Consider the following 72,089-nt stretch of genomic DNA (forward strand, 5'->3'; position numbering starts at 1 on the left):
CTTTGTGAAAAATTGCAAAATGAGAATGATGAAAAGGAATCACTAAATGATATGATAAGCAAATTGAAACAAGAGATCATGACAACAAAAAATGAAATGCAGGATATGACTATGAGATTTTGCAAAGAGATTGAGGACAGAAAGAAAAATGAAGAAGAATTGACCAGAAGACTAAGTGATGCAGCAAATGAGAACACAAGACTTAGCTATGAAAATGAAATGTTGAAGACAGATCTGATGCATACTCAGAATGACTCGAATGAACTAATGAGACAAAAAGAGATCTTGGAAAGGGAATTGGAAACTGCAAATCAACACAAAGAAAAATTCAAGAAAAGCTTAGAAGAACTTGGTACCTTATTGAAGAATCAAAAACCCAAAGGTGACACTTCTGGAATTGGATTTGAAGTTGGAGAAAGCTCTGGTACTGCAAATACCCAGGATCACAGCAAACCGGTTAGAGCTTCTAATACTTACAAATTCAATGGAAAATGCTTTAACTATAATAAATATGGTCATAGGGCGAATGAATGTAGATCTAGGAATTATCAAAACATCAATCCTCCCACCTATCAATGCACCAAATGCAACAAAATTGGTCATAAGGTCATAACTCTGAAAATTGCATAATGAATGTAAGATGTTATGTTTGTGGAAGATTTGGTCATTTATCAAATAAATGCAGAACACAAACCGACATAGGTTATGGGAAAGCTATTCAGAAAAATAATGTAACTTGTTATGCATGTAACAAGATTGGTCATATTGCTAAATTTTGTAGAAGTAAAGGTACACCGGTAGATAACAAAAGTACTAGCTTGAAAGGTAAGGAAAAGGTTGAAGAGGTTAAGCAAGAATTTTCAAAGCAATGGATTAGAAAAGGTGATCTAAATATTGGGGTTACTCCTCCATCGATAGAACCGACAAATGCTTCACCGATAGGACAATATGATGCTCCACCGGCAAGACAGAGCAATTCTCCACCAGTAGGATGTTCTTCATCAAATTGAAGAAAATTATCTTGAGGGTTTGGCAATTTAATGACACATGTGCTATTGTTCCCTCGGTTAGAGAAAAGAAGTTGAAAATCCTTCATTACCGACAAATAAAGTTGAGTTAATACATTGCTGACAAACAATTAATGTGGTAGGTAGCAAAAAAGACTTTATAAAATAAGGTTTTTGGCTCCATTTCATTTCACCGTGAATTCAAACTTTCAGAGAGCGCGAAGATTTCTGAGATAAGGCATTCCGAGCAAAGAGGCAAAGCACTTCAGCAATCAATCCATCCAAAGGTAGAAAAAGGTATTTATCATCATGACATCCTCCTCTGCACCTGAATTCATAGCAAACCCTACAATAGTCGAAGTTATAAAATGACCTAGGCCCGTGTTTCAGCTAGTTCCCGAGGTAGCTAAGAAAGATGACAACATAGGTGCTTTTTCAAAAATTCCAAAGGGTGTTGTTTATGCAGAAGACCCTAGAATGTATATTCATTGCAACATAGAGGAATTAGGTGATGAAGAAATTAAAAACATGTATAAATCTGTTATATGTGACAATGCCAGAAATGTGAAACCTGAACATAAAATTGTTGAAACCCTAGGATTCACTGAAATCCTCTGCATTCCTAAATTTCCCAAGGAAGTGGTTAGGATAGTTCTAAGAAGGGTACATGGCTCATTCTTTTGGCTTGATTCAGTGCATAAAATTACAAAGGTAGCTGTGAAAGCAGTGACAGGGTTACCCTCCACTGGTACCAGACCCGACAAAACCAAGAAGGTCTCCAATGACTTGGTAACAAACTTAACTAATGCAACATCCGACAAGAGATCATTGAGGGTTAATGATGTGACCAATACAAATGTTAGATTTGTTAGCATGATTCTAGGTTACAAAGCAACTTTTGCAAATAAGCTTAACTCTATTTCCAGTTTATGCATAAAGAGTGCTTATGACATGGTTAAGGACAATGTGAAAATTGATATCTGTGAATGGTTAAAAGATGAGTTAATTGACAATTTGGCAAAAATCAAGAAGGATAAGAAAGGAACCTTTAGATTTGGAAATTTATTTGTATACTTAATGCTACATATAACCAAATAGGCTCCCGGTATAGGCTACAAGGATTTTGGATTTGACATACTGGTAGGAAGACAATTGTCTGACTTATTCAACAACATGGGTGAAAACAGAGAAAAGAATATCAATGAATATTTTCAAGCACTAAAAGTCAAAATGAATAAAAGAATCAGACTATCATAGGGAATTGTCGACAAATACAAGGATGATATATGTTTTGTAATAAAAAAGGATGAGATCTGGATGGAAGCAGTCATCCCAAGAACAATCTGGGTTACAAAGATGGGGTATGAAACAGATGACCACATAGTGGAAACTTATGCCAAAGCACTTCTGGAAGCCCCCAATGAACCAAAGGAAGAAGTATTTGGTAGTGCTGAGACCATCGAAAGTCAAATTCAATCTAAAAAGAGAGTAAAGAAAGTTGAGGCATTTGTGAGGAAAGGAACCATACAAGAAAAAGCCATAAAAGAAGATGTATTAAAGAAAACCGGCATAACAGAAGAAGAGTTGGCAGCCCAACAGCCTGAAACTCATCTATCACCGATAGATACCTCCTCAGAAGGAGATATGCCAGCAACTTTCAAAAGAGTTGTTAGGAAAAGAGACCCCTCACCAGTATCCACTCCTTCACCTAGAAGGACAAGACATAAGCAACAAGCTATGAGGTCTCCAGTCAAGAAAGCCACACCTAAGAAAAAGTTGACCCCCAAAAAGAAGAAGAAGACAAACACTGACTTGGCCCCTTTTGACATATTACTGAATGAGATCATAGAGGAAGGTAAATTGAAAAATATAGGGAAAATCTATGACACCCTATACGATGATGAGAAAGGACAAGTCGAGGAGAGTGTTATATTACACATGAACATGTATAAAAAGTTTTTGATGCAAGTCCTAAATGAAATTCCTGATTAATTATATAAAAGACTTGAGGCTAGAAGGCAAGGAATAGTTGAGTTGGATAAGAAAATTAAAATAGAAAAATTACTTGCACTATGCTCGGTCAACTCACCTAAGGAAATTGATGATTTGATAGCTCAGGCCAACCAGACAGTTTTTTCCACTACACATCGACAAATATCACTAATGGCAGGTAGAGTTACTGAAGTTTCAAAGGAAACAGAAGATGGTTGGGATACATTCTTGGTTGAAAAAGAAAAACAAGAAGAATATAGGAATCCCAAGCCCATTCTGGTATATCAAAAGGACAAAGGGAAAGGTAAAGTTGGTGGACCACCAAGTATCAAGATTAGAGACAACTTACCCCCACCTCCTTTAAATACTCCACTGGTAAAAACAACAACTATAGAAGATCAACCGACAGCTGAGAGCATGGACATAGAGGATAATAATCCTAATCCTGAAGTCCTATATACTATGAATGTTGATACTCAAAAAATCAACATAGTGGTAGATAAGGATACCACAGATAAATCTGATAACAAAGAGCAACTGGCAACAGGAAACAAAGAGCAACCGGCAACAGGAAACAAAGAGCAACCGGTAGTAGATTTAGAGAAAAAGATGGAATCTGGAACACAAACAGAGCAACCAATAGAGATAAAGTCTCTAGAACAGATGCCACCGGTAAGAAATGATGTAGGAAAAACTATGCTTAAAGAGATGGAGACACAAACAGACCTACCAGAGGTCAATACCAGCATGGCCACTTCCACCGGCACTCAGTTTATTGGGTCACCATCAAATGTAATAGAGGTATTTCTTGAATCTATCAAGAAAATAACTGATTATAGCTAACAAGCCTATAAAGCGATAGATGATTCAATTCCAGTTTTGAAATCAATAGCTCCCAATTGTAATATAGCCAACAAAGATTCTTTAGGCCAGTTGGATACACTTTGTAAATATATTTTTGGAAATTTTGAGCAAACAAAGGTAGAAGCTGTAAAGGAAAGTGTAGAAAAAGAGAAACAAAAATTCTTTGAGGAAGGAATAAGGAAGTGTAACAAGGAATTTGACACACTTCTACCAGAACTATGCAATTTATTGAAAGAGTACAAAACTCTATACAAAGACACCTATAAGATAAACTTTTTGACCATGGATGTAGATAAAAAAATGAGCAAGGTATAGGAAGAGATCAATAAACTTGCTGATAATTTTGTTAACTCACCCGATACATTATCAGTTTTTGAGGAAAAGATAACAAATTTTGAGGAAGAATTGCTCAAATTAGAAAGAGAGAAAGAGAAAATAATAAACAAAGCAAAATTCTTGAGATCTAAACTAAGTCCAAGATTGGACTATTTAGCATCTCTATGAAAGGAAATCTTAGAGGCACTAACACAGGGTAGCAAAACACTGGCAGACCACTTGCAACATCTCACCGGTACAGTATATAGAACTGAGATAGCAATAAAGGAGAGCAAGAAGTTTATGGATGGCATAAACTTAATTTTGGGAGATATTCTTCAGATAATAACCACCCAACTACAAGATTGAGGTTATGAATTTGTACAACTACAAAATCCACTAACCTTTGTCATTGATGCCAAAGGGGGAGTAGTAGATGAGAAAATTCAAAACACAGGGATCACATGCTCAGGGGGAGCTCTCACATTTTTGGTAACATTTTTTGGTCTACACATTTTTGGATATATTTTTGAAATTTCTCATGAGTGTTGCCATCAATGCCAAAGGGGGAGATTGTTGGCATATGGACACTCCAATGAGGCATTGTGTGTGATTGAAGCTTTTGTCATTGATGGCAACCTTGCAATCCTATGGCACCGGAAAAGCATTACTCAGGAAACCTTGCAATCCTATGGCACCAGCAAAGCATTACTCAAGCAACCTTGCAATCCTATGGCACCAGCAAGACATTATACTGACAAAGCATTACTCAAACAAAACAGTGCACCGACATCAACCAAATCAATCTACACCGGCATCGGCACAGAAGACGTACACCGACACAGAGGCCAATAGGATTTTTGATATGTAATATTTTGTTTATCATTGTAAGCCGACTTGGCAAATTGTAAAATGACTCTTGTATATAAAAGAGATCATTGTAGGCATTTGTAGGAAATGGATAGGAAGTATAAATAAATTACAAGGCAGACCTAATGTGCGAATTGTAGGTCAAGGGTATATGTAAAGAACAGAGAAAGAACTGGTACTGAATCTGGCATTGAAGATGCTATTGTAAAGCTATATAGATTATTGGATTTGCATAATCCTCATTGTAAGTCAGTGTGACTTCTTATTGAGCAGTGAGCTCTAGGCAGTTGGCCTTCCTGCATGTGCAGGCCCCTATTGTAAGTAATATTCTCTTATTGGCCAGTAAGTGAATATTGTGGGTCACAAATCCCACCGAGGTTTTTCCCACACCAGGTTTCCTCGTTAAACATCTTGTGTTATGGTGTTCTTTTCATGTGGATGTTTTTGATTCTGTTATTTGCATTAATTCTTGCATACCGGTATACTGTTACTTTATATTCTGCATATTTAGTTTTAAGAAAATTTCATTACCGGTCAGATACTAATTCACCACCCCCCTCTCAGTATCTATGGGAATCCTAATAGTAGGCATGCATATTTTTGGGCTAACCGGTTTGTTTCATGGTATGATGATGATATTATATGGTATTGTGTACATCCAGGATCATGTCATAGGCTGTGGTGGATATAATGGAGCTGAAATATCATTAGATGATCACATATGCACAGCTCAACCGGTATATGGTGAAGATTGGAGCTTTAGTTTTGGACTTGACTGACAATATGGACCAGATATGCATGACTCAAGGGGAGTTGCTGGCTATGTTGTTTGATGTGTATCAGACTTACTGGACACATAGGGTGTGCAAGTGTCAATGTCTGTATTGGTGTGATGGTGTTTTTGGAAGTGTCTGGGGTTGTGAGATATTTCAATGCGTATTCAATTGAATTCATAACTAGATCACTAGAAGACTTGTTTGCAAAAAGGGAGAGTTACCTGCACAAGAGAAGAAACAATTGGTATCAGTGTCGGCTTCAACACTTGATATGAACTAATTGGGGTGAGAATAAATTTTACATATCAAAAGTGAGATGATGCAATCTGACTGACAGGTAAGTTTTGTTCATTGACACATGGGTCTTCAATTGGTTTCACACTTGTATATGCATGTGTTTCCGGTTTGCATAAACACTTGGTTATGAGAAATTATTGTTAGTTGATGATTGAGTTCTCCATCTCAAGGGTTGCAACTAGAGAAATTGTACCAAGTGGTATCAAAAGAGGAAATATATCCGATAAAGATAAAGGAGGAGAAAAATATTTGACTAGGGAGATGAGAGACCCTGATAGTGCCCTTTTCCATTGTTGTCCAAGTGGGAGAAAGATTATGTAGTATACTGCATAGTACATGTGTGAGAATCCATGGATTATACAAAGGGGAAGATATGGATCACACAAAGGAGGAGAGAGATTATGTAGTATGCCAAATACTACATGTGTTGGCATCAATGCCAAAGGGAAAGATTGTTGGTATTTTGTTGTCATTGATGTCAACAGATATAGAAGGACAACCAATATGGGAGTATTGTTGATATGAAATCATTGATGTCAACTGAGTGTTGCAGGTCACCAGTAAAGAAGAAGAATTTCATTTAGTATAATGACCATTGGAGTCACAGTTGAGTCACCGGTACACAAGTTAGTGTCCGACTTGTGTGAAAGAAATGGACATGAGACAAGTATGATATAACAAATGGTACATGATGACATCTATGAGTGGACAAGATATTGAGTTGTTGTTTGTAATGAAGAGGCAGAATGTTACCTATATCACATCAACATGAGAGGAGAAGAATGTACACATCAGTGGTATGCTGTGTGGATGCTGAACAATAGGACTCCCATCGGATGGAGTTGTAGTCACCATGTGAAGAGATGATTGACAGTGAGTGTGCCCCAAACTGGATCACATGTTCCCATTTGAAGGTATGTTGCACAAATAGGGAAGCCACATGAATGCATTGCAGGATGTAGATGACAAGGATTAACTATCATTGGTAAGTGGTGCTTATCTCCTATTATGCATATTGTGCATCATAATTCTATGAGATAGGGAAGGAGAGGTATAGATAGATGTTTTTGTTGGCATTATGGATGAATTGATTATATTTTGCATTGATGGTTTGTCATTGATGTCAACACTAGCTGTTATAGATGGTTACTGACAGACAGGTTTTGGTTACGGATAGAAGATCTAGTGTTATCGACATAAGAGCCTATCTGTTGGACACTTTTGGCATGTTTGGATTAGTGAAGTATGTTTGATTTCATGTGTTATATGCTCCATGACCATGTTTTGGCCAGTTGGTATTGGCTTGGTAATTGGATGCTATCATACACTCTGGTAAACCCTTACCGACACTGGTTTAAGACTTTATCGACAAAGCTTTCATTGAGGAATTGTGAGAGGATGCATAATTGGTATTGGTGCAAATTCTTCATGGATTTTAGGATGTTGAAGATGTTCTTTGATTGTGCTTCAACTATTTGAAGACATTGCTTTGGCGTGGTGGACCCAGAATAGGACCGGTACATATCTAGGTTATGGACCGGTATCATGCTAACGTGTACTCTACACATTATTGGGTTGTCTCGAGATGATTTATGGATTTTTTATTACTCTTTTGGTCTTAAGATGACATGGCATATTGTGAGGCCCTACCCTGACCCATCCTATCTCTTCAGTTATTTTCATTTTGGAACTATTTTGGATGCTAGTTTTGACAAATTATGGATAGAGAACTTTACATGGTCCCACGATTTTGGTAACATGGATATATATGGATGCTTCATTTCTATGCCTTGTGGATTATAGAATATTATATGATTCTAGATTAGGGTAATAATGTGATGATGTAGGTTATTATCTGAATTTCAGGATTTGTTATAATGTTAGAAAAATGTTCGCATATCTTGTAGATGGATCAAATTTTGAGGATTATGATGAAATTGCTTTGATTTGTGACAAATCATATTTTATAATGTCAAGTCCTTGCAGAATGAATGTATTGTATTCTTATTTTGTGTTATATATTATATGAGGCTATTTGGGAGGTACTAATGTTTAAATTGAGATGTGCAGGAAATTATCCATGTGACCGTGGAAATATTAGGGAGAATCAAGCCTAGGCCTATGTGCGTTAGTAAAACCAGGGGTTGTCTATTTGGAGAGACAACACCCCGTATGAATTGTATTTTATTCATAAATGTAAAATGTTGCATGAGTGTAAATTGTAATTATTGAATTGTTTAAATTGTTTTAGGGACAATTGCCATGTATGTAATTGTGATGTGGAATTATGTTGAAGTGTCACTTGACACCTATGTAGTATGTTGTGTTGGCAAATTGTCTTGTCACCTTTTTGGAAAGTTTTATTTTTGTTAATTGTTATATCTCCTAATTATCCTTGAAGGAACCAAGAAATCTAGGTTAGTGAGCCACAAGGAAGGTCAACTCAGAGTTGACCCGTAGGTTAACTTCAGGTGGACTTTCTGAAGGTCAAATCAACTCCTAGAGTCAATTTTAGAGCTTTTCTATTAGGCCTCATGGGGTACCTATGGGTGAAGGCCAAAATTGGCCATGTGTCTTTCCCTTAGGACTTGTTTAACCACCAAAAAAAGTGGCTTTCCCAAGATGGACGAATTCCATCTATAGGAGTGCCATCCTTGGTAGGATAACCTTCTCGGAGATAGTAATCCCTCTTTCCCATTTCATTTCCCTTCTCTAGACACCTAGGTTAGGGAGTGTGTAAGACCTAGGGAAGACCAACCCAATGGGGGATCTCTCACTCTATCCAAGAGGTTGGAAGGAGTGAGAGAGGCCTTCTTAGGCTAAGAATGGAAGCTTAGTGAGCTAATCACCCACTCTCCATCCTTGGAGATTTTTGGAAAAACTTGGGAGGAAAAACCAGTTTTAGGAATAGGGAATTTGGGGGCCAAAGAATTGCAGAAAGTTGTGTGGATTGGGCAGCTCATCTCCAACTAAATTTAGCATACCTATTGGCAGGATAAGGTTGGTTTTTATCTCCTCTTGTTTATGTTGTTTATGTTAGTTATGTTGTTTTGTTGAAGGAAAGAAATGCTTGTAAAGAAAGTGTTTATTTAAATTGTTGTTGAAGAAAATAATGTGTAGTTTCATTCTATGTTTGTTTTTTGTTTGTGTTCTTGTTTTTTGGGGAGTGTCCAAGATCTCTTACTCTTGGGAGAGTAGGATGATCTTGGGGTGGAAGAAGCATGACAGCCTTGGGTGAGAGGCTCTCCTTAAGGAGAGTGATCTCAAGGGTGTCCTTTGTGACCCTTGCTGCATAGCCTTGTGTATGCATTTGGGGGTCATAAGGGGAGAGAAATGGCCTTGAGCCTTTGGGGGGCATAAGGTGTGTGGGATGAATTCTGTTGAGTATTTTGTGTTGCCATGAGGTGGCTTGTGTTATATTTTGGCTGCAGTCTCCCCAATGGTACTTGGTCCACTTCCACCCATAGATTGATCACCACAAATGTGGTGAAAGTGTAGCTTGGGATGGGAAGGTGTATGTTTATGTGTTTGCCCTATTGTTGTGTTGTATTGCTTGGTTGTAACCCCGTCTAGGTCTTGATTCTCCTAGCTCGGGGGTGGCTTCTGGTAAGCCTAGGCTGGGAGGTGAGCATCCCATGGTCACAGTCCTAAATTTTACTTGCAGGTGGCTTGGGAAAAAGACTAGGAGTTGCAGATTGTTGTGTTGCAGACTTTTATTTAGATTTCTGATTTCTATTTAAAAGCAAAAAAGCAAAAAGAAAATGTAATTTTTATGATTGGTAGCAAAAAAAAAAAAATGTAAATAGAGAATTTTAGGTTTTTTTTTTTAGTTATCCTCTGCACAAAGATTAGGAATGAAAAGGCTGATTAGTCTATTTACCCATTTTATATATGGGTCATTGTAAATTTAAAATCTGGAAAGCAATGTAATTTTTATTTATATTATGATATCTAATGTGTTGCTGTAGACTACATCTAAACCTAGTTTGTTCAATTGTTTATTTATTGCAATATTAAAGAAAGGAAAAGAAAAATGCATTAGGTTTCATGGGTTACTTGCATAGTTTAGATTACTGTTATTTTATGACTGTAAAAAAAAAAGAGAGAACTAGTATTGTTTTATTTCTTCATTATTTACTTGCATAGTTTAGAATACTGTCTGTAAAAAAAAAAGAGAACTAGTGTTGTTTTATTTCTGTAGAAAGTAGGATGTTTGACTATTAAATAAAAGAAAAAAAAGACCTATTCTAAATGCTATTAGAAGAATAAAAACATAATGTAAATGGTTAAAATCTTAAATCAATATAAGGGTTTTTAGCCCTATTACTTCAACATTTAGTCATATATATATATATATCTATAGGTATATAAGTATATATATTGAAAATATATACCTATATATATATAAATATATATATATAAGTTATTGTATGTGCATACCCCTGTAACAACGAAATAAAAGATATATATTCTGAATCCTGTGCATCCCTATTACAAAACATATTAAAGTATTGCAGAATAGACTTCTTAATTATATATATTCTGCATCTAAAAATATACTCTGTGGATGCCCGTAGGAAAAAAAAAAAGGGGATATTACATATTCATATAAGATGTTGTGCACCGTATATAAAATATATATATATATATATATATATATATATATATATATATATATTTGATATTCAAAAAAATCACATCACATAAATTTTACCCCCACGAAATATTAAAATGTTGTTTTAAAAAAAAAAAAAAAGGGGAAATGGGCAAACGCGGGCCACTGTGTGTAACACAGTGGACGGCCACGGCCGAGCCACTGTGCTACACACAGTGGGTGGCGCCGAAGGGCACCGCACTGTGTGTAACACAGTGGAGCGGTTGCGGCCGCCACTGTGCTACGCACAGTGAACGGCGCCCGCCACTGTGTGTATACATAGCCACCGCCACTGTGTGTATGCATAGCGGTGCCCGGAACCCCTCCCCACTTCCTCCGCCTCTCCCCACATGAAACCCTCTCCGCCTCCGTACCTGCAATCACACCCTAAACTCAAAAAAAAAACAAAAAAAACAAAGAAAATGGTGTTATAAACCCTAACCCGAAACGGGTTAGGGTATAATATGATAAAAATAAAATAAAATAAAATAAGGTGTAATATATAGAAATGCAACCCTAACCCAATTTCGGGTTAGGGTTAGCATTTTAAGAATATATATATATATATATATATATATATATATATATATATATATATATATATATATATATATATATATATATATATATATATATGAGAAATTTAAATTGGAATTTTAAACTTGGGTTTTAATGTATATATTTGGGGTCAATTTAATAATGGAATTATTATATGTCCATTTAAATTGGGATTTTAAACTTTGATGTTAATATATATACATTTGGGGTTAATTTAATAATGAAATTATTATATGTCCATTTAAATTGGAATTTTAAACCTTGATGTTAATATATATACATTTGGGGTTAATTAAATAATGAAATTATTATATGTCCATTTATTGGAATTTTAAACTTGGATTAAATATATATATATATATATATATATATATATATATATATATATTTGGGGTTAATTTAATAATGAAATTATTATATGTCCTTTTATTCTTTAGGGGATTAAAATTTTAAAATTAAAGGGATTAAAAAAAAAAGGGGTTATTATAGCTGGATACACCATACATTAAATCGATTAATTTATTTAATTAATCAATAGATTTTCCCCAAATATATTTGGACGTTAGGAAAATTTGAAAGGAGGAATTTGTAAATTTATGAACCTTAAGCCCTTGAGACTGATTTTTGGTCGGATTGAAATTTAATTGACAAAATCAAGGGATTTAGGGAAAATTAGAATTGGCCTTAGCTTATTGTCGGTTTTAGTGGGCAAATGACATTGTAGTAATTCGAACCCTCATCGGTTGGATGTATATAATAATTTCGCATGTGCATCAATTAATTAATAGCATTATCCTTATATGGTTTGGGAATGATTTAATACAATAAGATAATCAATTATCCCTTGATTTAATTAGCGACAACTTGTCTTAAGTAATTATTAATCCCCTCCCAACAAGTCGCTCGCTCGAGTTGGTTAATTTACCCAACCTTAGAAGTAAGTTTATTTAGATCCTAGATAAGGCAAAACTTTAATAAAGTTATTATATTAAGGAATATGTTGCGAGTTCATGACGTCAAAATTTTTTTTTTGTTGTTCCATTTTTGTGCCCTAAAGTTTGGGCACGACATTTTGGTATCAGAGCAAGGTTTCCGACACTAGGAACCTTTCTCCATTACGTTTCGCTTTAATTATCTAAATTAATCAAATATTTTCTTAAAAAGAAAATAAAAATGTAAATATATGAAAATTAAATTATTTAATTAATTGTTATTTATTTTATCTTTGTTTCTCATTAGGATGCCTCCGACTATGCGACAAGCTCGCAAGCGCGGAAGGGGTCCTAGGCGTACATGTATGGCACACAAGGATGTTGCTAGGGAGGAATCGGTTCCAGAAGGGAACCCAGAAGCACCTCCCAAACCATCGGTTGACCCTAACCGAGACATCTTGCTAGCTCTTCAGAACTTGATTGGGATCGTGCAGGATAGGCTTCCAGCAGTGGACCGTCATGCAGACAATCAGAACTCAAGGAGTCATAGGTCAGTAGAGAGGGAACAGAGTAGGATTCCACCTCCTAATTCCATAAAGGGCGAGGCAGAGCACGAGCCAGAGTCCGTTCACCTGCCCGAACCCCCTCCAGTAGCAGCACCTGTGTACTTTGAGAGAGCCCGTCAGGAACCAGGAGACCTGATTAGAGAGGTTTTACGCCTCCAGCCACCATCCTTTGGAGGGACTACTGACAGAGTAGAGGCTGAGGTATGGCTTTTGAGCCTAGATCGGTGCTTCGCATTGCGATCTTATGAAAGCAATCTGAAGGCACGAGTTGCAGTCCACCTTCTGAGATCGACAGCCTCCACATGGTGGAAGCAAGAGGAGTTCAAGTGTGGACTCACGGAAGATACCATCACATGGGAAATCTTCACAGAGAGGTTCAGAGAGAGGTACTTGTCAGAGCACTTCAGGTAGCGTAGGATCGATGAGTTCCACGACCTCCAGCAGAAGGGTCTCTTAGTGACCCAATACGAGAGTAAGTTTATTGAGTTCCTACCGTATGTAGATTACCTGAAGGACGAGAAGTTGCTCATCAACCGATTTGTTAGGGGACTCAATGCTGGGATAGCAGGACCAGTGAGGATGGCCGCTCCAGGGAGCCTTCGGGTTGCCTTGGAGAAGGCCCTTATAGCCGAGGAGATTCAGATCAGGCCACAAGACACGAGGGATCGGTTCCAGAACCGAAACCCAGCTCCCCAGCCTTTCGGGTTTCAGAAACCCCATTGGAAGGGCAACCACAGGAATGTTTTGGGGTCCCATAAACCCCCTCCTCCGCAGCAGTCACAGCAGAGTCAGAGACAGAGGCCACCTCAGGGACAGCAGGGCTCCAGGCCCAAGCAGTGGCAGTCACAGGGTCCTAGGCGTGACCAGAGAGCACAGGGTACATACACACCCCCGGTACGGGATCAACAGTCCTCCAGGGGTGGGTACAGTGGTTCTAGCCAGATAGGTGGGCATCCTTTTTCTAGGCCTCAGGGCGCATAGTTTCAGGCACGCGGTGCTTGCTTCACGTGTGGAGCCATGGGGCACATGGCGAGAGACTGTCCACAGGGACAGATGACAGGGAATCAGAGGATGGCAACATCAGAGCCTACAGTTGGGGACATGGGAAGGTCCCATAGAGTCTTCGCAGCGGTTGACAACCGCCAAGCAGAGCACCAGGCCACAGTCATCGAGGCTGCAGGTAAGGTCAGAGGTAGTAGTATTTCTATATTATTTGACTCAGGAGTGACTGACTCCTTTATATCTCCATTGGTTGTGGAGCGTTGCGGGCTAGTGGTAGTAAGGCAAAGTGTCAGCTGGGAAGTGGAGTTAGCTTCAGGGGCTAGAGTGTCAGTGGATTAAGAGGTTAGGGGATGTCCGCTCTAGATTGGTAATACCACCACCTTAGTAGACCTTAGAGTTACACCACTCGGATCTTATGGCATCGTACTTGGCATGGATTGGCTTTACGCCCACAAAGCCAAGATGGATTGTCGCTTGAAAAAGGTCGAGTGTGAGGATGATCATGGTGCTCCCATAGTAATCACTGGGATTCAGAGACCCATGTCTCTTCGCATGATATCCGCTATGCAGCTTAAGCGGAGCATGCGGAAGGGATGTCAGTTGTTTGCCATCACGATCAGTGACAAAGAGGAAGAAAATGAGAGGGAGCCTTCCATAAATGATCATCCCATCCTTGAGGCATTTGCAGATGTGTTTCCACCGGAGCTACTTGGTATGCCGCCTAGCAGAGAGATTGACTTCCACATAGATTTGGTACCAGGAGCCGAGCCAGTTTTGAGAGCACCTTATAGGATGACCACTCATGAGCTTAATGAGCTCAAGATGCAGCTAGAGGAACTCTTAGAGAAGGGTCACATCCATCCTAGCGTCTCCCCTTGGGGCGCACCAGCCATCTTCGTGAAGAAGAAAGATGGATCCCTTCGGTTGTGCATGGATTACAGGCAACTGAATAAAGTAACCATCAAGAACCGCTATCCCTTTCCAAGGATCGATGACTTGTTTGATCAGCTTCAGGGTGCTAAAGTATTTTCCAAAATAGATCTGAAGTCAGGATATCATCAGTTGAGAATTGTGGAAAGTGATATCCACAAGACCGCATTTCGCACCAGATATGGCCACTATGAGTTCACTGTGGTCCCATTCGGTCTTACGAATGCTCCAGCTATATTCATGAGTCTCATGAATGGGGTATTCTGCACCTTCCTTGACCGATTTGTGATAGTGTTCCTCGATGACATATTGATCTATTCTCGAAATGAGCAGGAGCATGAGGAGCATTTGAGGTAGGTTTTGTAGTGTTTGAGGGACAACCAGTTGTTCGGCAGTTTGTCGAAGTGTGCTTTCTTTAGATCAGAGGTCAAGTACCTAGGGCATGTTATATCCGGTGATGGGATCTCAGTTGAACCATCAAAGATTAGAGCCATCATGGATTGGCCGGCGCCTACCAGTGTGACAGAGGTCAGGAGCTTCATGGGTTTGGCAGGGTACTACAGACGCTTTGTTGAGGGATTTTCCAGAGTTGCACACCCCATCACATCCCTCCAGTGAAAAGGGAAGAAATTTGAGTGGTCAAAGAAGTGTGAGAGGGCTTTTCAGGATCTAAAAAGGGCACTTACTAGTGCACCTATTCTTATAGTGCCAGACCCCATGGCCGACTTCATGGTATGCACAGATGCTTCCTTAGATGGATTGGGAGCAGTTCTTATGTAGGAGGGTAGGGTTATAGCATACGAGTCTAGGAAGCTTAAGACTCGCGAGCTTAACTACCCTACGCACAACCTAGAGCTTGCAGCAGTTGTACATGCACTTGTGAGGTGGAGACACTTCCTTTTAGGTCATCACTTTGAGCTTCATTCGGACCATCAGAGTTTGCAGTACATCTTCACCCAGCCTAACCTTAATGCACGTCAGAGGAGATGGATGGAGTTCCTTTGTGAGTATGATTTTGATGTTCATTACATCAAAGGAAAGGAGAATGTGGTCGCAGATGCCCTAAGTAGGAGACGACATGAGGTTTACACCATATCCATGAGCACGGATTTGAGAGACCATATTTTGCAGCGATTGCCAGAGGATGATTGGTATCTAGAGGTTTGTCAGAGGATTCGTAATCAGGAGACCCTGGAAGGGAAGTTTGTGGACTACTCTTTGGAGTCCGATGGTTTATTACGCCATAGAGGGCGCATCTATGTACCCTTTCCTGGGGGTTTGCGAGATTTCATTATCTTGGAGGCTCATAGAGCTCCTTATGCAACGCATCCCGGGGTTAAGAAGATGCATGCTGACTTGAGACAGTTATATCATTGGCCAGGAATGCGACAGCTTATCGCCGAGTTAGTAGCCCGATGCCTTGAGTGTCAGAGAGTCAAGGCGGAGCACCGCCATCTAGGTGGGTTACTCCAGTCCCATGCTATACCAGAGTGGAAGTGGGATACTATATCCATGGACTTCATCATTGGTCTTCCTATGTCATCTCGTCGCCATGATGCTATCTTGGTGACAGTTGACAAATTGACCAAAGTAGCCCACTTCTCACCAGTCTGGACTACCTTCACAGCTCCAGCAGTGGCACAGGTGTTCTTACGAGACATTGTTAGGCTTCATGGTGTCCCACGCAAGATTATTTCTGATAGGGATTCTCTCTTTACATCTTCCTTTTGGAAGGCATTACAGGCAGCATTGGGCACCAAGCTCAACTTCAGCACAGCCTATCATCCAGAGATAGATGGACAGATAGAACGGGTTAACCAGGTGTTAGAGGATATGCTTCGCATGTATGTCATGGATCATTAGACCCGATGGGAGGAGTACCTGCATTTAGTAGAATTTGCCTATAATAATGGGCATCACACTTCTTTGGGGATGCCACCTTTTCAGGCTTTGTACGGCAGACCATGCAGGACACCTTTGAGTTGGGACCGTATTGAGGATACAGTGGCCATAGGCTCTGAGATGGTTCGTGATATGGAGCAGCAGGTAATTTTGATTAGACAGCGCCTTAGAGAGGCACAGGATAGGCAGAAGAAATATGCAGATGCAAAGAGGATAGACCGGAGTTACATGGTTGGGGACAGAGTTTTCCTGAGAGTGCGACCGCATAAGAGTCCAATCCACTATGGAAAGGGTTCTAAGCTCACACCTCGCTTTGTCGGACCCTTCGAGATCCTTGAGAGGATAGGACCAGTTGCTTATCGCCTAGCTTTGCCACCTAGCCTATCACGCATCCACGATGTATTTCATGTGTCAGTTTTGAGAAAGTATATCTATGATGAGTCTCATATTTTAGATTGGGATGCCTTGCAGGTGGAGTCGGACGGGAAGCTAGCCTTGGAGCCCATTCGCATTTTGGCTCGCCGGATGTTGGCCCTTTGAGGTCAAGAGCTGGACCAGGTTAGGGTCCAGTGGGATTGCTATGATGAGGTCACAGCTTCATGAGAGGATGTAGCACGTATGAGATCACAGTACCCTCATCTTTTTGATGAACTCCAGGAGGACGTTCATGCCTAGAGGGGGAGGGTGTGAGGCCCTACCCCGACCCATCCTATCTCTTCAGTTATTTTCATTTTGGAACTATTTTGGATGCTAGTTTTGACACATTATGGATAGAGAACTTTACATGGTCCCATGATTTTGGTAACATGGATATATATGGATGCTTCATTTCTATGCCTTGTGGATTATAGAATATTATATGATTCTAGATTAGGGTAATAATGTGATGATGCAGGTTATTATCTGAATTTCAAGATTTGTTATAATGTTAGAAAAATGTTCGCATATCTTGTAGATGGATCAAATTTTGAGGATTATGATGAAATTGCTTTGATTTGTGACAAATCATATTTTATAATGTCAAGTCCTTGTAGAATGAATGTATTGTATTCTGATTTTGTGTTATATATTATATGAGGCTATTTGGGAGGTACTAATGCTTAAATTGAGATGTGCAGGAAATTATCCATGTGACCATGGAAATATTAGGGAGAATCAAGCCTAGGCCTATGTGCGTTAGTAAAACCAGGGGTTGTCTATTTGGAGAGACAACACCCCGTATGTATTGTATTTTATTCGTAAATGTAAAATGTTGCATGAGTGTAAATTGTAATTATTGAATTGTTTAAATTGTTTTAGGGACAATTGCCATGTATGTAATTGTGATGTGGAATTATGTTGAAGTGTCACTTGACACCTATGTAGTATGTTGTGTTGGCAAATTGTCTTGTCACCTTTTTGGAAAGTTTTATTTTTGTTAATTGTTATATCTCCTAATTATCCTTGAAGGAACCAAGAAATCTAGGTTAGTGAGCCACAAGGAAGGTCAACTCAGAGTTGACCCGTAGGTTAACTTCAGGTGGACTTTCTGAAGGTCAAATCAACTCCTAGAGTCAATTTTAGAGCTTTTCTATTAGGCCTCATGGGGTACCTATGGGTGAAGGCCAAAATTGGCCATGTGTCTTTCCCTTAGGACTTGTTTAACCACCCAAAAAAGTGGTTTTCCCAAGATGGACGAATTCCATCTATAGGAGTGCCATCCTTGGTAGGATAACCTTCTTGGAGATAGTAATCCCTCTTTCCCATTTCATTTCCCTTCTCTAGACACCTAGGTTAGGGAGTGTGTAAGACCTAGGGAAGACCAACCCAATGGGGGATCTCTCACTCTATCCAAGAGGTTGGAAGGAGTCAGAGAGGCCTTCTTAGGCTAAGAATGGAAGCTTAGTGAGCTAATCACCCACTCTCCATCCTTGGAGATTTTTGGAAAAACTTGGGAGGAAAAACCAGTTTTAGGAATAGGGAATTTGGGGGCCAAAGAATTGCAGAAAGTTGTGTGGATTGGGCAGCTCATCTCCAACTAAATTTAGCATACCTATTGGCAGGATAAGGTTGGTTTTTATCTCCTCTTGTTTATGTTGTTTATGTTAGTTATGTTGTTTTGTTGAAGGAAAGAAATGCTTGTAAAGAAAGTGTTTATTTAAATTGTTGTTGAAGAAAATAATGTGTAGTTTCATTCTATGTTTGTTTTTTGTTTGTGTTCTTGTTTTTTTGGGAGTGTCCAAGATCTCTTACTCTTGGGAGAGTAGGATGATCTTGGGGTGGAAGAAGCATGACAGCCTTGGGTGAGAGGCTCTCCTTAAGGAGAGTGATCTCAAGGGTGTCCTTTGTGACCCTTGCTGCATAGCCTTGTGTATGCATTTGGGGGTCATAAGGGGAGAGAAATGGCCTTGAGCCTTTGGGGGGCATAAGGTGTGTGGGATGAATTCTGTTGAGTATTTTGTGTTGCCATGAGGTGGCTTGTGTTATATTTTGGCTGCAGTCTCCCCAATGGTACTTGGTCCACTTCCACCCGTAGATTGATCACCACAAATGTGGTGAAAGTGTAGCTTGGGATGGGAAGGTGTATGTTTGTGTGTTTGCCCTATTATTGTGTTGTATTGCTTGGTTGTAACCCCGTCTAGGTCTTGATTCTCCTAGCTCGGGGGTGGCTTCTGGTAAGCCTAGGCTGGGAGGTGAGCATCCCATGGTCACAGTCCTAAATTTTACTTGCAGGTGGCTTGGGAAAAAGACTAGGAGTTGCAGATTGTTGTGTTGCAGACTTTTATTTAGATTTCTGATTTCTATGTGAAAGCAGAAAAGCAAAAAGAAAATGTAATTTTTATGATTGGTAGCAAAAAAAAAAAAATGTAAATAGAGAATTTTAGGTTGTTTTTCTGTTATCCTCTGCACAAAGATTAGGAATGAAAAGCTTGATTAGTCTATTTACCCATTTTATATATGGGTCATTGTAAATTTAAAATCTGGAAAGCAATGTAATTTTTATTTATATTATGATATCTAATGTGTTGCTGTAGACTACATCTAAACCTAGTTTGTTCACTTGTTTATTTACTGCAATATTAAAGAAAGGAAAAGAAAAATGCATTAGGTTTCATGGGTTACTTGCATAGTTTAGATTACTGTTATTTTATGACTGTAAAAAAAAAAGAGAGAACTAGTATTGTTTTATTTCTTCATTATTTACTTGCATAGTTTAGAATACTGTCTGTAAAAAAAAAAGAGAACTAGTGTTGTTTTATTTCTGTAGAAAGTAGGATGTTTGATTGTTAAATAAAAGAAAAAAAAAGACCTATTCTAAATGCTGTTAGAAGACTAAAAACATAATGTAAATGGTTAAAATCTTAAATCAATATAAGGGTTTTTAGCCCTATTACTTCAACATTTAGTCATATATATATATATATATCTATAGGTATATAAGTATATATATTGAAAATATATACCTATATATATATAAATATATATATATAAGTTATTGTATGTGCATACCCCTGTAACAACGAAATAAAAGATATATATTCTGAATCTTGTGCATCCCTGTTACAAAACATATAAAAGTATTGCAGAATAGACTTCTTAATTATATATATTCTACATCTAAAAATATACTCTGTGGATGCCCGCAGGAAAAAAAAAAGGGGATATTACATATTCATATAAGATGTTGTGCACCGTATATAAAAATATATATATATATATATATATATATATATATATATATATATATATATTTGATATTCAAAAAAATCACATCACATAAATTTTACCCACACGAAATATTAAAATGTTGTTTTAAAAAAAAAAAAAAAGGGGAAATGGGCAAACACGGGCCACTGTGTGTAACACAGTGGACAGCCATGACCGAGCCACTGTGCTACACACAGTGGGCGGCGCCGAAGGGCACCGCACTGTGTGTAACACAGTGGAGCGGTCGCGGCCGCCACTGTGCTACGCACAGTGAACGGCACCCGCCACTGTGTGTATACACAGTGGGCAGCGGCTATGCCATCCGCCACTGTGTGTACACACAGTGGGCTGCACTGCCGCCACTGTGTGTATGCACAGCGGTGCCCGGAACCCCTCCCCACTTCCTCCGCCTCTCCCCACATGAAACCCTCTCCGCCTCCGTACCTGCAATCACACCCTAAAATCAAAAAAACAAAAAAAAAAACAAAGAAAATGGTGTTATAAACCCTAACCCGAAACGAGTTAGGGTATAATATGATAAAAATAAAATAAAATAAAATAAGGTGTAATATATAGAAATGCAACCCTAACCCAATTTCGGGTTAGGGTTAGCATTTTAAGAATATATATATATATATATATATATATATATGAGAAATTTAAATTGGAATTTTAAACTTGGGTTTTAATGTATATATTTGGGGTCAATTTAATAATGGAATTATTATATGTCCATTTAAATTGGGATTTTAAACTTTGATATTAATATATATACATTTGGGGTTAATTTAATAATGAAATTATTATATGTCCATTTAAATTGGAATTTTAAACCTTGATGTTAATATATATACATTTGGGGTTAATTAAATAATGAAATTATTATATGTCCATTTATTGGAATTTTAAACTTGGATTATATATATATATATATATATATATATATATATATATATATATATATATATATATATATATATATATATTTGGGGTTAATTTAATAATGGAATTATTATATGTCCTTTTATTCTTTAGGGGATTAAAATTTTCAAATTAAAGGGATTTAAAAAAAAAGGGGTTATTATAGCTGGATACACCATACATTAAATCAATTAATTTATTTAATTAATCAATAGATTTTCCCCAAATATATTTGGACGTTAGGAAAATTTGAAAGGAGGAATTTGTAAATTTATGAACCTTAAGCCCTTGAGACCGATTTTTGGTCGGATTGAAATTTAATTGACAAAATCAAGGGATTTAGGGAAAATTAGAATTGGCCTTAGCTTATTGTCAGTTTTAGTGGGCAAATGACATTGTAGTAATTCGAACCCTCATCGGTTGGATGTATATAATAATTTCGCATGTGCATCAATTAATTAATAGCATTATCCTTATATGGTTTGGGAATGATTTAATACAATAAGATAATCAATTATCCCTTGATTTAATTAGCGACAACTTGTCTTAAGTAATTATTAATCCCCTCCCAACAAGTCACTCGCTCGAGTTGGTTAATTTACCCAACCTTAGAAGTAAGTTTATTTACATCCTAGATAAGGCAAAACTTTAATAAAGTTATTATATTATAGAATATGTTGCGAGTTCATGACGTCAAAATTTTTTTTTTGTTGTTCCATTTTTGTGCCCTAAAGTTTGGGCACGACACATATCATTGTAATATGGAATTATTAATGATCTTATTGTAATATCTTTAGGTGGCCGACCTAATTGGTTTAGGCCTTAGGGTTTGTATAAATAAGAGGTAGAAACTCTTTGTAGTGTATCATGGTTATTGGAAAGGTCATGGTCAAGGAATGTAATTTGCGAATATTGTAATATCATTCAAGAAGAGGATTTGGTTGATCATTGGTGATCAAATTGGATTTAGAAGAAGATTTAGTCCTCTAGAATTGAGCTTAACCGGGACTGTAATCAGGCATGGTAGATGTTATTTCTGGTAGTTGACTCTATTGGATTGTTGTCCATTAATCTTGAGATGGTTGTAGCCTCTCTATAGTCAGTGAGAATCTTTTGTAATGAGTAGTACACTCTAGGCAATGTGCCTTCCTGCAAGTGCATGTCCCTCATTGTAACACATAGTTTCTGCTGAAGTATCATCTGATTATGGGTAGGCTTCCCACCATGGTTTTTCCCTTTCCGGGTTTTCCATGTACAAATCATGGTGTTATATGGTATGGTTGCTTTAAATTGATTATTTGGTTAATTGATATGTTATATTGTTTACCGACATCTATTCCTACAGACATCTGTATGTGCTTTATCGGTACTTGATTTGTTTAAGGTTGTATTATGGATTTAAAGTAATAATTTTTTAACAACTGATTCACCCTGCCTCTTAGTTGTTCACCGATTATCCTAATAGTTTGAAGGCTAACACTGGATCTACCGGTGAATCAAAGGAATGCCTCAACTACATGAAATCAGGGATATGCACTGGACCGACAGAGAAGGCATGTTGAGTTGCCAGAACAAATGAAGAGTGATGGTTTTGTCACCTTGACAAACTGGCTAAGATGATGTCTGGTCTGATGGTGAAGAAGGAAATGTGGAGTAGTTGCAGAGAAATTATGTGACCGGTATGTACATGCCTTAATTGGTATTAGTCAAATGTTGATGACAAGGTGTCATGAAGATGGTTACCAATGAGCATGAGGACCGATGAGGAAGCAAAGAGGCTAAGTGATGTGCTCCCACTTGATGATAATGTGCATGCTATGGATAGGCATGTCTAGAGACTGGTTAAGGGGTTCCACCCACAGATTAGCAAAGTATAGACTTGAAGAGTAACTGGTAAAGTGAGAGATACAAGTAGATTTAGTGAACCGGCAGAAAGGAAGGACCGGTTGAGTGTTTTGTCGATGACCAAGTCTAGCTAACACATAGATCTTTGTTGAGGTAGATATCGACATGGATGGCAAGTGGAGTTGAAGTGGCAAGATCGTAGAGGTTGGTGAAGTGTCATGTAGGGATAGGTGTTTCTACAATTGTGCATTTAATATGGAGCACATGATTTGTGGATCGGATCAAAGGAGTGCGGCTCAAGGAAGAGTGAATGACAGAGAAAGATCAGGAAGTTGTTGGCACCTGAATCAAAGTAAGGAAATCAGATTGTAGGAGGACCTCAAGAAGGAAACAACTAAGATATTTATGGTATTTTGACAGATGCAGGTCGATATACAGGGTCATGTTTGATAAGTTTAGAAAATGTGTATTGGAAGGCACATTAATGGTAGTGATGTATAGATAGCTATCTTGGAGCTTAGATTGAATGAGATTTAATTATATTCGATATGCCTTGTGATCAGTGGAAGAAACCCTAAGGTGCCAAGTTTGAATGTTGCTTTTGGTGGGAATGTCTGATCATAAATATGGAGGCCGAAGATAGAACTCAATGATGCCTCAAAGTGAGATGCTACAAAGTGATATACAATGTTGAAAAGAGAAGTAGATGAAGTGAGATATCTATAGAGGTTCATAGAGGTCGAGCATCAGGGAGACAACTGGTAATAGGTTTTGGCAAAGGCTTAACCAGTGAGGTTAAAGGAACCGACAAGGTACTGAATGAGAGAGTGTTGTTGTATGTGAGAAGAAATTAGTAAAGTACTCAACGAGTATCAAAAGAGAGACTGGGTGTGAGAGAGATTAGGGTTGAAGTGTTCAACTAGCAATAGTGAGATAATCAGTAGAGAAGAGTTGTAGAAGAGTGCAGCGTAGGCAAGAAGGAACCAACAGAAGATAGAACTAGTGGAGAGAAGCAGAGAAGTTGAGAGAAGAGGCAACTAGAAGAGAGAATTGACAGAGAGAGAATCGACAGTGAACTAGATAGAAATCCAGTAGAGAGATTTAAATAAGAGTTACAAAATCCATTTGTAAGAAGGCTATTACCTTGTAAATGATTATTCTTTTTATTCACTGAGTTGGAGCTCAGTGCAGGGGTTGGTGCTCCTTGGGTTGGTGCCCTAAACATTGTAATCAAAGATTCATTTTGAGGCTAGATTGGAGTAGTAGACTCCAGTAGTATTTTTCACTGAGTTTTTTCCCATCTTGGGTTTTCCTTGTATATGCTAGTGTTATGTGATGTCCCTATGTGTGTGGATTCATTTGTGATTAGTCTCCCCACTAACCGGTAATCTACATTGAGTTAGATTTGATAACCGATATACACACATAGGATAGTTAAATGGAAAAGATTGAGAACCACTGATTCACCCCCCTCTCAATGGTGCATTGTGTCTAACAATACAGAGTGTGACTACAGTGACAAGTGATGTGTTGGTTGGAAAGCTTGCTGCATTTGAGCTAAGTGAATTTGGAGAATCACATGGAAATTATGAGATAACATTCAGAGCATCTGCATCTATATCCGGTAAGTAGAAGTATGATCTTGATGAATGCAGAATATCTAGATATGAGAGAGAGAGAGAGAGAGAGAGAGGAAGAGAGAGAGAGGGAGCTAGATGAACTTGAAGCTCATTGATTACCCAAAGATCTCCTAAAGGTGCCGGTAAGTATGATGGAAAGTTGCCTTTGAAATGTTTCTCTTTTAATAAGATAGGACATTTTTCTTCTAGATTCCCAGAGAGAGTGGCTAAGTATGAAAGGCATGATAAGTTTAATAAGCATGATAGGAGTGATAGATATGAAAAGCATGAGAAGTATGATAAGCCTTACAAGTCTAACAAGAAGTTTATAAATCAAAAGAACTGTTAATATGTTGTTGATGAAGGTGTTACAGATGAAGAATCAAAAGGAGATGAAGTTGTCTTTATTGCTATTAAAGAAGATGGACCCTTACTTGTTGAATCCACTTGATGCACTATTAAGGTGAAAGCTTTAGTTGCTAAGGTTGAAGAGAAAGATGAATGGGTAATTGATAGTGGTTGTTCACATCATATGACCGGTGATAAAAGAAAATTTGCGATCATGAAAAGATATGGTGGTGGAATAGTTAGATTTGAAGATGAAAAATCCTGTGTAATATGTGGGAGAGGTTCTATTTCTTTTGATGGTAAGAATAACACTAATGATGTCTTGTATGTTGAAGGTTTGAAATATAATATTTTCAGTGTTGGACAAATGGTTGAGAAAGGTTATGATCTATAGTTCAAGGATGGTAAATGCAAGATATTGAATGCCTCTGATATAAAAATTGCATTTGGAACTAAGACTGAAGGTAACATTTTTCATTTGAATGTTGGTGAGAAAAGTTGTTTGATTGCTCAGATTGATGAGATTTGGTTGTGGAATAGGAGAATGTGTCATGTAAATTTTGATTCAATTATTAAGATCAGTTCTACATATGTTGTTAGAGATCTGCCTAAGATTGTTAAGCCTGCTAATCTGATATGTAAGGAATACCAGTTGGGTAAGAAAATAAGGATTTCTCTCAAAAGTAAACAGTATACATCAAAAGGATTTCTAGATCTTGTACATACTGACCTGTGTGAACCTAAAAATGTTAGAAGTGTGCAAGGTGATAGATAATTTATGTTGCTAATTGATGATTATTCCAAGATGATGTGGGTTGTGTTTTTGAAGGAGAAATCAGAAGCATTTGATAAATTCAAGATATTCAATGCTAAGGTGGAGACTGAGTCCGAATTGAAGGTGAAGTGCTTGAGATTTGATAGAGGTGTATAATTTTGTTCTGGTGAGTTCAATTTATTTTGTGAGAAGCATGGAATTAGAAGATAGTTATCTGCTCCTAGAACCCCTCAGTATAATGGAGTTGTTGAGAGGAAGAACATAATTGTTTTGGATGTTGTAAGGACTATGTTGATTGAAGGAAATGTTCTGAAGATTTACTAGAGAGAAGCTATTAGCATTGTTGTTTACACATTCAATGGAGTTTACATGAATGGTGATACTAGTAAGACCCCTTATGAGTTATCATTTGTTCATGTTCCTACTATGAGATATTTTAGAGTATTTGGTAGAAAATATTATATGAAGAGAGATGAGGATATAGGAAAGTTTGATGCTAGAAGTGATGAAGGTATCTTCTTGGGATATTCTACAAAGAGAAAGGCCTACTGATGCTGCAATAAAAGACTGAGAAAGATTGTAGAGAGTGCAAATGTGAAGGTGGATGAGAACCATAGGAAAGAGATTAGAGCATGTGGTTATGATGATGGTCAACATATTGTTTTAATGCCTATTCAGCCTAAAGAGCCTAAGAAGAATGATTCGGTAGAGATAGTTAACCTAAATGTTGTTGTTGTTGGTGATGGAATACAGGAACTTGATAATCAGAATAATCAGAAGACTCCAAGGTATGTAAGACTGAATCATTTTGAAAATAAAATTATTGGTGATACGAACAAGGGTGTGATGACTACAAGAAGATTAGCTACTGAAGAAGTATGCTTGATTTCCAAAGTTGAACCTAAAGATGTTGCCAAAGCTTGTAAAGATGAAAATTGGATGAGAGCTATGGAAGAAGAAGTAGATCAGATTGAAAAGAATAATATATGGGAACTTGTGCCTAGACCTAAGGATAAGAATGTCATTGGTACTAAATGGTATTCAAAAATAAATTGAAAGAAGTCAGTGAAGTTGTCAGAAATAAAGCAAGACTGGTTTGCAAAGGATACTCACAATAGGAGGGAAGTGATTATGAGGAGAATTTTTTCCCAATTGCTAGACTTGAAGCTGTTAGACTGTTGCTTGCTTATGCTTCTTATAAAGATTTCAAGGTATATCAGATGGATGTCAAATCTACCTTTTTGAATGGTGATCTTGAGGAAGAAGTTTGCATTGAACAACCTGATGGATTTTCATTATCAAATGTTGGAGACATGGTATGTAAACTAAAGAAATCTCTTTATGGGTTGAAACAAGCCCCTAGAGCATGGTATTCTAGACTAGATAAATACTTGTTGAAATTGGGATTTACTAAAGGTGTTGCTAATAGGAATCTGTATTTCAAGATTAAAAATGATAACATCCTGATTGTTGAAATCTTTGTTGATGATATTATCTTTGGTGGTGATGATAACTTGAGCATGAAGTTTGTTAGTGATATGTAGAATGAATTTGAGATGCCTATGATTGGTGAGATGAAAGTTTTCTTATGTTTTTCAGATTGCACAGACCTGAAAAGGTATATTCATATCTCAAACTAAGTATGTGAAGGAATTGCTAAAGAAGTTTGGGTTAGATGACTCCAAACTGGTTAGAACTCCTATGGTGCTTGGTTGTAAACTATCTAAAAATGATGAATCTCTGAAAGCTAATCATAGTTTGTATAGATCTATGGTTCGTGGACTACTATATCTTACACAAACTAGACCAGACATTATGCATGTTGTGTGCATGGTTGTTAGATATCAATGGTGCAGTCACCAGTTAGGAGGGATCTCAAAGAGATCAACCTAGACTGGTCATCAAGAGTAAACACAATAGAAACACAAGGCTATGATGGAAGAAATACAGAACAAAATGTATTATATCATGAAAACTGATTACAATCAACTGGTAATAGTCGGGTTACAGAAACTAGATCACTGACCTGCTAAAACATGCTTAATTATAGATCAGGTCACAATCGAGACCTCAATTATTCAGATCTATCTTCTATGCTCTATATTTTAACTTCTCCTTATTCTAATGCTCAATTATAATGATTTATATGATCCAAGGGGATCCAGTCGGCCCAAAAAAGGATCAAATTCCAAAGAACAAGACCTAACGTGTAAAAACAACAAGGTCAGACTCCATCACAAAAATTCCTTTGAAAAATCCAAAGGATGAAGTGTAGATCAAAGAGAAGTTTGACCACATTGCAAGAAAAATTGGAATCAACACTCAGGGCTCCGCAAGCTATGGAAGGGATTCGATAGATTTCAGTAGATTACAAATACAAATAGGTCCAGACAATCGGTACTAAAAAACTATCTCAGAAACTGGTAGCAATAAATTGCCGAAAAATAATCCAAATGCTCTGTGGTCTGGGAATAAGGTAGATGATCAAGTCCTCAAGAAAAAATCCAACTCCTCAAGATCTAGTGAGCCAATGCCAGAAAATGTAGAATGAAATGTTGAAACTACAGAACAAAAAGCAAAACAGAAAGGAAATATTTTTGGTTGATGCAAGATTTCCAAGAACTGGGGATGCTCCTGCATAAAACATCCGAGGTTGTTGAAAAAAGTGAGTCTCTCACTTTCCTGGGATTAGAGGAAAAATAAGGTAGTCTACCTCTTCCTGAGAAATCCAAGATGAATCTTCAACTGGTCTGCCTTTCTACTTTACTAGATACTCCTTATATTGACTGCTTCGAGTACTATGCCCAATCCTACTATCCAAAATGTCTTCAATCTGATCCAGTTCCTTCTGGGGAAACTATTTCTCCAAGCTTGCAATACTTTCCTCACTGAATTCTAGTTCAAGATACTGATGTAGGTCTGCAATATTAAATACAGGTGAAATACTCATTTTCAAAACTAAACTTTCTCAAAATCTTGCAAGGTCCAAACTTCCTCATCTACAACTTGTTATAGGTTCCAACTGGGAATCTTTCTTTTCTCAAATATACCATCACTTCATCGCCAACTTCAAATTATTTATGTCTCCTCTTCTCATCCGCTTTCTCCTTATACTTGTTTTTCATGTCCTCCAAATGCTACTTAACTTCAATATGTAAGTCCTTTATGTAATCTGCAAATTCTTTTGCTTATGCATTTCTTTGGTTTTCACTGCTAATATCTCTTAATTCTAATATAACTCTAGGGTGTGCTCTGGTAACAATCTCAAAAGGTGTCCTTCCAGTACTCTTTTTTATTGAATTATTATAGGCAAACTCTACGTGTGCAAGAATCAAATCCCAACTTTGTTGGCCATTTGGTGGAATTGATTATGTGTTGCATTGATGTTTTGTCATTGATGTCAACACTAGCTATTTGGATGCTTTATCGACATCCTTTTGGTCCTGGTAGGTTGAGTGGTTTTTGGTTAACTTGGATCCAGCATGATCTGGTAGAATTTGGTATAATCTAGTGATAGAATTGGCTTCTTCACAATACTTATACTCATATTTGGTCAATTGGTCTTGGTTTGGAGATTGGATGCTATCCTGCTTGCTTAGAAGATTGGTTTTTGGTTCCGATGAGGGTTTCACCAGTAGAGCTTTTGGTGGAGATTTTTGATGAATTGCATAATTGGTGTTGGTACAACTTCTGATGGAGTTTCAAGATGTTGTGGGTGATCATGTTCGAGACTTGGCGGTTGGAGATCATTGCTGAAGTGTGTGGACTTATACTTGGTCCCGGTTGATCTAGGTTATGGACTAACTTTAATGTAATGTGTGGATAAGACCTATTGATGTATTTTTGGGATGTATTATGTGCCGATATTACTTGTTTGGTCTAAGGCCTAAATGGTTTGTAATCATGTAATCGGTTTATTGTTTGGTGGTCGACCTGATTGTTTATGGTCGAGGGTTTTGTATAAATAGATGTAAGATCTCATTGTAGATCATCATGGTTAATGTAAGAGGTCATGGTCAAGGAAAGTAATGTGCGAATAAGGCAATATCATTTAGGAAGAAGAGTAGGTTGATCATTGGAGATTGAATTGGGTTTATGTAAGAGGATTTAGTTCTCTGGTATTGAGCTTAACCGGAACTGTAATCAAGCATAGGAGATGCTATCTTTTGCAGTTCAACACTTCTCTGGATTGTTGTCTAGATTTGTATGTAGTCACTGAGACTCCTTTTGTGATGAGGAATGTGCTCTAGGCTATTGGAATTCCTACAAGTATAGGCCCCTTCATTGCAATTCACATACTTACTTTAGAAGTATTATGTGACTGCGGGTAGGATTCCCACCATGGTTTTTCCCTTTACCTGGGTTTTCCATTTACAAATCTTGGTGTTGTGTGGATGGCTTTTATTATGTGATTATTGTTTATGCTTAATTGGATTAATTGCTATTCCAGTATTATTGTTTTGGGTTCTAGTATTCAAGTTTTAAATTCTTAATGCTTCCAGTAATCTAAGACAACTGATTCACCCCCCCTTTTAGTTGTCTTTTGTTTATCTGAATTGTCTAACAATTGGTATTAGAGCTTTGGTCCTCTTTGCAGAAAGCTTAACCGCTTGAGGAAGATCCCATGGCGACTAACAGTTCAAGTTCATCCAGTTCTTATGGAGATATCTTTTGAAGGGATATTCCAAGGCTTGATGGAACAAATTATATAGTATGGAAGATTCAGATGGAGACTCATCTGAGATGTCTTGGCAAGGAGATTTGGGAGATCACACAGAATGGTGTCACACCCTTTAATATGGGATCTGGCAATCCTCCTTTGGCCAACTTGGATAGAGAGCTTGAGAATGATTGTTAAGAAAGAGAAGCCCTCTTGTGTGCACTTTCTGATTGAAAAATAATGGGATTAACAGACAAATCATCTGGAAAGGCTATATGGGATAAGTTGAAGATTCTTAATGAAGGTGACCCTATATTGAAGATTGCTAAACTTGATGGTTACCGGGTGAGATATGAAAACTTGAAGATTGAAGAAGATGAAAGGATTACTGCATTCATGGAAAGGGTAAATGAGATTGTTATGGGAATTTGATGTTGTGGTGGACCTCTAAGTGAAGATGAAATTGTTTCTAGAGTCCTGAGAGCCCTACCAATGGCTTATAAAATAAAGGATACTGCTATTAATGAGTTGAGAACATTGTCTAATACATCTGTCAACATAGATAATTTGGTTGGGAAACTATTTGCCTTTGAGTTTGAGGAATTTGGACCTTCTAGAGCTATGAAGACTGAACCTGCTTTTCATGCATCTACATCTCAACTAGTAAGCAAGATTGGAAAGCTTTATATGCAAAGGAGTCAGAAGATATGAAGAGAGAAGATGATGAGTTTGAGCAACATGAAGCACTATTTTCTAGAAGAGTACCGAAAGAATCGATAGGAAGTAAGTTTGAAGGAAAAACACCTTTTAAATTTTTTGCATGTAATAAGATAGGTCATTTTGCATCTAGATGTCCTGAAAGGAATTAAAGATTTGAAGAAAGAGTTAGAAGATCATTTAAGCCTAACCCTAGATATCATAACAAGTATAAATACAATAAAAACATAGACAAATCATGCTACATAGCAGATGAGGAAGGCATTATTGATTCAAATGATGAACTGGCATAAGACTTTGCTAGTGGATCTGATAATCAGAAGGAATAGGTGTTCCTGGCTATCAAGGAAGATGATCTGGTACTGGAAGAGAATGTACCTGAGGACAAGACACTTGCTGCTAAAATTGAGGACAAGGATGAATGGGTAATTGATAGTGGTTGTTCACATTATATGATTGGAGATAAAGACAAGTTTTTGTCTTTGCAAGAATTTGATGGTGGACTAGTTAGATTTGGAGATGACAAGGCATGTATGATCAAAGGAAAAGGAACTATATCATTGGATGGTAAGAACAATACTGATAATGTTTATTATGTTGAAGGTTTGAAGCATAATCTTTTGAGTGTAGGACAATTGGTAGACAAGGTATTTTAATTACAGTTCAAGGATGGAAAATACAAAATCATTAACAAATCTAGCTTGGAGATTGCAACCAGTACATAGACAAAAGGTAATATATTTCATTATAACTCTTGTGAGAAGACATGTTTGATTACAAAGATTAATGAGAGTTGGCTATGGCATAAAAGGCTATGTCATGTGAATTTTTATTGCATTGTGAAGATCAGTTCAACTAAGGCAGCTAGGGATATACCTAAGATTATGAAGCCCTATAATCTGGTATGTAAAGAATATCAAATGGGTGAACACGTCATAACCTCTTTTAGAAGTATACAAGATAAATCAAATGATGTTCTTGATCTTATTCATACTAATTTGTGTGGCCCTGCTAGAGTTAAAAATTTTCATGGTGATAGATATTTTATGCTAATCATTGATGATTATTATAAAATGATGTGGGTTACTTTTTTGAGAGAAAAATTTGAAGCATTTGAAAAGTTTAAAATATTTAAGGCTAAAGTGGAAACTAAGACAAGATTGAAGATTAAATGTTTGAGATCAGATCATGGTGGAGAATTCACATCCGGTGAGTTTAATAACTTTTGTGACAAGAATGGTATAAGAAGGCAATTTTCTGGTCCCCAGACACCTCAATAGAATGGAGTTGTGGAAAGGAAAAAAAAAAACTATCTTGGATGCTACTAGAAAAATGATGATAGAAGCTAATTTACCTCATATCTACTGGAGAGAAGCAGTGAGTACAATGGTTTATAGATTCAACATAGTACATATCAAAGGATAAATCGGTAAGACACCTTATGAATTATGGTTTGGCAATACCCCTACAATTAAGTATTTCAGAATTTTTGGTAGTAGATGTTATATCAGGAGAGATGATACTATTGGGAAATTTGATCTTAGATGTGATGAAGGCATATTTCTTGGTTATTCTAATGAAATAAAAGCATATAGATGTTATAACAATAGATTGCAGAAAATTGCGGAGAGTGCTAATGTCAAAGTAGATGAGATGAACAAAAGTCAAATCAGAGTTTATGATAAGGAACTGATAATGGAAATTAATATATATGAACCAGTAGCACCTTTATCAGAATAGAGAGTTGAACCAATTACTCTGGCAACATCAGAGAACTCTACAATGACTGCAGAATAGGGAAGAGGAACAGAGAGTCAGAAGACTCCTAGGTATGTGAGATTGAATCATTCTGAAGATCAAATCATTGGGGATAAGAGCAATGGATTAATGATAAGAAGAAGACTGGTAACTAATGACATATGTTTAATTTCACAATTTGAACTAGTATTAGTAATTGAGGTATGTAAAGATGAACATTGGTTAAAGGCTATGGAAGAAGAATTAGATCAGATTGAGAAAAATAACACATGAACTTTGGTTCCCTGGCCTAAAAATAAAAATGTTATTGGATCTAAATGGGTTTTTAGGAATAAATTGAATAAGGATGGTCAAGTTATAAGGTATAAGGTTAGATTGGTTTGTAAAGGATATTCTCAAAAGGAAGGAATTTATTATGGAGAAACTTTTGCACCAGTAGCTAAGAGTGAAGCTATAAGATTATTTCTTGCCTATGTTGCTTACAAAACTACAAGGTTTATCAGATGGATGTTAAATATGCATTTTTGAAGGGGATCTTGATGAGGAAGTTTATATTGAGCAACCTAATGGTTTTTCACTATCAGATGATACAAATATGGTTTGTAGGTTAAGGAAAGCTTTATATAGACTAAAACAAGAACCTAGAGCTTGGTATGCAAGGTTGGATAAATATCTTTTGAAGCTTGGTTTTACTAAGGGCAGTGCTGACAGTAATTTATATTATAAAATCACTGATGATGATATATTGATTATTGAAGTATTTGTTGATGACATTATTTTTGGAGGTGAAGATAAGTTATGCATAGAATTATCTAAGAACATGGAGAAAGAATTTGAGATGTCTATGATTGGTGAGATAAAATGTTTCTTAGGTTTGCAAATTACTCAGATTGACAAAGGCATTTTTATCTATCAAACTAAATATGCTAAGGAATTGTTGAAGAAATTTGGTATGGGAGATTCTAGACTGGTAAGTACTCCTATGGTTACAAGTGAAAAATTGACAAGAAAAGATGTTTTTGCACCGGTAAATCCCACAAGATACAAATCTATGATTGGAGGTCTACTTTATTTGACTCAGACTAGGCCTGACATTATGAATGTTGTTTGTATTGTTTCAAGATTTTAGAGTGATCCTAGAGAAAATCATTAGATGGTGGTGAAAAGGATTTTTAGATACTTGCAAGGTACATCAGAATATGGCTTATGGTACCCTAAGGATGATAACTTTACCTTATGTGCATATACAGATGCTGACTGGGCTGGAGATATTGATGACCAGAAAAGTACTTCCGGTGGAGCTTTCTTTCTTGGAAAGAAGTTGGTTTCATGGATCAGCAAGAAACACTCATGTACTTCTTTATCTATTGTTGAAGCTAAGTATATTGATGTTACTACTAACTATACACAAGTTTCATGGATGAAGAAAATGTTGAAGGATATAAATATGGATTGTGATGCACTAGTAGTTATTCACTGTGATAACTGTGTTGCTATTGATATATCAAAGAATCCGATATTTCATTCTCAGACAAAGCACATATCTATCAGGTATAACTTTTTGAAGGAGAAGGTGGAAGCAAATGAAGTTAGATTGCTTTATGTGAACACTAAAGATTAATTTGCATATATTTTCACTAAACCTTTATCCAAGGAATCATTTGAGTACCTAAGAGATAGATTGGGAGTTTCTGCCCCTCTGGTAGAGACTTGATTGATGCGGTTTGGCATCAGTCCGACATGCATTATCAAAGATACTATTCATTCTAGCACTGATGTGGGATGCTACTGCTTAGGGGGAGTAGTTAGCTTTGAGATTCAGAGGCTTACATTTTTTGCTTTGATATTTCTCTCATATTTCTGGCTTTGATGTCAAAGGGGGAGTGATATTGATGTGAAAAAGATAAAGAAAGAAAAAGTCAAAGTCAAAGGGGGACAAATATGAAATTGATATTCAGAGCTATATGAGAGTGATTGTTGGCTATCTTCCACAGGGGGAGACTTGTCTGGCATTTCTTGGTACTTAGATGTTTTTCACATCTAGTGTTGCCATCAATGCCAAAGGGGGAGATTGTTGGCCATTTGGTGGAATTGATTATGTGTTGCATTGATGTTTTATCATTGATGTCAACATTAGTTGTTTGGATGCTTTACCGGCACCCTTCTGGTCCTGGTAGGTTGAGTAGTTTTCTGGTTAACTTGGATCTGGCATGATCGGATAGACTCTAGTATAATTTGGTGATGAAATTGGCTTGTTCATCATACTTATACTCATATTTGGTCAATTGGTCTTAGTTTGGAGATTGGATTCTATCATGCTTGCTTAGAAGATTGGTTTCTAGTTCGGGCAAGGGTTTCACCGGCAAAGGTTTTGGTGGAGATATTTGGTGAATTGCATAAGTGTTGTTGGTACAATTTCTGATGGATTTTCAGGATGTTGTTGTTGGTATTTTGTATATGTTGATATGGTTTTGTCACTAATGTCAACACTTGTCATCGCTTGTCAACACTTATCAGCACTTGGAGATTTTGGTTATGTTCACCAGCAAGTTAGAGGCTTATGCACAGTCACTAGTATTTGGATCATCAGTAGATTATGTTGTTCAATGACACTTGGAATGACTTGGAGACTACTTGGTTATGTCGAAGACATTATTTGATCACTTGGTTTGGTGATTTGGTTAATTGTTTATTTGGGTTTGCATATTTGTTGTTACCGGCAAATAGGTCCAGGATAAGCACCAACAGACATATCTATTCCATATCAACACAACATGTTCTCGAGATGATTTATTATTATTGTAAATGCATTTAGCCGACATCATGCATCCGATATTGATTTGTTTATAATTGATTTTATTGTAATATCTTTTAGTGAGCCGACCTATTCAATTGGTCTTAGGTTATGGTATATATGTAAGATCTTATTTGTAAGATCGGAAGAAGATGAGATTGTGAATGAAAAAAGGATTGCAATAAGGCATATGCAAAAATAAGTAGAGCTATACACACAGACATCATTTGAAGGTTGAAGGAAGGATCTTGTAGAGGTAATTTGAACTAAACTGGTACTGAATCCAGCATATGAAGATGCTCTTTTATGTAGTACATTATCATTGGATTTAATAATCCAATTGTAGTTAGTGGGACTCTAATTTTGTGTTTGAGCTGGCCTTTCTGCATGTGCAGAATCCATATTGTAAACACATACTATCTGCAGTAGTATCATTTGATTGTGGGTAAGGCTTCCCACCATGGTTTTTCCCCTTACATGGTTTCCACATATAAATAATTGTGTTATGTGTTGTGCATGTTATTGTCTTTCTGTTTCATGCATTAATCTTTACCTGTACTGCAATTAACTATTAAGACTATCTACTAGCATAAAGTTTGGTTTACCGGTATTAAGCATTAAGTTTTGGTTAAGTTAATTTTGGTTGAATTTATTGGACAACTGATTCACCCCCCCCTCTTAGTTGTCTCTGAGACCTAACAATTGGTATCAGAGCCTGGTCCTCTTTTTGCAGAAGTTTAACAACTTGAGGAGATCCAATGTCTTCTAACTATTTCAGGAAAGATAGTCCAAAACTTGATGAAACTAACTATAGCATATGGAAGATCTAGATGGAGACACATTTGAATTGCATTGCAAAGGACATATGGGATGTTACAAAGAATGGCTATACTACTCCTACTCAAGGTCAACCTATTCCACCTAACTTGGATAAAGATGAGGAAAATGATTGCAAAGCAAGAGATGCACTTTTGAGCACATTATCAGATCAGCAAGTAATGGGATTGTCAGATAGATCTACTACTAAAGCTATTTGGGAAAAATTGGAAACATTGAATGAAGGAGATTTCACAGTCAAAATTGCAAAGATGGAATGCTTCTAGGTCAGGTATGAAAGTCTAAAAATGAAAGAACATGAAAGAATTTATGCTTTTATGGAAAGAGTAAATGAATTTGTTTTGGGTATACAATATTGTGGAGGAACCTTAAGTGAAGATGAGGTTGTTTCTAAAGTTTTAAGAGCTTTGCCACCGGCATATAAAATGAAAGTTACTGCTATAAATGAATTAAGAACAATGCCTAATCCATCAGTATCTAGAGACACTTTGGTTGGAAAACTTTCAGCTTTTGAGCTTGAGGAATTTGGTCCTGTTACTACTATCAAGATAGATCTAGCTTTTAAGGCATCATCATCATCATCATCATCATCATCATCACATGATAAATCTGATTGGAAAGCCTTCTATGCAAGAGAACTTGAAGAAAGCAAGAGAGAAAATGAAGAACTTGAAGAGCTTGAAGCACTATTTGCAAGGAAAATGCCTAAAGGTCTAGTTGGAAGTAAGTATGAAGGTAAAGCACCCTTTAGATGTTTTAACTATAATAATATTGGTCATATGGAATCTAGATGTCTTGATAGACATGCAAGATTAAGAGAAGAAGCTAAAAGAAAATATAAGCCTAACCCTGACTATTAGAAATAAAAGTTTAAGAAGAATAGAGACAAATCTTGTTATTATGTTGATGAAGGAGTTACTAATGATTCTGATGAGGATCCGACAGAAAATGGATTGGATTTTGTTGCTATAATAGAAGATCAACCGACACCTACTGTTCAACTAGTAGAGAAGGCCCTGGTAGCTAAAGTTGAAGATAAGGATGAATGGATTATTGATTCTAGATTTTCACATCATATGACTGGAGATAAGAGTAAATTCTTAACCTTTCAGGATTACAATGGAGGTCTAGTAAGATTTGGAGATGATAAAGCTTGTTTGATTAAAAGAAAAGACACTATATCTTTTGATGGCAAGCACAATACTGATAATGTTTACCATGTTGAAGGTTTGAAGCATAATCTTTTGAGTGTTGGTCAATTAGTTGAGAAAGGATTTCGGTTACAATTCAAGAATGGTAAATGCAAAATCTTAAACAAAATTGGTTTGGAAATTGCAACCGGTAATCAGATTAGAGGTAATATCTTTCATTTGAACAACACTTAGAAAGCATGTTTGATTGCACATATTGATGAAAGTTGGTAATGGAATAAGAGACTTTGTCATGTAAATTTTGATTGCATTGTAAAAATCAATACAACTAAGGTAGTTAGAGATTTACCTAAGGTTGTTAAACCTCACAATCCAGTATGTAAGGAATGTCAATTTGGAAAGCAAGTTAGAACAACTTTCAAGAGTATTCCAGAGAAGTCTAGCAATGTTCTTGATTTAATTCATACTAATTTATGTGGTCCAGCAAGAACTAGAAGTATACAAGGAGATAGATATTTTATGCTAATCATTGATGACTATTCTAGAATGTGTTGGGTTACTTTTCTCAAAGAAAAATCTGAAGCATTTGGGAAATTCAAAGTATTCAAGGTGATGGTAGAAAATGAAATTGATAAGAAAATCAAATGTTTGAGATCAGATCAAGGAGGTGAATTCACATCTAAGGAATTTAATACATTCTGTGAAGTGAATGGGATCAAAAGATAGTTATCAGTACCCCGGACACCCCAGCAGAATGGAGTTGTCGAAAGGAAAAACATAACTATCTTGGATGCAGCCAAAAGTATGATATCGGAAGAAAATATACCTCATATATACTGGAGAGAAGCGGTCAATACAGTTGTTTATACATTCAATATAGTTCACATCAGAGAGGAAACTAGTAAGACCCCACATGAACTATGGTTTGGTAATACTCCTACTCTTAAATATTTCAGAATATTTGGAAGTAAATATTATATTAGAAGAGATGAGTATATTGGCAAATTTTATCCTAGAAATGATGAAGGAATATTTATTGGTTATTCATCTAAGAGTAAGGCATATAGATTTTTTAACAAGAGATTGCAGAAAATTGTGGAGAGTGCAAATGTGAAGATTGATGAACAGTTTAGAGGAAATTCAAGGTAGACAGACTCTGAACTGATAATAGAGATAATTAGAAATGAACCTATTATGAATACACTGGTACAAAATGTTGATCTAGTTACACCGGCATCATCTGGAGATTCAACAATCACTAAAGAACTGCAACAAGTAAAAACACCCCGATATGTAAGATTGAATCATTCTGAAGATCAGATAATTGGAAATAAATTTCAAGGAGTTATGAGTAGAGGAAGATTGGCAAATGAGGAGGTATGTCTTATTTCTCAAATTGAACCTACATCAATTAATGAGGCATGTGAAGATAAATATTGGATTAAAGCAATGGAAGATGAATTGGAACAAATTGAAAGGAATAACACTTGGTCATTAGTTCCCCGACCTAAAGACAAAAATGTAATTGGAACTAAATGAGTTTTCAGAAATAAACTTAATGAAGATGGCATGGTAATCAAAAGCAAAGCAAGATTAGTGTGTAAGGGATATTCACAGAAAGAAAGAATTGATTACAATGAAACCTTTTCACCGGTAGCTAGAATTGAGGCAGTAAGAATTTTATTAGCCTTTGCAGCACATAAGAACTATAAAGTATATCAAATGGATGTTAAATGTGCATTTATGAATGGAGATCTTGAAGAAGAATTTTACATTGAGCAACCTGATGGATTTTCTTTAACAGATAACAAAGACATGGTTTGTAGGTTAAGGAAAGCTTTATATGGATTGAAACAAGCTCCTAGAGCTTAGTATGCTAGATTGGACAGATATCATTTGAAGCTTGGTTACATTAAAGGTAATGCTGACAACAATCTATACTACAAAGTGACTAATGATTACATTTTGGTTATTGAAGTTTTTGTTGATGATATAATCTTTGGAGGAGAAGATGGTTTGTGTAAAGAATTTTCTAACAAAATGCAGCAAGAATTTGAAATGTCTATGATTGGAGAGATAAAATTATTTTTAGGATTGCAGATTTCACAAACCAATAAAGGTATATTCCTATGTCAATCTAAGTACTTGAAGGAATTACTAAAGAAATTTGGCATGGAAAATTGTAAACCGGTAAGCACACCTATGATGACAAATGATAAATTATCTTTGAAGGATGAATCTACACCTGTTAATCCAACTAGATACAAATCTATGATAGGAGGTTTACTATATTTGACAAAAACAAGACCTGATATTATGAATGCAGTATGTATTGTTTCAAACTTTCAGAGTAATCCTAAAGAAAAAACATGAATCAGCAATGAAAAGGATTTTCCGGTACCTACAAGGCACTACAAATCTTGGTTTATGGTATCCTAGAGATGAAAATTTTGACTTATGTGCATACACAGATGCTAATTGGGTAGGAGATGTGGATGACAAAAAAAGCACCACCTGCGGAGCATTTTTTCTAGGTAGTAGACTAATTTCATGGTTGAACAAGAAACAGAGTTGTAGAAGTCTATCAATAGCAGAATCAGAATATGTTGCAGCAGCAACCAATTGTACATAGGTATTATGGATCAAGCAAATGTTGAAGGACATAAAGGTAAATTGCAAAGAACCTATAACTATTTAGTGTGACAATACAACAACAATTGATATATCAAAAAACCCGGTACTTCAATCTAAAACTAAACATGTTTTTATCAAACTGAACTTTCTAAAGGAGAATGTTGAAGCAAAAGAAGTGAAATTGGTTTATGTGAATACTAAAGAGCAGATTGTAGATATTTTTACAAAGCCCTTGCCTAAGGAAACATTTGAGTATATCAGAGAGCAACTTGGAGTCCTACCCCCACTGGTAGAGACTTAGACAGTTGATCTTTGTCATCAACCGACAAAATTAATAGAGAAACCTTTTATTCCGGCTTTGATGAGGAGAGCTACTTCTTAGGGGGAGTAGTTGGTATATTGAATGAGTTGGTATTTTGTGATAAGTTCTTTGAACTAATTGTATTTGGTTTTGTATTGCTTTGGCATTTGATGTCAAAGAGGGAGAGATTGATATGGAAAAACACATTATCCTTTTCTTTTGGGAGAGATTATTCCTAGCGGGAGAGATATTATGTATTTTTGATTTCTAGTTAATGATCTCTTTGGGATATTGTTGGTTTTTGGTTTTTGGCATTTATGTTTTGGCACTTTGATGGTTTTTCCATCTTGTGTTGCCATCAATGCCAAAGGGGGAGATTTTTGGTATTTTGGATATGTTGATATGGTTTTTTCATTGATGTCAACACTTGTCATCACTTGTCAACACTTATCAACACTAGGAGATTTTGGTTATGTTCACCGGAAAGTTAGAGACTTATGCATAGTCATTGATATTTGGTTCACCGGTAGATTATGTTGTTCACTAGCACTTGGAATGACTTGGAGACTAATTGGTTATGTCAAAGACATTATTCAATCACTTGGTTTGGTGATTTGGTTAATTGTTTATTCGGGTTTGCATATTTGTTGTTACTGGCAAATAGGTCTAGGATAAGCACCGACAGACATATCTATTCCATATCAGTACAACATGTTCTGGAGATGATTTATTATTATTGTAAATGCATTGAGCCAAATCATGCATCAGATATTGATTTGTTTATAATTGATTTTATTGTAATATCTTTTAGTGAGCCGACCTATTCAATTGGTCTTAGGTTATGGTATATATGTAAGATCTTATTTGTAAGATCGGAAGAAGATGAGATTGTGAATGTGAAAAGGATTGCAATAAGGTATATGCAAAAATAAGCAGAGCTATACATGCAAACATCATTTGAAGGTTGAAAGAAGGATCTTGTGGAGGAAATCTGAACTAAACCGGTCCTGAATCCAACATATGGAGATGCTATTTTATGTAGTACATTATCATTGGATTTAATCATCCAATTGTAGTTAGTGTGACTCTCATTTTGTGTTTGAGCAGTGAGCTCTAGGGAACTGGCCTTTCTGCATGTGCAAAATCCATATTGTAAACACATACTATCTGTAGTAGTATCATTTGATTGTGGGTAAGGCTTCCCACTGTGGTTTTTCCCCTTACAGGGTTTCCACATACAAATAATTGTGTTATGTGTTGTGGATGTTATTGTCTTTCTATTTCATGCATTAGTCTTTACCGGTACTGCAATTAACTGTTAGGACTGTCTACCGGCATAAAGTTTGGTTTACCGGTATTAAGCATTAAGTTTTGGTTAAGTTAATTTTGGTTGAATTTATTGGACAACTGATTTGCCCCTCCTCTCAGTTATCTCTAGGACCTAACAGTTGTGGATGATCATGTTCAAGACTTGGTGGTTGGAGATCATTGTTGAAGTGTGTGGACCTATACTTGGTCCCAGTTGATCTAGGTTATGGACTGACTTTAATGTAATGTATGGATACGACCTATTGATGTATTTATGAGATGTCTTATGTGTTGATATTACTTGTTTGGCCTAAAACCAACATGTTTTATAATTATGTAATCAGTTTATTGTCTAGTGGTCGACCTGATTGTTTATGATCGAGGGTTTTGTATAAATAGATGTAAGATCTCATTGTAGATCATCATGGTTAATGTAAGAGGTCATGGTCAAGGAATTTAATGTGCAAATAAGGTAATATCATTCAAGAAGAGGAGTTAGTCAATCATTGGAGATCAAATTGGGTTTATGTAAGAGGATTTAGTCCTCCAGTATTGAGCTTAACCAAAACTGTACTTAGGCATAGGAGATACTATCTTTTGCAGTTCAACACTTCTCCAGATTGTTGGCTGGATTTGTATCTAGTCAGTGAGACTCCTTTTGTGATGAGCAGTGTGCTCTAGGCTATTGGCCTTCCTGCAAGTTCAGGCCCCTTCTTTGTAATTCACATACTTACTGTAGAAGCATTATTTGATTGTGGGTAGGCTTCCCATCGTGGTTTTTCCCTTTATCGGGTTTTCCACGTACAAATCTTGGTGTTGTGTGGATGGCTTTTATTATGTTATAGTTGTTTATGCTTAATTGGATTAATTACTATTCCGGTATTATTGTTTTGGGTTTTAGTATTAAAGTTTTAAATTCCTAATGCTTCTGGTAATCTGAGACAACTAATTTACCCCCCCCCTCTCAAGTCCGGTTATCTAAACTGTCTAACAAACTTTTGATTTTGTCTCCAACTAAGCATCTTAACAAATTTCCCAAGATCTGGTTAACTACTTCTGGCTGTCCATCAGTTTGTGGGTGAAAAGTAGAATTGAACTTCAAATTTGTCTTCATCTTCTTCCAAAGTGTTCTCCAAAAATAACCAGCAAACTTAGTATCTCTGTCTGAAACTTTGCTCCTAAGTAATCGATTTAATCTCACCACTTCCTTGAAAAATAGGTCAGCTATATGCACTACATTCGATATCTTCTTACAAGGTATGAAATGAGTCATCTTCAAGAATCTATTCACTACTACAAATATAGAATCATTCCCACTTTGTGTTTTAGGCAATCCAAGTATGAAATCCATGCTGATATATTCTCAAGGTCTCTCTGGTACTGTCAAAGGTTTATACAATCCCACGTTCTAACTACTACCCTTTTCTACTTGACAAACTCTATAAATTTGCACATATTTTCTAACATCCTTATGAATCTAGGGCCAAAAGTAATGCTCACTCACCACTGCTACTATTTTATCAACACCAAAGTGTTCAGCTAATTCTCCACTATGTTTCTCTTTTATCAGACTCTCCCGCATATAACTCTTAAGTATTCTCAAATGAACTCCTCTGAATAACATCCCATCCTGAATGAATTAATTCAACCACTTGCTTCTATCTATCATAACTGCTTCTCTACATGCTCTCAAGGTTCTGCAAAATCCGGGTCATCATCATACAAGGTCTTCAATTCCTCAAATCTTAATACTGTCACTCTCATCTCTATCAAAAAATTCCTTCTTCTACTCAATGCATCAACAACTTTGTTATATTTCCCACTTCTATGCTTCAACACAAAGGTGTAACTCTGCAAAAATTCTACCCATCTCATCTATCTCCGATTCAACTTACCCTGACTATTCAAATACTACAAAGCTTGATGATCCATATACAACACAAACTCCTTAGGCAATAGGTAATGTCTCCACTTCTTCAAGGCTTGAACTATGGCATAAAATTCTTGATCATACACTAACCTCCTCCGGAAATCATTCAATTTCTCACTGAAATAAGCTACTACTCTCCCTTCTTGACTAAATATGGCTCCAATTGTAGTTCTACTTGCATCAAAATCCATTTGAAATACTTTGTTGAAATATAGTAAAGCTAACACAGGCTACTCAGTTACTTTCTAGTTCAATAGTTCAAAACTTTTGTTTTCTCTGGTGGACCAATTTAACTCCTTCCTATCTCCTCTCATTATCTCAGTCATAGGGTTACAAACTGCACTGAAATTTCTGATGAACTTTCGGTAGAAACTAGCCAATCCATGAAATGATCTTACCTCTCCAATGCTTTCCGGTGTAGGCCATTCAAAAAATTATTTTACTTTCTCAAGGTCCATCTTCAAACAATCCTCAGATATCACAAATCCCAAATAGACCAATTCTTCCTTCATGAAAGTACACTTCTTAAGATTTATTGGCAACTTTTCTTCTCTCAACCTCTGCAAAACTTGTCTTAAGTGCAAAAAATGCTCCTCTTTTGTCCTACTAAAAATCAGAATGTCATCCAAATATACAGTAACAAACTTACCCAAGAATTTCTTAAATACCTCATTCATCAGCCTCAAGAAAGTACTTGGTACATTAGTTAACCCAAAAGGCACCACCAACCACTCACACAGTCTTTCATTTGTCTTGAATGTTGTCTTCCACTCATCTCCTTCTCTGATCCTAATTTGATGATATCCACCCTTCAAGTCTATCTTTGTAAAGTATTTGTCTCCACTCAAATAGTTTATTATGTCATCCATCATAGGAAAAGGAAACTGGTATTTCACTGTGATCTTGTTTATTGGTCTGGAATCAATACACGTCCTCCATTCTCCATTATTCTTAGGTGCTAATACTATTGGTACTGCACAAGGACTCAAACTTTCTCTGATCAAACCTTTCTTCAACAATTCCTGCACTTGTCTATTCAACTCTTCATTCTCTACCAGTGTCATCTAGTGTGCATCTTTTTTGGGCAAACTAGATCCAGGAATTCGGTCCATGCAGTGGCTGATACTTCTCACAGGTGGTAATCCATCAGACACATTATCTGAAATAATGTCTTCATACTCTATCAACAACTCTTTTGTCTCTTCCAGTTGTTCTTGTTCATGCTTTGGATTCTTAGTCTTCTTAGGAACTAAGGAAAAACACACATTCTCATGTATCATTCCATCTAAGAATTTCCTTGCATCCACCAAACATATTCTAGCATTCATACAAACTTCACTCTTCAAAGGTTCCTCCAAGGGAAACAAGGTTTGCTTCATCCCATTGGCCACAATAGTGTATGTATTCTTCCTCCCATTAGTGTATGTATTGCCAAGGTCTACCCAACAAAAGGTGACAAATATCCATAGGCATAATATCACACAAGAATTCATCATGATAATTCCCAATTTTCAATTTCACGAAACATTTCTCACTTACTAACAACTTATGATCATCCTGAATCCATGCTATCTGATAAGGATTATGGTGTTTCAATCTTTCCAAATTCAACTTATTCACCATTTCTTTTGAAACAAGATTATTTGAACTACCACTATCAATAACAACTTTACAACACTTATTGGATACCTTACATCAGGTCTTGAACAAATTCTTCCTCTGCAAGGGCTCTTAATCTCCTTTGGTATGACACAAAGCTCTTCTCATCATCAACAACTCTCCATCCTTCGATTTATTGGCTAATCCAGTGGAGATTTCTTCCACCACAGTTGTTCTTCCAGTATTCTTTGTCTTCTTACATTCAAAAGCATGATGCTCTTCTCCTCCACACTTATATCAAGTTCCTCTAAACACTCTCCTGTCTTGTCTTCTGTCATCTTTTCCAAAATTCTCATTCTGGTAGCCATCCATTTCTCTCCTCTGGTAGAAATTTCTATCATCTTTCCAGTATGAATTACCTTCTTTGCTTACTTCCTTGTCCTTGAATAGATCCATACATGTTCCTCTACCTCTGGTATATCCTTTTCCTCCTTGAAATCTTCCTTCAAAAACCTTTCCACGTCTACCTCTATGTCTTTGCTCATGTCTTTTGTTCAAATGCTCTTCTTCTTTCAGGGCATACTGGTAAGCTTCTTCAACACTCTACAATTTGATCAAACTAAGTTCATCTTGTATAGACATCTGCAATCCATTCAAATATCTTGCAATTTGTTCAACTTCATCATCAATATGTTCAGATCTAATATTCAACTTGTAAAATGCTTTGGTGTACTCCTTCACACTAGATTCCTTTTGCCTCAAATTCTGCAACTTCTGGAATAGATTCACTTGATAATCAACTAGCATAAATTTTGATTTCAGCATAGAAACCATCTGATCCCATGTCTTGATATTCTCTTTACCTCTTCTTTGTCTATCAACCTGCAATTTCTCCCACCAAAGAGATGCATGATCTTTCAATTGGGTAAAGGCATATTTCACCTTTCTTTATTTTGTGGTGTTTTCAACATTAAAATATTTCTCCATCTTCAATATCCAATCCATCAATTCATCTGAATCCAAATTTCCATCATATTTTGGTTGGGTAAAATGAGGTTTAGTATTCGCCCTACTTAAAACCCTCAAAAACCTCTATTCATCACAATCAATGACCGATGGGTTTACTTGTTCTGTCGAGGCTTCTTCTCCTTCATCTTCAATATGTCAACCTCTTCTCTAAGTTGTCTCAACAACTTCCAACCGGGCTTCAATTCCTTGCAACATTTTGATCACAACCAGGTCTGCATTCCCATGCGCTCCACCATTCCTATTTACTCTTCGCACCATCTTCACGCTAGTTCTCTGTAGTTGTAGGTCGGATCCACAATTTTCCACCCTACAATGAATTTTCTCAGGACAATGCAATCTCCAAAATGAAAGCTCGCTCTGATACCACTTGGTGTAGTCATCAGTTAGGAGGGATCTCAAAGAGATCAATCCAGACCAGTCAGCAAGAGTAAACACGATGAAAATACAAGGATATGATGGAGGAAATGCATAACAAAATGTATTATATCATGAAAACTGATTACAATCAATTGGTAACAGCGGATTATATAAATTGGCTCACTGGCCTGCTAAAACATACTTAATTACAGAGCAGGTCACAACTAGGATCTCAAATCTTTAGATCTATCTTCTATATTCTATATCTTAACTTATCCCTATTCTAATTCTCAATTTCAATGATTTATATTATCCAAGGGGATCTAGTCGGCTCAAAAAAGGATCAAATGCTAAAGAGCAAGACCTAATGTGTAAAAACAACAAGGTCAACCTTCGTTAAACAAATTCCTCCAAAAACTCCAATGGATTAAATGTAGATCAAAGATAATGTCGACCACATGCCAAGGAACATCAAAATCAATGCTCAGTGCTCCACAAGCTATGAAAGGGATCCGGTAGATTAAAAATGCAAATAGGTCCAGGCAACTGGTGTGGGATGCAAAATTCATCTTCTATTAGCAAAGTAATCAATTAGAAATAAGGGAAATCACGAATCCCTATCCTAATCAGAATTTAACAAACAATACAATGGAATAACGCAATTAAGAAATAAGAATTATAAATCACATCAATAAAAACTCCCTATTCCATGACTGCATAGAACTTCCATTGCTCTTCTCCTCTTTGTGGTATGGTGGCTCTCAGATATTGTGCTGGTAACTTGCAAGTGACACAAAGATTCAAAGTTCGTGATTGTTGAAAATGGAGATTGGATGCTCAATTTATAGAAAATTGGATGAGATTGATTGAAAGGTGGAACAAATTGATCAAGAGGTGTGAACTTAGGTGAGCTCAAATGAAAATTGATAGTTCAACTACTGATTGTAGGAGTGAAACTCAATAGATTGAATAGATTAATTGCGTCAACTGATTGAGAAAAAGCTGACTGAAGGAAGAAAAAGAATGATTGGTGGAAATAAAGAAGATGACACAGAGAGATTAATGTAGAAAAAGCTAATTGAAAGATGGAAATAGAAGTTGAAGAGATAAATGATTTAATTAATTAATTTAGCATGTGCTTGCATTTAGATTTAGATTATTAATTCAATCTTTGCATGAGATATTATTCAAATAATTAAATTTATTAAATCAATTTAGCATTTGAACATATTTAGAACTTGACATTGATTTTCAATTTGGTTTTTGAAATCATGCACATGTAATTGAATTTGGAAGAAATTAGAAGAATATGAATTAAATGAAATTAGAATTTGGGGATTTGGAAATGGAAGAATTAATTAGCTAATTAAATAATTTAAAGAAACTATTTAATTATGTAGAAATGGAATTTAATTTAAAGGATTAAATCATAATTAATTAAATAACAAATGTTTAATTAATATTTAGAAGAGGGTTGAATGATTAGATGATTAGAGATAGAAACTGAATAATTTGTAACTTATTTAAATAATAAAGATTATTTAAATTGCGGAATTAATCACAATTAATTAAATAATAATTATTCAATTAATATTTAGAAAATAATTAAAATGATTAAATGATGAAAGAATAAGAAATAGAATAATTAGTAAGATTATGAGGAAATATGAAATTAGAAGAATAAGAATAATTAAATTAATTAAATATTAAAGATTATTTAATCAATTAGAGGAATAATTAGTACATGATCAATGAGACATTTTTAGGTGTCTACATTTGCCCCTCTTTGAGACAAAGTCGGAATGACATTGTTTCGAAGAAAACAAAAAATTTTGCCCCAGTATGCCTTGGTACTGCTGTATAGTGTAAATATGCTCCCTCAAAAAAGGTGGTCGGAAAATTCCATAATTGAGACCATGTTTTTGATATCAGTCAAATGAGAAAGGGCATAAAATTTTGTTTGATTTCGAGATCATTTGAGTAAGCTATGAGGTGTTTGAAGCTGGCGGGGACCATAGGCGTCAAGGTGTCAAAAAACCCTAATTTTGAGCTATAAATAGAGATTTTAAGGTTTTCATTTGCTCATTTGCTCATTTGCACTTTGGTAATTCCTTGGTTTTCTCTGCAATTTGTGTGTTTTTTTTGGAGTATTTGATCATCATGGCTGGTTATAGAGATCGATTGCACCTATCCGACCAAGTACGTTCATATCAGAGACCTCTTGGGATTGGCAGCATGGTATTTTTCCAATTTTTTCCCGATATATGCCTGGTTTTCAAAAAATTTCCATGATCAATTTTTGCTATCTGTTACGCAATCGCTTGTCAAATTTCATGCATTAGTGTTAAGTGTATTGCAAATGCTGTAAATGCTATGCATGTGCCCTAAGTGTTACGCATTAGTGTTAACATGTTGCATTCATGTATATCATTACGCATAAGTGTTAATTGTTACGCATGCACCCATTTCATTACGCATTAGCTTTAATCATTACGCAAGAGTCTTATTTGTACTGCATAAGTCATAGCTGTCACACATTCATTGTGTAATTTTTTGTCATGCATTTGAAAATATTTAAGTTTTTTAGGATCCAATATCTGATATTTTGATCATTTTCTCGTTGCAGGAGAACATTGGAGTGTTATACTACTGACAGAGCAGACCTAGTGGACTTGATCTTTGAGCTAACTTACCGGATGAGGAGATTGAGCATATCCGATAGGTTGGTCTATACCATGTTTTACATTTGCTAGAGGTTACGGCCAACAGGGCCATGATTACAACTTTGATAGAGCGATGGCATTCCGAGACCTGTTCTTTTCATCTTCCGACTGGTGAGGCATCCATTACGTTAGAGGATGTATGGCGTATACTGCGTATTCCCATTCATGGTGAGAGGGTTATATATGACCATGATGATGGCATTGCTAGACTATGTGTACTTTTTGAGTGTGAGATTCAGGACTTGCAGATCAGTGGCTGTTATGAGATCCCTTGGGCCCGATTAGACTATGATGACCTAACCATTGTATTATGCGGTATTGTCAGTGGTTTACTGATACCTGACAGACGAGGTCATGGGTTTCTAGTTGGATGAGGCAGAGTGCTCCATGATATGATTGTGCATCGTCAACTATGTGCTTGGGGTCCTTGTCTTCTAGCCATGTTATACTATCACATGCATGGTATAGTCTATCTGGGATACCGTTCTATCAGTTATGGTGTTACTTTGCTTCAGACATGGGCATGGGAGCACATTTCTATTTCTAGGCCTGTCATTCATGTAGACTTGCAGCTTGGTGAGCCTTATGCTTTTAGGTATACAATAGGTATCAGACACAGGGGTTCGGGGAACACCTTGTATTGGAGAGATCAGTTTGATATATTGCAGCATTTTATTTGGAGACCTTACTTAGACTGCCCTGGTTAGCTTGATGATGTAGTGCATTTGTCTTTCTACCAATAGCAGAGATATCTTATTGGGAGGACCTTTGAGACCCAGCAGATTATTGAGATGTATCTTCTAGGGAGAGTTCTCAGACAGTTTGGTGAGGTACAGGTGACACCTGTGGTTACTGCCTATTTTGCTTGTGTATCATGAGAGGTATCTGATTGGGGTGTGTGCATACAACCACATGTTGCTTCTATTGAGTTTGATTCTCTGCACCCATTACTTTGGGGTTGGGGTAGAGGTGGAGCAGATCTAGGGACAACGACAGAGTACGATGCATGGTTTGCTAGGCACAGGCCAGTGCCTTTGACTGATCCTATTGTTTTGATTACAACACAACAAATTCACCATCCTAGATAGCGATTGAGAATAGGCACAGGGGAGAGAGCCAGAGGAGGAGGAGAGGGTGGAGCTGAGGGAGGAGATGGTGGAGATGAGGGAGGAGGTGGGGGAGATGAGGGATATGAGGATGTAGATATTGGTGGGGACATCGAGTCTATTAGCAGTGATGACAATGATGATTCTTCTGATTCATCAAGCAGAGAGAATGGAGGTGATGATGAGGATATGCAAGAGTCGAAGGATGTGCCTGGTGCTAAGGATGGGAGAGGACAGGTTGATGATGAACTCGAGACTCTTTGAGTGCGGGTCCAGAGTTTGGAGGACGAGGTCGCCAAATGAGATATCGAGCGAGAGACCTATCGTGTAGATTATGGTGCCCTTGAGGCTGAGAGAGATTGTATCTAGAGGGAGAGAGATGAGGTAGTGAGGAGATGTCATATTACTATGGATACCTTTGATCAACTTTTTAGAGTAGGGACAGGTGCACACGACCAAGCAAATAGGTATTTCACTGTTGCGCAAGAGTCTATTTATTATCGGCAGGCATATGAGAGAGTCGTCCCTGAGGGGTAGAGAGAGCCTAGCTTTAGTACATACATGGGGAGGATATCAAGTAGATCTACTTCACAACGGACTAGCAATGGTGGTGTTATGGGACCACCTCGACATCCTAGGGCAGGATCTAGTGGATAGGATCCACCTGTTGACAGAGGCAGTGTTGGTTGATCATGTTATTTGAGCCTTTGAGCTTATTTATTGTATTCACAAACATTATCATTTTTGAGTTATATATATATATGGCATGCGGGTTTTGGTAATGATCTATGTATGATGTTATGAGTTTTATGATGCATATCTATTTTAATTCTATATGATTCTAAATGCAATGGTAGTACATGTATGTAGTAATGATGTAAATGAATGCAAATGACTCTATATTGAATGCAAATGAACTCTATAATAAATGCAAATGAACTCTATAATGAATGAAAATGAACTCTATAATCAATGCAAATGAACTCTATAATGATGAATGCTTTTTGTATGATAATGGTTGAACCAATTTTAACTCAGACACATCTTGAAGGAATGTTAGTCAGATTGATAGAGAGAAAAATTGATGATAGAAAGAATGTTAGAAAGAATGTGATTTATGTAGAAGATGAGAAATCAACAAACCATCAATAAGCAATTGAGATGAGAATGAGAATGAATTTGAATGAATCATGAACCTGTGTCACATATTTTATAGCATCAATATATATTCATCACTGAGCCTTATTATTGAACAATGAAACTTTATCACATTAGGGTATAAGGAACCAAGATGTAAAGATATCTCATTGAAGAAACAAACACGTAGTAGACAAGGAGTGAACCCTCCATTCTAGGAATTGCGTTAGGGGTTGAGGTATGTGTGGTGATTTCACCTTGATGTGAAGGCTCTTATCAAAGACATCCACTAGAGCAATTTCCCTAGAATTTCATCGGTTCACACCACAAACAACAAACAAAGAAAAAGATAATGCCCATCATAGCTCCTCTACTCACTCAAGGACATCCTTGAGTAGCATAGGAACAATATTTGTCGCCAAATGATAAAAAGATAAAGACTAACCCAAACAAAATTCAGCAGCTATACTGACCTTGTGCCTTCATTCTCAGTTGTTTGATCTGATGGTTGATAATGTCTAATCTCAGAAAGTTGTGGACCCCATTTAAGACTGACCTGTCTGATTTTGAGTGTATCCTCTTTTGTTTAAGACAAGATAATGATCACATTGATATGGATATGATATGATTGATAAGACAGTTTGATCAGTTGATTGTAGATGTTTGACTGGATAGTCGTATCCTTTGTTAACTTCGTGTGAAGTGTTTGCTAGATATCTGCTAGGGTATTTATTTCTCTCAAGAAATTTTATTGCAAGTTTTTTTGATTGATTGATTTTCGATTTTTAGTTCTTTTCCAAGAGCTTTTTTTGATGTTTTTGGATTATGTGGATCGATATTTGAATGTTTTTGGTCGATTTTTTCAGGATTGTATTTGAATGTTTTTGGTTGATTGTTTTCAGGATCGTATATGAATGTTTTTGGTATTTTTTCAAGACATTATATGGATATTTTTGGGTATTTTTAGTTTTTCAATTTGTTAGATTTTGTGGTTTTCGATTTTTGTGGATTTTGAGTTTTTCATTGTTTTTGGATTTTGAGTTTTTCAATGTTTTTTGATATTTTTTCAGGACTTTATCTGATTTTTTTGGATTTTTTCAAAACTTTATCTGATTTTTTGGATTTTTTTCAGAAGTTTATATGATTTTTTGGATTTTTTCAGTTATGCCCCCAGTGTGTAGACCTGTATGACATGATGATCTGCAGAATGTATATGGAGACAAATGAATTTTTGACATGACCTATGTGAATGCAACATGCAGGATGAAGATGCATTTTCTATTCGAACAAGGTTGACTGTGTATGTTTTTGCATTTGAATACACCAATTGAAATGGAGGTGCAAAACATTTCATAGATAAGCGGTCAATCGATCTCTAAGGCCCTTCAGAATAATCATCTCAACACACTTAGTGACTAGGATTTACAAATGGAGATGCGGAAAACTTCCCCATTGGTGCTTAAAACTTTGGTCTTATTTTTCCCATGTGTGTGCAAAATGTGTTAATTCCCGCTCTTATGTTCACTAAAGATCCTTAACATCCTATATGACTAGCTACATGATTTTTCTAACTTCAAAAGAATCCCGAATAGAGCCTCATTGCCAGCAAGCCTTGAGAGCTCCGACGATGTTATAGATTGTAATTTCTCAAATATTGCTCCATTGCCAGTAGGTGTTAATAGCCCTGATGGAGTTACTTGCATGTTCCCATAGTAAATCTTTTTATCGCATTTGTATACATGATGTTTCCTTTAGATGGATATTTGGCATAGCTCTTTTTCTCTCTTTTTTTTTTTTTTCTTGCCTTGACTTGTAAGTAATGAAACCTACTTGGGTGTGACAATTATAGTGGCGTTGAAGTAGAATTTTATATTTTTCACTAGTCATATGATCAACTAGGTGTCTAGAATGAATTAGAGATCTTATTAATATGTGAGATATAGCAATTGATAGATTTTAGGTTAACAAGTCTCAAATAGTGAAATCACTACCCAACCATAAGTAAAGCGTCGTCACAGGGTAATGTTGAGAATGAATGACTTTAGAACCTCAAAGACTTCATGTCCAAATATCTAAGAAAGGAGATGACCCTTGTTTTCCTTAGATGCAAACAAATGATAAGCTTGAACAGTTGCCTTGTTTTATTGATGCTTCTATATGAAAATGTGGAAAATTTTAAGAATGTGATGCATGTAATGTAGTGTTTTAAATGATATGATATGCAATGCAGAAAGTAAAACCTTAACTAAACAACCCTTAAGTCTAATATCACTTAAGGTGCATGTTGTTCATAGGGTCAGAGATTGGATCTCCCTCCATGGTAGCCAAATTATAGGCTCCATTGCCTATGACCCTTGTTATAATGAAAGGACCTAGTCAGTTAGGTTCGAATTTCCTTGGCCTTTCTCATTTCGCTAGGTTCCTTTGATTCTCTTTAAGTACTAGATCTCCCACTTGAAAAGTTTGTGGGCAGACCTGTTTATTATAACTTCATCTCAATCTATTTTGATATCCTTGTAGATGGTTAAACATTGTTTGTCTTTTTTCATCAAGGGTTTCGAGTTCTTGTAACCTTGCTACCTTGTAGTCTTCCTTTGATATGATGTTTTGTAAGGAGACTCTTAGAGATGGTATTTCTATTTCAATGGGAGTATCACTTTTATCCCATAGACCAAGGAATATGGTGTTGCTCCTATAGGTGTGCGTACTCCTGTTCTATAGGCCCAAAGAGCGGGATTTAACTAGAGATGTCAATCCTGTCCTGTGTCAGTGACTACTTTCTTAAGAATTTTTAATATTGTTTTATTTGTAGCCTCTTCTTGCCCATTAATTTGTGGATAATATGGTGTGGCAAATCTCTGTTGTATGTGGAATTTGTCACGCAACTCTTTCACTTCCTGGTTTTTAAATGGATGCCCATTATCTATAACAAAGTACATTGGAATTCCGTATCTACATATAATGTAGTTGAGCATGAATTTTGCTATCTTCTTTCCAGTGGTGTATGTTAAAGGAATCACCTCAACCCACTTAGTAGAGTATTTGGCTGTCAAGATAAACTTGTGCCCATTAGAAGAAGTAGGGTTAATTTTACCCACTAGATCTAATCCCCATTGTGAAAATGGCCACAGTGATGTGATGGGTTCAAGATCTTGTGCTGGTGCATGAATAAGGTCTCCATGCATTTGGCATTGTTTACACTTTTGTACATACTTGTAAGCATATTTTTCCATTGTTGGCCAATAATACCCTGTTCTCAGCAATTTCTTTGACAATGGTAGACCACTTTGGTGAGCCCCACAAATTCCATTATGGACTTCTTTTAAAGCAAGATGTGCTTCATTCTCATCCAGACATCAGAGAAGAGTTCCATCGAAACCCTTTCTATACAAAGTATCAACTATAATGGTGTATCTAGATGCTTGATGAATAAAGGTCTTCTTTTGATTTCTGGACAGATCCGGTGACATGTATTGGGTGTGTAAATATGTATATATTTCATTGTACCAAGGTGATTCTAGACCCACAATTGCACATACATAGTCTAATAAGGGAGTCTCATATGCAGGTAGCATTAATTGTTCTATGATAAAATCAAACAAAGTTTTGTTAGCAGGCATATTCAGAAGAGATCCTATAGTTGCCATTGCATCTACTACCTTGTTTTGTATTCTTGGGATTTGTTCAAAGGTAATTTTTCTGAAGTGCTCCTTGTAATCTTTGACCAACTTCTTATAAGGTATGAGTTTGTCATCCTTCATGTTATAATCATCATTGACCTAGTTTACAATCAACTGCGAATCACCATAGACCCGTAACTCTTGTATTTTCCATTGTACAGTTGTACGAAGCCCTATGAGGAGAGCTTCATATTCAGCCATATTGTTGGTGCATGGGAAATTGATCCTAAATGACTTAGGTATAACATCCCCTTGAGGAGTAATGAAGAGAATGCTTGCTCCAGATCCATGATTTGTATATGACCGATCAAAATATAATTTCCACATTACTAAGGCAGTTAATGTAAACATGGATTCGTCTGGAAAGTCTATTAGCAATGGATGACTATCCTATATAGGAGCCTCTGCTGATTGATCTGCTATGATTTGTCCTTTGATGGATTTTCTATCTATGTATTCTATATCAAACTCGCTCAAGATCATAACCCACTTAGCCAATCACCCGGTCAATGTTGCTCTGCTCAATAGATACTTGAGTGGGTCAAAGCGTGCAATAAGTTGTACCTTATGACTCAACATGTAATGTCTGAGCTTTTGTGATGAAAATATTACTGCTAAGCATGCTTTCTCTATGGGGGTATAATTAAGCTCATAGTCGATCAGAGGCCTACTTATATAGTAAATGGCTCTTTCTTTTCCATTTTTGTCATGTTGTGCCAATAGAGCTCCTAGAGCTGAGTCCGTTGCTGATATGTATAACAATAGAGGTTGTCCTGGAGTAGGGGATATTAACATTGGTGTGTTCAAAAGATAATATTTCAGAGCTTGGAAAGCTTCCTGACATTGTTCTGTCCATTTAAAAGTAACTCCTTTCCTGAGTAAATGCTGAAATGGGTGACACTTATCTGCCAACTGTGCTATGAATCTCCTTATAGATTGCAGTCTTCCTTGTAATCCTCTGAGTTGTTTAAGTGTTGATGGAGGTTGCATATCAATTATTGCCTTGACCTTAGCAGGGTCTATTTTAATTCCTCTGTTTGACACTATAAACCCTAACAGTTTACCTGTTGTTACGCCAAACACACATTTCTTCGAATTTAATTTGACATTATACTATTCTAACTAATCAAATATCTGTGTAAGAACTGCAAGGTGACTTTCTCTGGTTTGTGATTTAGCCAATATGTCATCCACATAATCTTCCATTATGTTATGGATCATATCATGAAACAACATTGTCATGGCTCTTTGGTATGTTGCTCCGACATTTTTAAGACCAAATGGAATAACATTCCAGCAGTACGTTCCCCATGGGCATGTAGTGTTACTACTTATCAAGTTGCCATTAGTTTTTATATTTAAAGTCATACTATATACTCTAGTCGATTAGCACTACTGAATCATGTAGTCAGTACACACAGAGAAGATGGTATGCACAATCTAGTTGGTTACAGAAGAAAGCAATCACAGAACACAGTACACACCGAGCTATCTATTGAGTATCTTTTTATAGCTACCGAGTAGTAAAGATGACACATCAAGTTGATATTCATTGAGTGAAATGTGTTACCAGATACATTGAACCTGGAAATTGCACCAAAAGATTGTGTATGATTACGAGGTCAATCTAACCAATGAAATATTTTGTTTAGTTATTCATTCGAGGAATCTTGTTTGTAAGATCGAAGCAATGAATTGGATCACCATTTTAAGAGATCTATATATACAACATGAGTTAAGTGTATGAATAAAAAAAAAAAGACTGTTATAGAGACACAGAGGTCACCAAGAAAGTTTTTAGAGAACAGTCGAAGAACAGAGTAAACAGAAGGGTTTACAGAGTTACTATATGGGTTACCGAGGTATGCTATAAGCAAGGTAATCTATTTTGAGCACATAGAATCTGCTATAACATTTCAGATGTAAAGTTGCAGATATTTGTAATGATTTTATTGTAATATTGTGAAGTTGAAAGAGAAACCTTTAATAGGGTTAAAGACTCTAATCAATTCTATAAATTGTAAAGCCTCTAACTAGGTGCAACATTCAGAATAAATGTTGTAAAATCCTTTAGCAAGGTAGATCTAATAGATCTTGTTACTCCTAATAAGGTAAGCTATCAGAAATAGCTAAAATGTAGCTCTAACCGAGCATTCTTTATTATTGCAGTAGTGAAGTTGTGTGTGCCATCCCCACCATAGTTTTTCTTTCTAACCAAGAGTTTTTGCGTAACCAAAATATATGTGTTATGGAGTGAATCATGTATGATTGTTATCTATTTGTTTCAACTTTATTTTATGTTACTGAACTATTTTGCTTATGCATAACAGTAAAGTTATTGTTCAAGAAAAGTTTTGGAGTACTGATTCACCCCTCCCCTCTCAGTACATTAGCTTTCCATATTGGGCCTAATAATTGGTATTAGAGCTTGAATCTTGGAAAAGGGTTTAACTACCTAAAGAGAAAGATCTTATCAATGGAAGGCTATAAACAATCTTAGAGGATTGTGTATCTGCAAGAAGAGTTGGATCATGCTAATCAAGTGATTGCAGACATGCAAAGGCAAATGCAAAAATCTCTGAAAGTAAGAAGAAGATTATATGATGACTTGCAGGATTCTCAAAAGTTAGTGGAACAAATTGAGACATCATCTGAGAACAGTATATCTGAAGAAATTGAAGAAATGATTGGAGTATTGAAAGAAAAGAACAAAGCATTGGCTGATCAACTAAAAGAAATGAAAAGAGAACATGAACATTTTAGTACACAGATGACTGAAAATATAGATGCATTGAGTACAACTGAGGATAAAGCATGAGATCTATAAAGAGAGAAACAACAACTTGAAGTCTTAGTATCTGATAAAAATGATGAAATCATAAGGCTAACTAGGATTCAACAAAATATGATAGATCAACTAGGTTATGCACATCATGAAGCAATTCTAAAGAATGATGAGAATCAAGCATTGAAACTTGAAGTATCAAGGTTGACCGATGAACTTGAAATAGAGAAGAAATATAAAGAAACATTGAAGAAGAGTTATGAAGCATCAAAGATGTTGGATGAGCAACTGAATACAAGAAGACCCAACAAAGATGCAGGACTTAGTTACAAAGGAAAAGACTCTACCAAGAAAGGAATTCATACTACCGAGAGAGGAGAATCATCAAAGCAAGCTAGAAACAGGAATAACATCAAAAGAAAGAAACCTATTTGCAACTACTGTGGAAATCAAGGTCATACTGCCAAAATATGTTAGATAATAAAAGGTAAGCAACCAAATATCACTAAGTCCAATGGTTATTATTACAATTGCAATAAATATGGTCACACATCTAATCAATGTAGGACAAAGTTTGTTAACAACTATGAGAAAGCAAAATTCAAAGGGTTTTGTAAAAACTGCAATAGAAATGGACATAGTACCGAGAAGTGTTGGTCTAAGCAAAAAAACTACATGTGGTCTGCACACCGAGCAAACACTACAGGTTACCTAACTCACACAAATCCTTACCAACAATATGCAGTAGTACCATGGGATTACAATACAAGGATATGGTGCGAATGTTGTGGAAGATATGGACATATAAGTGCCAACTATTTTATAAGGTTTGGAATGAACAACCAAAGATCATGGAGAAATCCTGGTATGGCATGTTTTCATTGTCACAAAGTTGGACACTTGGCTGGAGATTGCAGAGATAAACCTAGAGGAGACACTGAGGAGATAAAAGAAAAATTGAAGATGATTTGGAAAAAGAAGGAAATCATGTCAAATGAAGAAAGCACCTTACCTACCGAGTTAGGTGCACCTCTTCCAAATTAATCAGAAAAGGTATGAAGGGACTGCATTCTCTGAAAGTTAAAATCATAACAGTTCCTATTCTGTTATGTACTAAATTCAAAATCTGCATAGTCAAGATGCATTAGTAAGTTTGATATTCTATCAAAAGTACTTTACAGGAGACCTGTCAAGTCAGTGTATACAGGAAGCCTATCAAGTTGGTAAATGAAGGAAATTTGGTTACTCGGTTAAAACAAAAAAAAGGAGTAAATCGGTTAAAGGTGAACTGAGTGCATTTAATGTTTTTGACCTAACCTGCACAGAGCCCGATAAGGTATTTTGTGTACTTAAAAAGCATTTTTGCGGTCATTTTCATTCACCAAGTTTTCAAGAGAGCAGAGCAGAGCGAATCAAGGCAATCAAACCTCATTTAAAGTGAATCCAAGGTATTTACATCAAATCTCATCACACTGTTAAGTTGGTTTACCAATCTTGTCAAATTGCTATTATCTACTGAGTGTGAAATGTCTACTATTTGTAAATCATCAAACCCTAAGGATAGTTTGCTAGTTTTATCTAAAATTTACAAATGGCACCCAAGATCCAAGATCCCATAGTTGTCAAAAATGTAGAGAAGCCCTCACTGAAATACTCTTTCACTCCTAAAGTTGCCTCTGAATCGGATGACAAAATTGCCTTTTCACTCATCCCGGATCGAGTCTTGTTAGTCAAAGATGTGAGATTCTTCACCAAATGCCATGTTGAAGAACTTGGTCATGCTGAGATAAGTGACACATATGATGAACTATGTACCGATGGTAAAATGGATAGCAAGTATGAACACATCAGAATCAAAGGATTGACTGAAGCCCTAACCTATCCTCATGTGTTCAAGCCCCAGTGGGTTAAGTTTGTTTTGAGCAGAGTTCATGATGATTTCATGTGACTAGAGGAGAAACCATTCAAAATCACCAAGGAAATCATTCATGTGATCACCGGTTATCCTATCTATGATTATGCATGAGCACAGAAGATGATATCATAGGAGTTAATCAGTTTAACCGGAGTAGAATCTGATTACCGAGGACTGAAACTGAACAATGTCACTAATGCAAAACTTAAGTTTGCCATTAGAGTAATTGGTTATTGTTTCTTCCAATCAGCAAGGGAAAATAGTGTACCCTATGCAACAGTTGACTTAGCCTATAAAATTGTGAAAAAGGGAATGAAAGTTGACTTATGTGAAGTGTTATTGAAGAACTTGTTTGAGAACATGAACACAATAAGGAAGCTAAAGAAGAACAACTCAGCAAATACACTAAAGTTTGGTTCACTTCTTGTATGCATGTTTTTCTACTTTGAGAAATTCTTTCCGTCAGTCAGTAAAGTAGTTTGGGAGCTACACCGACCAATCACCCATCAAATTAATGACTTTATCAAGAAGCTAGGTGATAATTTCAATGATATCATGGATGACTACTTCAGTAAATTTCAAGAGAAGATGCACAACAGGTACCGGATTCCACCACCGCTGGTAAAGAAATATAAGGATGATATATGCTTTGAGGTAGACACTGATTACTGTTATGTGAATATTGTGGAACCAAGGATTCAATCTTTGCCACCAATGGGTTACGAGATTGACTTTGATATCACACAATAGCAAATTGATGCATTTCTTTCATTACCAAGGCATGCTACCGAACTGAGATATGGAACTTATGAAGAAGTTAAGGAAAAGGTAAAAATGAGCATTGTAGTACCCAAAGCTACAAGAAAGGCTACAAAGATGATTAAGGCATTATCTAAGAAATTTGCAGAAGACTCTTCCTCTACACCTGTCAAAGGCACTCTTGCCATCACCAAAGAGGAATCTGAAGCTCAAGAGGTAGCAATAACATTGAACACCGAATTGTCTAAGGGTAAAGTGTTGAAAAGAAAGAAACTGGACACTTCAAAGGCCCTACCGACTCCACCTCCAACAAAGAGACCTAACACAAGAGCATCTGGAGCATCACCAAGTAAGAAATAAAAGAGTGTTATTGTTCCCAAGGTAACAAAGACATAAGAAATCTACTCGGAGACTCATTCTAGCAAAAGAGTCTAGTGATACAGAATCCGAAGATGCAAACAAATTCCAGATTGTAAAGAGCAAGAAGGTAAATATACATAGTGTTGAAAACTTATGTGCCAATCTAAAAGAATATGGTGGATTTGGAGGATTTAGATATGTCAGGTATGAGACTAGGAATAACGATGAGAAGAGACAAATTGAAGAAGCTGTCATCTGCACACTTCTAAAGTTTCAGCTAGCTCCATTATAACTAGTAAAGTCACTTCCAAATGATCTTTACTTGCATATTGATAATAGGTGGAAATATGCAATGGACTCATAGAAACAAACTAGAGAAAGAAGTCTAGTCCATCTATTTCCTGATATGTCTGTAGCAGAAATAAAGGAACATTTGACAACCTACAATTCTAAATTTCTTGTCAAATAAAGAGCCTTAAAACTGATGAATGGGCTATACATTGATGTAGAAAATGAGACAAAAGCAAAATGGTAGGATATCTTCAAAATCAAGGATGTCAGTGAACAATCTATAGTTGAAATTGTTGATGTCACCGAACATGATCCTGATGTCATTGAGAAAGGTCCTGATGCTAACAAGCAAGACCCGGCTGACACTATTCAAATTGATGAAGATGTCATGGACGCAGAAGCACTGAAGGAGGAAATGATAGAAGGCACTACATATGAAAAACTTGTATCTAGTGAATCCATTTTAGAACAAGTTCAACCTTATCTACCGGTCAAGCAACATGTCTCTACTGAAGCTCCTCAGGATACAACACAAGGCACCAAAGGTCACCAATCTGAAGTAGCAGAAGGTACAACTCAAGAACAGAGCTCTCAAGCACCGTCAAGCACTGAAAATGTTGCAGTTGAGACACCCAGTACCGAGACACCAAAAGACACCATAGCGGCTACAGGAACTAACCAAAGTGTTGCCTCTACCGAGCAACCTACCGAGGGTCAGCAAGCCTCACAAGCTATTGTCTTGGTCAAACCAACCAAAGGTAAAGAGAAGAAGGTGAAAAAGCATAGTTTCAAAGTTGATTTGACTAAACTGATAGTGTTGCCCAATGTGGATATCTCAAAATTAAAGGGGCAAGCACTCATTGATTTCGGTGAACTATGCAAAGCAAAGGCCGAACAAGAAAAATAGATGGCCATTCAAAAGAAGAATAAAGTACTTCAAAAGGTAAAGACACTGCTGACAGATATGCTACCTTTAGCTACAGTGTCAATCGATGCAGCCATCCACATTCAACTAGATGAACTCCTTAATCAAATAGAAACATCTGGAGTTGATGCATCTGAGTATTTGAGCAAGCTAAAAGACAAAGAGCTTACTACAAAAATGATAGAAGAGGTACAAAAAGCTCTAGCTATTGGGAAAGTCAAGCTTGTCAAATTCATTGCTGAGTTGTCCCCTCAACTCAAGCATATTCTTTATTTATTTTAGAAACTTTACACATTTTCTATATTCATTAAAGATATCAAGAATAAAATTGATGCAATTGAGAAAGAGATCACTGATCTCTCAAATAAGTTGACCACAGAGCCAAATTCAGTTCAGAATTTTTATACCAAGCTTCAACAGCTCATGGCTCAACAATTGGAACTAAGAAATGAAGAACACAAGATCAAGATGGATATAATGACACTCCAGACATTATTCCTTCCTCATCTTTCATCAGTTCAAGAATAGATTAACTGAGCTACATGCCTATCTACTACACAAGAGGGAAGCACTCTTGATGGCTTAATATCACTATTGGCTAATATTCATGCACAAAATTATTTAATGGAAAGTGTAAAGGATGCACTCTCAGTCAGTCTCACAGATGCCCAGAAAAAGTATAAATCTATTTTTGATCAGTTACCGCCCCCGGATGGAAATTAAGTTTTTGATGTTTGTCAAAAATGGGGAGTGATACTATATAAGGGGAGTAATATACTATATTTAGGGAGTGATACAGTTTTGGTGATACAGTTTTGATATAGTATCTAGAGTATTGTATATAGGGGGAGTATACCAAGCAGAGTAAGCAGAGCACACAGTAGAGTAAGTAGAGCACACAAGCACAGAACCGAGCATGCAAAATCAAAGTTAGTATAATGATAAGGGAAGTATATCTGAATATACTATTTCATTGACTATTGTATATATTGTCAAGTATAGTCATTTTGCAAAGCATATAGATTTTTGAGTTATGACTTTGAAAGTAGTTTTTGTCAAACATCTCAGCTAATGTCAAAAGGGGAGATTGTTACTACTTATCAAGTTGCCATTAGTTTTTATATTCAACATCATACTATATACTCTAGTCAGTTAGCACTACCGAATCATGTAGTCGGTACACATAGAGAAGATAGTATACACAGTCTAGTCAGTTATAGAAGAAAGCTGTGACAGAATGCAATATGCACCGAGCTGTCTACCGAGTATCTTTTTATAGCTATCGAGCAGTAAAGATGACACACCAAGTTGATATTCACTAAGTGAAATGTGTTACCAAATACATTGAACCTGGACATGCATATGAAAACGTGTTACAAGATTGAGGCACATCTAACCATTATTAAATTGGAAATTGCACTAGAAGATTGTGTATGATTACGAGGTCAGTCTAACCAATGAAATATTTTGTTTAGTTATTCATTTGAGTAATCTTGTTTGTAAGATCGAAGCAATGAATTGGATCACCATTTTAAGAGATCTATATATATAGCATGAGTTAAGTGTATGAATGAAAAAAGAAGAAGACTGTTACAGAGACACAGAGGTCACCGAGAAGGTTTTCAGAGAATAGTCGAAGAACAAAGTAAACAGAAGGGTTTACCGAGTTACTATATGGGTTACCAAGGTATGCTATAAGCAAGGTAATCTATTTTGAGCACATAGAATCTGCTATAACATTTCAGATGTAAAGTTGCATATATTTGTAATGATTTTATTGTAATATTGTGAAGTTGAAAGAGAAACCTTTAACAGGGTAAAAGACTCTAATCAAGTCTATAAATTGTAAAGCCTCTAACTAGGTGCAACATTCAGAATAAATGTTGTAAAATCCTTTAGCAAGATAGATCTAACAGATCTTGTTACTCCTAATAGGGTAAGCTATCAGAAATAGCTAAAATGTAGCTCTAACCGAGCATTCTTTATTATTGCAGTAGTGAAGTTGTGGGTGCCATCCCCATTGCAGTTTTTCTCTCTAACCAAGAGTTTCTGCGTAACCAAAATATATGTGTTATGGAGTGAATCATGTATGATTGTTATCTATTTGTTTTAACTTTATTTTATGTTACTGCACTATTCTGCTTATGCATAACGGTGAAGTTATTGTTCAAGAAAAGTTTTGGAGTAGTGATTCACCCCTCCCCTCTCAGTACATTAGCTTTCCATATTGGGCCTAACATGTAAAGGTCATTTTATGTTGATCTTCTGGTGCAATTTTAATCTGGTTGTATCCTAAAAAACCATCCATTAAGGATAGCATCTCATTTCTAGCTGTTAGGTCAACTATCATTTCGATATTGGGTAGCATGAAGTCATCCTTAGGAAAAGCTTTATTTAGATCTCAAAAATCAATACATATTTTTATGCCTCTCATGGGCTTAGTCATAGGTGCTAGGTTGGATATTGATTCTATGTAGTCAATAGATCTAATAAAACCTACATCCAGCAACTTTTGTCAGTGATTTTGGTACTGCTCTTGGTATCAATGGTAAGTGATGCAACACTAATTCAGGGTCTAAGCCTGACATGTCTGAATAGGACCAAGCAAAGTTGATAGGTCGTTTCTTGAAAAAATGAATGAATCGATCTTTTTCTTCTTTGCTCAGTGATTTTGCCAGATGGATGTTATGTACAACCTCCCCTTCTACTATGCTTACTTCTTTTGTTTCCTCTGTAAGTAATGCTAAACTTTCTCTTTCCATAGGAAGATTACCCAAGTCACTTTTGTCATTATGGGTAGTTTGATCCTTATCTTCTATTGGAGAAGTACTTTCTTCTCCAAAGTATGTCATTCTATTTATGTCTATAGCAAACCCTGCTTTATCATCACCTTGCGGAAATCCCTCTCTGACTCCTAGAAATTCTGAAATTGCTTCGTCATTTTCAAACCAATCCAGCATTGGTTTTCCTTCTTTCCGCCAATCAATCAACTATGAATGTACTAGGGGTAAATCATTACTCCCTTCTTTAGTAGATTCTAATAACATGAAGACTTGATTGCTTGATTGGCTTTGTGTATCTTCATCCTGTATAAGCCTTATTTGATTCCTTATTATTACACTTTGTGGTGGGCTAGAATCATGGAGTGATAAGAATTCATAATCATGAGAATCTATCTCACTTTCAATATATGTTTCATCATATGAGTTATCATCACTTATTTCTTCTTGTTCCTGTCCCTGATTTTGTTGTAGATTGACTGGTCTTCTTTGTACATTAGTGACCCTTCATGAGCCTGGTATAAGCCTTCACAATCTTTCTTCATCTGTTTCAGTAGGTTGAGCCTGATTTGCTTCTCGTGGTAGAAGTAGTGACGATAACCATGGGTGGGATTCAGGTGGTAGGGGTAATCCTACATCTGTTGCCACATTAGCTTGTACTGTTGTGTCAATAATTGCATCATTTCGTAACTCAGTGGTAGGTTCTTGCAAGAGTTGTCTCATGTCTTCCCCATCTGATTCTGCACTTGGTGATGTAGGTACCTGATTACTCATTTGAGATGAAGATGGAAGTTCCTATGTGGACAAATTCCTATGTGATATGTAATCTATTGTTTTGCTTGGTTGATTTAGTATATCAAGAGTACATTGTCTTGCTTCGGTAATATGTTGTACATGCTTGTATCCCAATCCTTGATTCCCTGGATTATCATTAGGAACAACAGGTTCTAGTCTTCCTTATTTCTATAACCCAAGGCCTGTGGTACCATCATATCCATGTCTTTGGAATATTTTGAATCCATTTCCACACTGATCTATGTGCATTCTGGGTATTGTCATATGATCTTCTTCTCTATATATCCAATGGTTAACATCTTCATTTAGGGACTCTTCTTATAAGTCACCCCATCTAATGAAATAGCATGAATCTGTGTATCTGACAATTTCTTTTCCTTGTCTCGCTTTTGCACTGTAGGTGAGGTTTCCCAAAGGACTTAGGAGAAAGAGACAACTATTTCCCACTTAAAGTATTTACAATAGAGTATTCTCCACAACCCATATCCTTTATTTGTAAGGAGGATGTTGTAGGCATATCTTTTTTTGTTTATGTGACCTTTAATGCTTCCAGCTATGTAGTGAGAGGTGCGGCCTGATTGATAGGTATCTTCACACTGTCTTTCAGATAATTGCAATGTTGGAATGAATTTGGATCACCCTTTATGGTGATTTCAATACCATTGTATGGGAATTTGACACACTAATGAAATGTGGATGGTACTGCTTGCATGGTGTGGATCCATGGGCAACCCAATAACATTTTATATCCTAGTTCTTTGTCCAAGACATGAAAAGCGACCTCTGTTGTTATTGGTCCTAATTGTATAGTTAATGTTAAAATGTCTTTAGATGGACATTCTTCGTCATCCTAAGCCTTGATATTTATCCTTTTGGAAGAATCAATGTGAAGTTTAGAATATCCCAGTGCTTTGACCAGCTTTAAAGTACGAATGTTGAGACTGGCTCCCCCATCTATGAGTACTCTTCTGATTCTTTTCTTATGAATGTAAGCTTCCGAATGTAGTGGGTCATTATGAAGCAATTTATCACTAGGAATATCTTGTTCTGTGAATGCAATGCATGTGCCTTGTGTCAGACTTCCTACCATAGACTGGAAGGCATTTTCATCTATATCTCTATCCACTACTGAATCTTGAAGTGCTTTGTCTAGTATAGCTCTATGATTGGGTGAAATACACAAGATTTCAAATAATGATATTTGTGCTGGAGTTTTCTTAAGTTGCTCAACTACATTTTAAGTCCCTACTGCTAGTGGTTGATTTTGTGGTATCCCTTGTAAAGTTACCTTTGACCTGCGAGTAACCACTACACAGTCTCTATCTCTGGGAGTAGTTGTGATTGTAGCAATTGTATCATTTGTATCATAGGCTATTTTATCAAGATTTATGTTAAATCCCTCTTCATAGTCTTGATGTGTATGTTTGACATCCATAATATGTCCAATGAGTTCATCTTCAAACCAACCTAAGTGAGATGGTTGATCATGTCCCTAGTCTCTGAGACAAAGATTTGTATCATCATCATCATCATCATCATCATACTTTGGTGCTTCAGATATCATGCAAATTTGGTTATCATCTCTATGAGAATCTTGATATTGGTCCTCTTGATCAGGTGTTTCTTATGAATCATTGTTTGTTGTATCTCCTGAGCTAATGGCATGAATAGTGTAGTCGTATAAGACCTTTATGTAGTTAGCTATATTGTCTTGGGTACCTGATGTGGTAGCTTTTCCCTTGTCATGTTTAACAAAAGGATCCTTAAAAGTTGTATGATTTGTGTTTGTTGAGGTCTTATCGGTATCAATTGTGATGTCCCGTTGGTCTATCATATCTTGGACCAAGTTTTTCAATTTGTAGCAATTTGTCATTTTGTGACCTTTAGTCCTATGATAATCACAGAAATAATTATCATTCCACCATGTGGGTTTGAAAGGACCTGGTTCATACACTCTTACTTCAGGTAAAGTGATCATGTTTGTCTATATTAACTTTTTGAGCGCTAACTCAATTGGTTCTCCTAAAGGTGTGTAATTTCTTCTTGGAGCGTTTACCTTGGGGTATCTTGTGTTCATGTTTTGCATAGCATTTACATTTGTTGATGTTGTGTTATTCCCTATATGTGGATTTGTTGATTGACTCATTCCCAAAGATAAAATGGGTTGAGTTTTGTTTATCGTTCTGGCGTCTACAATACCACCATTGGTCACATTTTTTTTTTTCGACCAAAACTTAGATTTGTCATTGTTGTTGGTGTTGCCATACTTAATAAGACCTTGTTCTACTAATCCCTTCTCACATTTGAGAACCTTTTTCTATGATTTGTTTGAATGTGGTTAGACATTGCATTTGAATCGGAAATTTAATCTTAGGAATCAATTTTTTTGTAAACATATCCACTTGCCCTGTTTCTAGGATAACTGTCTTGCACCTCCTATAGAGAGCCCTCCATCATTGTATGAAGGATGCAAATGTTTCATTCTCATATTGTTTAGTGGCACATAAGTCCATCAAAGTAACCGGGGTGTCAATGTTGTGAGAGAAGTTTGCTATAAATTGTTCAGCTAATTCTCCCCATGATGTGATGGTTGGTGGTAAATGTGAAAACCACTCTAAAGCCGAACCTCCTAGAATTTTAGGAAATAGTCTCATTAGATAAGTATCTTCTAAGGCAACTTCTATACATGCCATAAAAAATTCTCTAATATGATCTCTAGGATCACCCTTCCCTCGATATCTATCAAATTTGGGCATTTCAAAATGTTGTGGGAAAGGTGGCATGTATAATGTGTGATCGAGTGGATAAGGATGTAGGTCCTGCATTGTGTAGCTCTTTTTATCGTTACCAGTTTGCATTGTCATCATTTGTTGTTGCAAATTCTGTATTTGTTGTGTCAAAATATCTATTTGTGTCAAAGATATACCTTGTGTTTGTGTATGTCCCACAAAAGGATTCGTGGTTGCATAACTAGGAGGTTGTTGGAAGGTACCAAGATTATAACCTTGTGTGTTGTGTGTTCCACTAGGTACTATGAAATAGCTGATATGCGAACCCATGTTTGGTTGAGTTGTACTTGTTGTATTGGTAATACCTAGATTTTTATTTTGTTGACTATATGTGGATCCCATAGAATAGGAAACTGGAGGTTGGGTTGCACTAGGTACTGAGACACTTGATATTATTGGTATGCTCTGTGATGGTATACTAGCATTGATCATTGAGGATGACACAATTGTTTGAAAGTTTGTATTTGTGTTGACATTTGTTTGGATAGGTACGTTTTGAGGAAAACTAGAGGTCATTGCTTGTATTTGTGTCAAGGGTGGTGTTTGACTATTATCTTGACCTAAAGTTTTTCCTAGTGGTAAAATCTTTGTGACATCAAAATCCTTAGGTAGTTTTGCCCCATTTTGTATTAACAACGAAAGATACTTGTCTCTATCACTATGTATAAGTGCATCTAAGATCATGAGGACATGTGGGTCTTGCTGTGCAAACTCAATTTCTTGTTTTGTCAAATACTGTTGTAATTCATTTATGGTGGACATTGTCTGTGTACCTGAGTTTTGACTTGTTGACATGTCCATGTTCCAAGTAGGGTTTATAGACTATGTGTTTTTCGGGTCCATTATTCCTTTCGCTTTCTGGGACCTTGTGACAGGCATCTAAAATTGCCTATATGAAGGTGGTTCTATGCAATATGATGGACTAACACTAGATTGTAGACGTAAATATGAGGTATGCAAGACTATACTAGACTCTATTGAGGATTTTGATGTGAGACCTTTTTAGCATTTCTAGATTTCTCTAATGCAAGTCTTTCTATTTGTTGACGAAGTTGTTCAACCTTAATCTCTCTATCAATTATATGGGAAATCCTAGACTCAATGTTTATCTCGTGTATGACTCCTATATATTGAGGTGCACTTCTTCTTAAATCCCAAGCTAAGTTAGCTAGACCATCAATGATTTCTCATTGATCGTCGTTTGGAACTAGATTAGGTTGCTTGAAGGGGAGCAAACCATCACCTAGGAGACCCATGAATGCACATGCTATAAACCTATAACTGACAATGGACTTAGATGTATATGAGGTCTAGATGAAGACATATGTGATAATGCAACTAATATGGATGATAATGCAAAAAAGACTTAGGACGATAATGAGGACGTAAGTGGGACTATGAAAAAGACGTAGGATGATAATGAGGATGTAAGTAGGACTATGCAAAAGATGTAAGACGATAATGAGGAGGTAAGTGGGACTATGCAAAAGACGTAGGATGATAATGAGGACGTAAGTGGGACTATGCAAAAGGCGTAGGATGATAATGAGGATGTAAGTAGGAATATGCAAAAGACTATGTAAAAGACTACCTAGGGTCACAAGTATGTAAGAAATTTGGAGTTTTGGTTTCAAAATGGACTTTGTTTTCTGTAACTTTGTGTGTAGGACAATGTTTTGTAGTTTTCCAAATCTGAGAACAATTGCTGCTAGGTATGTATAGCTGATTGACTCAATTTTCACACAATCTCAGAAAATTTAGAGATACGTGGGATAGGGCCTGAAATAGCCCAAGGGACTGACTGAATACTAGTCTAGCACAACGATACATAAAAAAGCATGGAATACAATCTTAGGCTGGATAGTGGACACCATTCAGTAAGGCCCCCATAGCAAAATACCGAAACAAGATGGACAGATAGAGAGTCTAGCAACACTGGCTCCACTCCACGACACACACTTCTTGAGCATGCCAGTCTCTCTTACCCTGAAGATCTAAAGATCTTATCATTGAGGGATTTATGTCTCATAATGTAAGGTACATGAGGGGTATCTATGGGGTATGATCCGCACTCCCGAAATGACTGAATGTAGGATTTTTTGCAACTAAATTAGTTCTTAGTATTAGGTTTTGAAGGGTCCCGATCCAATGATGGATTCTTAGAGTAAGCCACCTAAGGCTTTAGTTGAGCTTATTGGTGCAGGGAAGGCCCCCACATACGTCGAATTCACTCAACACTCTAGCCGCCTAACCAGTATATTTATATAGCGGTTCGAAAAACCCGCTCGAGAGTACACTGGGAGAGATGATATCCCCAATGCATCCCAATTTGAAGTACCTCTATGGGGTGATGAAATCCCCAGTCAAATATACCCCTCACTACATAGAACAAAAGAAAATTTGGATGTCATTCTCACCTTCCTTCTTTCTCCCAAGAGCCCAATGGCGGGTAGAAAGTCCGTTAGTGCAACTATAGGTCCACCCCAAACACAATGAAAAGTTATTTTCCCTTAATAAAATGAAAAATGATTTAATCTAATGCAACCTGATTCACGTTCATTTTATAGCCCAAATTTAGGTGTTAGATCTTCATGTGCATGTCAATTTTAAACACCAAATCCAAGAATGAAGGCATACATGTCAATTTTAACCATTTGTTTGATTTTTAAGCACTAAAAACCAAGTGTGAGATACAAGCATGTAAATTTTAGCCCATGTTCATTTTAAGCACCAACAATGAAGTGTGAGATTATCCATGCATGTCAATTTTAACTATTATTGATTTTAAGCACTAAAAATTGAAGTGTGAGATTATCCATGCATGTAAATTTTAACTATTGTTGATTTTAAGCACTAAAAATTGAAGTGTGAAGTGTGCATTAAAAATTACTAATCTAATCCTCTCTGCGAATCCACCACAGGCTGTAAACAGAAGATTAGTAGTAAAATTAAATCAACAAAAAAATAGAAACACAAAACTTGACAGAGGCGATTGCGTAATACTACCCGAGCGATTGCGTGATACTTACAGATTGAATGCGTAAATCTAATAGACAGAATGCGTAAATCTGACACACCAAATGCATGACATTATCTGGTCGATTGTGTA

This window comes from Cryptomeria japonica, chromosome 3 (assembly GCF_030272615.1).
Source record: "Cryptomeria japonica chromosome 3, Sugi_1.0, whole genome shotgun sequence".
Taxonomy (NCBI): domain Eukaryota; kingdom Viridiplantae; phylum Streptophyta; class Pinopsida; order Cupressales; family Cupressaceae; genus Cryptomeria; species Cryptomeria japonica.